The following is a 72,089-nucleotide window of genomic DNA, read 5'->3' on the forward strand; positions in this document are numbered from 1 at the left end:
TGAACCGAAACCTCTTCCTCTTTTTCGAGTATTGCTGGATTTCCTTCGGATGCTTCTAGTCTTTCTTGCTTAGCTCTTATGAGTCTTGCTCGTAAAGTCCTTTCTGATTCTGTGTCAAAAGGTAAATCAGCTGAAGGCTTTCCTCGCATACAAGGATTAGAAACAGATTAGTGAAAATTAAAATTTAACAATACAAAAAAATAAAATTTTAGTTGCAGAGCAACAAAATTCTAACTGAACTCAACTTAAACTCAATATTATGGCAGTCCCCGACAACAGTGCCAAAAACTTGATCGGTAAAATAGCAAGTGTACTATTTTGCATCTTGTAATAATAGGGAAAATTCCCCGAATATCGATCTCAGGGACTGCGTAGGAATAATGAGTTCAATTCAAGGTTCAATTAAAAAAAACTTCAATTGGGTTTTGTTTGGTAATTATAACTTAACGAAAAGTAGGATAAGTAGTAAACGAGATTGACTATTTAACAAATATGAGTAACATGCTAGGAATAGTGGATGATTTACTCTATAACAACTCTGGAATTTCTATTGCAACAACTTATTTTCAATAATCAATTACCGGTTCTTAAGGTTGTTTGATCCTAAGTCCTTAGTGAAAAAACCTTTTATCCTTCATCCTAAACCCTAAGTCCTTAAAAACTTACGATGAAATCAAGAAATTAAGTTATCAAGAATATTCGGTTACTATAAGGTATTCCTAGTCCTAGGTAATATCAATTATAGCATATTCTCATGAAAGCATTATCAATGGTTGTCTATCCTAAATGATAATCATACATCAATTCCAATTTGTCCGAAAGGAAAAGCATTAAAAACATCAAGAGAATAAATTAACAACGAGAAAACATGATTGTTATTGCAATTACAAGCTCAGAGTCATTACAAAGTAAAATCAGGGTCACCCCCTAGCAGTGGGGGTTTAGCTACTCATAGTATTCAAAGAAAACAAAATATGGAATAAAGACATTACAAGAAATTTGAGGAGATTGAATCTTCAATTGCTTCCGTTCATGAAGATCTTCTTCTCTCCCAAACCCTTTCTTTCTCCAATCTTCTATCGTATTCTTTTTTCTCGTACGTCAAAAGTCCTCTTCTCCTTACACAAACTTCGTTTAAGTAGCTTCAGTATCAGTCTCAGTGTTAGAAAAAAGTCCAAAGTACCCTTAATGACTAGATAGAATAAAACAGATATAAAAGTGAATTTTCCATTCGCCTCCATCTACACGGGCCGTGTTGATTCACACGGGTTCCCGTGTAGATCTTCTGACTAACGTGATTTAACCATCTCCATTAGACCTATCAACACGGGTCGTGTTGATGCACACGGGTGCTCGTGTTGATTCACTGACTTCAGCTTTTTCATGCAATCCTGACGCTTTTGAACACGGGTCGTGTTGATCTCCTGATTCTTAAAAAACTTCCATCTCTCAGCCTTTCAGAGTCCCCGAAGTCTGACTATTATTGCCTCTGATCACATGCAGCAACCTGAAACATTAACACTACCAAACGAAGGCATAAAGAGAATCTTTTAACATAAACTTTAAACAAAATGCAATGCAATACCATAAATTAATAAACATGATAAACTTAACTTAAAAGCAATAACAACAACCAAATGTGTTACCGAAATGATGAATTTGTGCCTGATGAAAGACATAAACTTAATAGAAATGGTGACCGATCAATGAAATCTACAAAAAAATGAAACAAAAAGGCACCAAACAGCATCAATATCTCATTAAAATATGCATTAAGAACCTCTTATTTCATGTTTAAGACAAGGTACAAGCTTGCATTTCAAAATCAAAATAGGAATTTTTTTCAGCACACAGCAGGTTCTGCTTAGCGGACAAGGCTCGCTTAGCGGACCTGTGAAATTTTTCAAACATTCTGTATAACTCACATAGTTCTGTCCAGTTCAAATTTTAGGGTTCCTAAACCCTTACTAACACACCATAACAACAACAATTAAGAGAATGATGATGATGATTACTTCCTAATCACAAAAAAACTCAAAATGACAGAAACCCTATAAAGATATTGTAAACTAATCCATGGATTTCTTATCAGAACTTAAACATTTCCTATTTACAACAACCCATTCACAAAACACACTTCTAATTTACAAACTAATCATAGTATACACATACATTCACATAAATCTAAAATCTAACAACCTAAAAATGAAAATATATATAAAAGTGAAAACAAACCTTGAAAGTGACAAAGAAATGAACAGAGAAATCAAAAAATGAAAGTAGAAGCTTCACAAACACTGAAAATGGATGTTAGGGTTTGTTAGAGATGGAAGGAAGATGGAAAATTTTGGAAAAGAAGGAGAGAAAAGGTGGACTAGGATAAAAACCCTCTCAGCCATTCATACAGAAGGTTTCGGGCCTTTGGACCGGTTCTGGTTCATTGGGCCCACCTTTATTCTTTTCTGGTTTTTCACAGGTCCGCTTAGCAGACTAAGGCTAACTAAGAGAAGACATAAAAACCGGGTTTTTCACATTCTGCAGGTGACCTCAGTTCCCTGATATTTCTCCGACACAACCCGAACATCCATAACACTTGAAAACAGTAAATACTTACAATGTTGAGGTGTCTCCCAAATAGCGCTTTGTTTAACGTCGGTCATCTCGATGGTCCATGGCGGCTTTACGGATCAAAGAACAGAACGGCCTCCGCACTTCGGTCAACTTCACCACCAAGATACACCTTAAGTCTTTGACCATTTACTGTCCAACTCTCATTTGTCATCGGATTTTCGGGAACAACCGCTCCATAATTCTTCACTTCCTTGATTCAAAACGGTCCCGACCATTTAGACTTTAACTTTCCAGGAAAAAATTTCAACCTCGAGTTGTATAACAACACCAGTTGTCCTTCCTTGAAATCCTTCGCAACTATCTTCTTGTCATGGTATCCCTTCACCCTCTCCTTGTAGATCTTGTTGGATTCATAGGCTTGAAGTCTCAAATCTTCCATTTCATGTAATTGTAACTTTCTTTTCTCACCGCTCAACTTAGGATCAAAATTAAGCAACTTCAAATCCCATACTCCTTATGTTCCAACTCCACGGGTAAATGACAACTCTTCCCATAGACCATTTGGAATGGAGTGAGACCAATCGGTGCCTTGAAAGCGGCCGGTAGGCTAACAAAGCCTCGTCTAAATTTTGTGCCTAATCCTTTCTTGAAGATGAAACTGTTTTTTCCAAAATCCTCTTAATTTCACTATTAGATACCTCCGCTTGTCCATTGGCTTATGGATGGTAGGGCGTTGTAACCTTGTGTTTCACACCATAATGCACCAAGACTTTCTCAGGTGGAGTGTTACAAAAATGTGAACCTCCATCACTGATTAGGACCCTCGGTGTACCAAACTGCGTAAAGATGTTCTTCTTCAAGAATTTGATCACGGTATTGCCATCCGCCTTCGCACACACACTTTCTTCTATCCATTTTGAAACATAATCAACCGCTACCAAAATGTATTCACAAGCAAAAGATGGTGGAAATAGGCCAACATAGTCTATACCCCAATAATCAAAAACCTCCACTTCAACATATTATGTAAAGGCATCTCATTTCTTTTGTTCACTCCACCACTCCTTTGACAATTGTCACAACTTTGAGCATGCAAGTAGGCATTTTTGAACAAGGTAGGCCAAAAGAATCCCGATTGTATAATTTTTGCTGTCGTCCTTTGTCCACTATAATGCCCACCATAAGGTGAGTTATGACAGTGCCACAAAATACTTTTTGCTTCTTCCTTCGTCACACACATCCTTAACACATTATCAACACCAATATTGAATAAATAAGGATCATCCCACACAAAGAATTTTGCATCATGAAGAAACTTCTTTCTTGCATTTCTACTCAAGTCCTCTGGTATCCATCCCGTAGCCTTATGATTAGCCATATCCGCGAACCACGGTCTCTCTTGCATTATAAACAACTTCTCATCAGGGAAATATCACAAAACATCTTCTTCTTTGTTTGTCACTTATTTATTTACCAACCTTGGTAAATGGTCCGCCATCAAGTTTTTCGCTCCTTTTTTATCTCGAAACTCTAGGTCGAACTCTTGCAACGACAAGATCCACCTAATGAGCCTTTGCTTTGAGTCTAGCTTGGTGAGAAGATACTTTATAGCTGCATGGTCAATATACACAACAACTTTTGAACCAATTAAATAGGACCTAAATTTTCCTAATGCATACACAACAACTAACCGTTCTTTTTCAGTGGTTGCATAATTGATTTATGCTTCGTTAATAACCTTACTAGCGTAATGTATAGCATGAAATTTTCTTCCTTTTCTTTGACCCAACACTGCACCTACTGCATAATCGCTAGCTTCACACACTAGTTCAAAATCAAGTTTCCAATCAAGCGCTATGATTATGGGTGCAGTGGTCAATTTATGTTTCAATTCATTGAAAGCTAATAAACATAGATCATAAAAAATAAAAGGCTTATCTTTATTGATCAAGTTGCTTAATGGCTTTGTGGTCTTTGAGAAATCTTTGATAAACCATCTATAAAATCCCGCATGACCTAAGAAACTTCGAATTCCTTTCACATTTGACGGTGGTGGTAGCTTTTCAATGACTTCTACTTTTGCTCGATCAACTTCTATGCCATGGGAAGAGACTTTGTGACCAAGGACAATACCCTCGGTAACCATGAAATTACATTTTTCCCAACTAAGTACCAAGTTGGTTTCAACGCATCTTTTCAACACGGTATCCAAATTCTTCAAGCAAAGATCGAATGATGCTCCGAAAAGAGAGAAATTATCCATGAAAACTTCCATTGTCTTTTCAATGAGGTCAGAGAAGATAGCTTGCATACATCTTTGGAAAGTGGCTAGTGCATTGCCCAAACCAAATGGCATATGTCTATAAGCAAAAATTCGAAAGGGACAAGTGAAAGCCGTTTTATCTTGATCTTCTGGATTGACCGAAGTTTGGTTGTACCCTGAATAGCCATCTAAGAAACAATAGAACTCTTGACCCAACAATCTCTGTAACACCCCAAATCTACCCAATGGTTTAATAATAGAATCAAAGTGCAAAATTCCAAAACAACATGAGGTGCCATAGTACGACATTAAAACAATCACATATCTCAGCTCATTATAACAGATACATAGCATATATCAATTGGGAGAACTCATAGCCAAATGATTCTTCAAAATCAAATCAACTTTAAAACAATGTAGAGGAATCATAAACTCATAAACTTGATCTAACTTGAAAACAACAAGACATGATCTTCTTCATAAAGCAACACATAGTTCAAACTTAAACATTATAAAAGGAAACAAGCGTCAATTCCCTCGAGTGCTACGTATCAAAGCAAAAGACACCAACTCGAACTACTAACGGTAACGGCTACTCATCTTCGTTACTTGCATGTTACCAACAAAGGGTAACATTCAAACAGAAGGGGTGAGATATCAAATAGTATACAGGAACGTATGATAATACTTATAGCAGAGATAAGATCATACACAATTCAACACTTTTGAACTCAAAGCACTTTCATCACAGCAATCATGATATCAAGCAATCATAACAACAAATTCAATTTGCAATTATGTCATCAACACATATTAATATTCACTTCATAATTACAACAATTCAAAATGCAACTCATTATGCGATTCAACATTATGCATATGCATGTGGTACCATTTGGAGTAAAACTCTCATCATCATTATTGTCATTTGGGCCATCGTCACTTTTGCCATTTCACGGCCATTTTCGCTTTTTCCATTTTCAGGACATCGTCATTTATGGAATGGATGTGACTCAATGATGCAACATCCAAAAAATACAACATTCACAACACTTCACAACATAGGCTAAACATCATCAACTCAATGCCAAAGTTCAATGGCAATCACAATATCATTACTATTATAGTAATTCATCACTTCTCAATTATGTCACTATGTCATATCAACATACAACATCATTTCACTTTGCAATACATCACAATATCAGAAAATACGAATTAAGAAAATTATCCAAAAATAATTTCAAATCAATTTCATTATTTAGGAATTAATTTCAGCTTTACGGAGGTTCAAACGGTGCTTAAAAAGGAGTTACGGATCAAAAGATACAACAAGTATAAGTTTCATAACGGTTTTTTACAGCAAAGTTCGCTTAGCGGGCCATAAGCACTCTAACTACAAATAAAAACAGTAGCGAACCGTCTTTGCAGCTCTGCTTAGCGGACTCGTGAATTTTAGAATTTGTTCACAGACTTCGCTTAGCGGACCAGATCCCGCTTAGCAGACTAGCGATAATGCATAAAAATAACAGCAAACTCAGTTATGCGAAAAAGTTATCCGACACCTCAAAATCACTTTCAGTCAACAATTAACAACAATTATAACCAGCATTGGACATCTATTAACAACAATCTATATCAAAAACATGTTTAGAATACAAATTCATGGAATCTAGCATAAACCCTAACAATTTCCAATTGCAATTCTTCTCCAAACATGGATACTAGGCATACAATCAAATCCCCACCATAATCTATCATCATACAATCCCTTATCATGAAAGAATCCCACCCTTACCTTGGTTTGGATTGAAGAAAATTCTAGCTTCTTTCCTCTTCTCTTATCTCTTTCTATTCTATCACCAAATGACTCTTCTAGTTTTCTATTTTCCAAATTCTCTTGTTTTGTTAATCTTACTAACTTATTATTACTAATGGTATCTAATTAACACCTCCCACTTACCAACTCTAATTCTAAGTTAGGCCCAATAACACTAATCTCACTAAATCGTGTTATTTTTACTAATTCCCAATACAATAACATAAAACTAATTAATCACATAATTAACGATAAATCACACAACACACAATGGAATAAATAATTAAAGTAAAAACATGCGTTACAACTCTCCCCCACTTAGGATATTTTCGTCCTCAAAAATTTACCTCATTCAAATAACTCGGGATAAGACTCCCGCATCTTGCCTTCCAACTCCCACGTCATACTCTCTCCGGCAGCTCCCGACTAGACTACCTTCACCAAGGCAATCTCCTTGCCTCTAAGCGTCTTTGTTTCATGATCCTCAATTCGTACCGGCATAGTCTCCACCGTGAGATTATCCCGTACTTGCACATCATCCATGTGAATCACATGAGACGGATCAGAAATATACTTCCGGAGTTGCGACACATGAAACACATAATGTAAATTGGAAAGATTCGGCGGTAACGCCACTCTATACGCTACATTTCCAACTTTGTCCAAAATCTGATACGGGCCAATAAAACGATGATTGAGCTTCTTAGACTTCAACGCTCGCCCCACACCAGTCACCGGCGTGATTCTCAAAAACACATTATCACCTGCCTGAAATTCTAAGTCTTTCCTCCGCTTATCATGGTAACTTTTCTTTCTAATTTGAGAAGTTTTCATCTTCTCTCGAATCAACTTCACTTTATCAGTAGTCTCTCGAACAATTTATAGTCCAGGTACTACACTCTCTCTAGATTCATGCCAACACAATGGATTCCTACACCTCCAACCATACAATGCTTCTAAAGGCGGTATTCCAATACTAGAATGGTAACTATTGTTGTAAGTGAACTCGATCAAGGGAAGATAAGTATCCCACGAACCTCCCGGCTCAAGAACACAAGCTCACAACAAATCCTCTAATGGCTAAATAGTCCTCTCTGTTTGACTATCTGTTTGAGAATGATACACTGAAATCAACCTCAACTTAGAACCCAATTCTCCTTGTAAACCCTTCCAAATATCAAAAGTTAACCTCGGATCCCTGTCCAAAAAAAATACATAAAGGAACACCATGCAGCTTAACAATCACATTGGTATAAATCTCTACCAACTTCGATACTAGATAAATGATGTTATTAGGAATAAAATGAGCTGACTTTGTAAGCCTATCAACAATCACCCAAATCGAATCGTGTCCTCTTGAAGTATTAGGTAAACCCGTCACAAAGTCCATTGAAATTCTATCCCATTTCCATTCCGGAACTTCTAACGGTTGCATCAACCCTGCTGGCTTCTGATGTTCAAATTTTGATTTCTTACAAGTTAAACATGCATACACAAACTGCGCTATATCACGCTTCATTCCAGACCACCAAAACAAATTCTTCAAATCCTGGTACATTTTAGTAGCTCTTGGATGAATACTTAAATTACTTCTATGACCTTCTTCAAGAATTGCTCTCTCCATATCCACATCATCGGGAATACAAATTTGATTACGGAATCACAACACACCTTGCGCATCCAACTTGAAATCGCTATTCTCAGACTAGTTAATCCCAACCATTGAATCTACCACCTTCAAATCTAACTTCTGAGCTTCCTTGATACTATCCAGAAAATCATTATTAATATTTAGCATACCCAACCTGACGCTCTTCTGTGTCACCTCATAGACCAAACTCATATCTCTAAGCTGCTCAATCAATTCTAATTCCTTAACAATCATTACTGACATAGCAATGTCTTTCGGCTCAAAGCATCGGCCACAATAGCTTTTCCTGGATGATAATTCAAACTGAAATCATAGTTTTTCAACAATTCTAACCACCTTCACTGTCTCATATTCAGCTCCTTCTGATCAAACAAGTACTTTAATCTCTTATGGTCGCTAAATACTTCAAATCTAGAACCATAAAGATAATGCCTCCAAATCTTCAGTACAAACACAACTGCAGCAAGCTCTAAATCATGCGTAGGATAGATCTTCTCATGAACTCTCAACTGTCTTGATGCATAAGCAACAACTTTATCATTCTGCATAAGCACACCTCCTAAACCCATCTTAAAAGCATCACAATATACCATAAAAGATTCTTCCGAATTAGGCCATATCAAAATCAGAGCCGACGTCAATCTTTTCTTCAACTCGGTAAAACTTTCTTCACATTGAATGTCCCACACAAAAGCCATACCCTTACAAGTCAATTTAGTCAACGGAAGTGCTAACTTAGAAAAACCTTCTATAAACCTCCTGTAATAACCAGCTAACACACGAGCACCAACCAATTTATCCATCAAGTCATCTATTCTTGGTAGCGGATACTTGTTCTTGATCGTTACCTTATTCAACTACATGTAATTAATACAAAGTCTCATACTTCCATCTTTCTTCTTTACTAACAACACTGGAGCTCCCCACGGCGACACACTTGGTATGACAAACTTCTTCTCAAGTAACTCTTCCAGTTGCTTCATCAATTCTAACAATTCTGATGCAAACATCATGTATAGTGCCATAGACACAGGCCTGGTATCATGTACAAGATTAATAGAAAATTCAACTTCTCTCTCTATGGTACATCAGGAATTTCATCAGGGAAAACTTCAGGAAATTCTCGCACCACCTGCAACAAATCAATTATAGCTTGATTCTCAATAGACAATGATGCCATCAACGCAAACACTTGAACTTCTTCTTTCATTAACAAGCGCAACTGCCTAGTAGATAACCACTTAACACCTTCCTCTTCAGGAATAGAGAATCTAACCGACTTATCATAACAATTAATATGAACATGGTTATACTCTAACCAGTTCATACCTATGATCACATCCAATCCTCTTAACGACAAGCAAACAAAATCAAAAATAAAGTCTCTGTCGAAAATCGACAAGGGACACCTTAAACACACAAGAGAAGTAGTCACTGATCCCTTAGCTGGTGTATTGACGACCATCTCTCCATTCAAAGAAGACAACTTAAGACCCAATCTTTCAACACAATCAGCAGCGATAAAGCAATGAGTAGCACCAGTATCAATAATAGTAATTAAAAGAGTGCTATTAATGAAACATGTACCTCTGATGAGTCCGTCCTTACTAGCGGTCTGAGTCCCCGACAAGGCGAACACCTTTCCACCAGATTGTTCCTTCTTTGGTTTCTGAAACTGACTACCAATGTGCCCCTGTTCACCACAGTTGAAGCAAACCATCTGCTTATGCTTGCACTCCAACGCAGAAGGTTCCTAGACTTCACTTAGCGGACCAGATCCCGCTTAGCGGACTAGCGATAATGCAGGAAAATAACAGCAAACTCAGTTCTATGAAGAAGCTCTCCCACACCTCAAAATCACTTTCAGTCTACAATTAACAACAATTATAACCAACAATGGACATCTATTAACAACAATCTATATCAAAAACATGTTTAGAACACAAATTCATGGAATCTAGCATAAATCCTAACAATTTCAAATTGCAATTCTTCCCCAAACATGGATACTACGCATACAATCAAATCCTCCCCATAATATATCATCATACAATCCCTTATCATGAAAGAATCCCACCCTTACCTTGGTTTGGATAGAAGAAAACTCTAGCTTTAATAGGGTTTTGCCCTAGCTTCTTTCCTCTTCTCTTCTCTCTGTCTCTTCTTTCACCAAATGACTCTTCTAATTTTCTATTTTCCAAATTCTATTGTTTTGTTAATCTTACTAACTTATTATTACTAATGGGCTCTAATTAACACCTTTAACACCCTTCTAAACCCGATGGAATATATTAATTAATTCAGAGTAACATGTGAAAAAGGATGCTACAATTCTACAAAAACATATTTTTAAAACACATGTCATGCCAACATGAGGAACTCAACCAATAACACTCACCGAAAACATGTTAACACAGCGGAAAAGATTCATAATTTGAATAACATTAAACCATCGTTCATCATCTCTAAAACTTAACAAGTTATTCGATCAAAATAAAATTAAGAGTTATTGAACAACTCTAAAGTAAACGTTCCTCAGTGTTACATATCAGAGCATGACACCGACACTATGAATAATAGACTAGCCTATACGCTATCCTCACCAAAGCAAAAGCAGCTACTCTTCAATCTCAAAAACATCAATAGTAAGGGTGAGTCTCATCACAATTAACAAATGTTATGAACTCATAAAAAAATAACATTTCCTAAGTATATTAATCACCCAATTGTAATATATTCAGATTTTCAGAAAAGCATTCATCATTAACAACAACACATCACCAAAATATAACACTGGAAACCATCCAATCATGTTATAGCAATATGCATATACAATGTACTGACAATATGCATGTGTTACCAAACATGGGATTAACCCATCTGACCGATCCAAACATCACTCGGATACGCCCTGCTAACACAAAATCACCACAATGGGAATTATGCTCTCCACTGATCCAACACATCACCTAGATTCAGCCACCAAAATAATTTATGAATGAATGCACAAATATAACATACTTAAAACATCACCGATCCGATGAATCACATTGTCTCGTCATAACTCACCATTATCATCACCAATAAAATATGTATATGTCACAGCACCATTCAATAATCAATCGCAACAATCATCACATCACAATATAATCATATCATAGTCACATCAATCACATTGTTACATAATACTGCATATGTCTACAATGTATAACATCACCAAATAATTTAATCAGAGTTTTTGAATAAAATCGACTACTTCCCCAAAATATCACTTAACTATATAGTATTTTTAATTATTGACACAATGCTCGAAATGGCGCTCAAAACGGACTCATGGTTCAAAAGATATGAATTTTAGAAAATATCTCTCAAAACAGCATCAGGTGTAACCGGTTATAGCATAGGCGTTACCCGGTTACGCCTTTACGTCAAACTATTCGTTATTATTGAAATTCGCCTGTAGCTGGTTGTGACATAGAGAGTAATCTGTTACAGTAGCCAAAATTGCCCTGTTTTCCCCATTCTTCCACGCGGTAATCGGTTACAGCATGGCTGCTACCCGGTTACAGTGTGCAGAGAACCAAAAATATCAGTTTTAACCAAATCTCAGCCCCTCTACTCATCGCAATTTCATTCCAATACGAATTGCACTCCAAAATAGAGCCAATTACAGCAATTTAGCATACTTCTAACATAACATAAATTCATCTAACAGCCATAATCGTTCATACGCATTTTATTGCATCAAAACACAAAATTGACCCTAAACTCCAAAATCCCAAAACCTAGAACATGTAAAATTGAGGGAACTAATCTACCCAATCAATCCTATCATTCATGAAATCATAAAAGATGATAATTGGAGAGTCCCCCCTTACCTTAGCAAGTGTTCTTGGTTCTTCCCCTTCTTCCTTCAAGGCTCTCTTTCTCGTACTCTTCTTCTTTTCTCTGACTCTTTTGATTTCCAATTTTTCAATTTTTCCTTCTTTTCTTGTTTTATAAAATTAGAGTCATTAGTTAGTAAAAACCTACCCAAATAGCACCTCCCTTCTACTAACTACACCACAAGCCCAACAACATTATTTTTCTAAAATTCTCCAATAACTCAATAAAAGCCAAATAAATCCAGTAATTAATTTAAATTCTAAGTAAATTAATAAATTGAAATATGGGGTGTTACAACACCTTCCACTTACCAACTCTAATTTTTAAGTTAGGCCCAATAACACTAATCTTACTAAATCATGTTATTTCTACTAATTCCCAATAAAGTAACATAAAACCAATTAATCACATAATTAACAATAAATCACACAACACACAATATAATAAAGAATTAAAGTAAAAACGGGCGTTTCAATCTCTCTAACATTTGATCCATGAACGGTAAAGGAAAATGATCTTTCCTAGTGGCTTGATTAAGCTTTCGGTAATAAATCCACATCATCCAACCTGTCACCGTTCTTGTCGGAATCAACTCATTCTTCTCATTTGTGATCACGATCATTCCATCCTTCTTTGGTACCACTTGAATTTGGCTCACCCATGCACTATCAGAGATAGGATAAATTATTTCGACCTCTAATAGTTTTATCACTTCCTTTCTAACAACTTCTTTCATCGTAGAATTCAAGCGGCGTTGAGGTTGAGCCACCAACTTGAAGTCCTCCTCCATCATGATCTTATGCATACAATAAGCTGGACTAATCCCCTTTAAATCTTAGAGAACCCAACCTATTGCTTCCTTGTTAGCTTTTAACACATGAATCAACTTATCCTCTTCCTTTCTTAACAATGAACCACTGATGATCACCGGTTTCTTTCCACCTTCTTCAAGAAACACATATTTCAAGTGGGATGGTAACATCTTCAATTCTAACTTTTCATTATCAATCTTTGGCTCATCTTTCAACTCTTCAATCTTTGCATCAAAATGATTTATCTCTTTGGATACATCAAGATCTCGCAAACATGCTTCAATCTCTTTTTCTTCGTCTTCATTAAGAACTTCAAGAGCTTCGGTCAATGTTTTCTTGAGAGGGATAAACAAATGAACTTGTCATTCAACTTTCATAATAGCTTCCTCAGTAGCATGAATTCTAAAACAATCGCCTTTATCATTTGGATGTTTCATAGCTTCAAATAGATCAAAACAAACTTCTTCGTCTTGGAATCTCAACTTCATTAAGCCATCATCAATATCGATCATCATCCTTACCGTTTTCATGAAAGGCCTTCCAAGAATCAAGGGTGTATCAATATCTTCCTCCATGTCGATAACAACAAAATCAACGGGAAACAAGAATTTGTCCACTTTCACAAGTAAATCTTCCGCAACTCCATAAGGACGAGTTGTGGACTTATCAGCCAGTTGTAATGTCATTCTTGTTGCTTTTAAGTAAAAAGTATCTAACCTCTTCACCATGGACAATGGAATAAGATTGATACTAGAGCCCAAATCAACTAAACCTCTTCCAACATGAATATCACCAATGGTAACCGGCAAAATGACTCTTCCTGGATCGCTTTCCTTTCTCGGTAAGGTACTTTGAATAATTTCATTACACTTCGCATCAAGGATGACAGTTTCAGGCTCGTTGTTCTTTTTCTTCTTTGAAAGAATATCTTTCATGAACTTTGCGTACTTCGGCATTTGCTCCAAAGCTTCAAAAAAAGGAATGTTAATTTGCAATTGGCGGAATATGTCCATGAATAGAATATAAAGCCTTTCGTTGTCCTTCCTTAGGAGCATGTGGATACGGTAAGTTACAAACCGATGGGCTTATTCCCTTCTTGAATTTTTTTCTTCTTCCCCTCATTTTTTTCTTTCTCTGGCTCTTCTTTTTCAACTTTCTCCTTTTCAACTAAAACTTCCTCATTTTTATTTTTTTCTACTTCATTCTATTTTTCTATCCTATCCTCCTCCTTTTCAACTACATTCTAAACTACTTTCTCACTCCTTGTTACAATTGCATTGTAGTTCTCCTTTGAATTAGGTTGAGTGTTTGCTGAAAATGTTGGTCCATTTTCTTTTCGGCCAATTACTTGGGTAATTGTCCCACTTGAGTCTCTAGATTCTTAATCGCCGCTTCATTACTCTTTTGGTTCGCCATTGAAGCTTGCATAAATTGATTCAATATTTCCTCCAACTTTGAAGGCTTCTCTTTAGGAGGTGGTTGTTGATAAGGATTTTGTCTATTGAAATTCTCCGATCTCCACCCTTGGCCATATGGTTGTGCATTTTTCCTTTGTTGATACCCTCCTTGGTTTTGGTAAGGAGCTTGCCTCTGTGGGTAGCCTCCTTAGTTCTGATTTCCCATGTAATTTGCCTCTGCATTAATGGGTGGACAATATCTGGTAGGGTGCTCTCCACTACAAAGTTCACATAGAGCAACTTGTTTGTTCTAGTTGGGGAGTTCTTGTAACTCTTTAAGTTATTGGGGAAGCCTTTCTATTTGCTTGGTAAGATCCTCCACCTGCTGAGAGAGTAGTTTATTTTGAGTAAGAATTACATCATTGGTACCAAGGTCAATAACACCAGGATTCCTTTATGGAGTCCCCTAGTTGTGTTGAACTTTATGATCATTTTTTGCCATTTTTTTCAATTATTTGAATTGCTTCTTCTGTTGTCTTCGCCATCAAAGAACCTCCAACAGTAGCATCTAACAATAGTTTGGGTTGTGGTTGAAGGCCATTACAAAAAATATGAATTTGAGTAAGCTCATCAAAGCCATGACTAGGACACTTCCTCAGCATTGACTTATACCTCTCCCATGCTTCATTGAGAGATTCATTGACACCTTGAGAGAACACTGAGATAGCTGTTTTGGCTTCCAACAACCTTGATTGAGGAAAAAATCTGTCAAGAAACTTCTCTTCCAACTCATTCTAGTTTGTCATAGTTTGGGTGGGTTGGTCAAGACACTAATCCTTAGCTTTTCCTATCAACGATTGAGGAAACAACCTCTTGAAAACCTGCTCTTCCTCCCGTTCGAGAGCTACGACCGCACTAGCAATCTCATAGAACTTTGTCAAGTGAGTATACGGGTCTTCATGATCAAGACCTGAAAAAGGACTAGCATACAATAGCTGAAGAATGTCAGTCTTCATCTCTGAATTTCTTACGTTGTTATCATTTCTTGCAAATTGAGCCGCTCTCCTCGGACTATTTGCACATGAACCTATTTGGGGTGCTGGTGGTGGTGGATCACCTTCCATCTCTTCTTCAATAACTTGAGAAGTTGACAAAGTAGTGGCTTCTTGTCTTAACCTCTTTTATTTGACTAATTTCCTCCTTCTTCTTGTTTTGCTATTTAGTCTACGTGCTATCCTTTCAATCTCGGGACTAAAGAGGACTTGGTCTGCAGGTACACTTCCTCGCATAAACAAAAGCTGAAACACTAACCAAACAAGTGAACCAAGATAGGGAATAATTTTTAATTTTAGTAACATAAGTAACACTCAAAACACAAACACTATTGCAATGCTTGTAATATCTAAACGCTAATCCCCGGAAATGGCGCCATTTTGTTAAAAGGGTAAGTATTTCCTTTATTGTTTCCACAGGGATTAATGTGATATTACCATCGTTCTACAATTAAATGTGTTTTGAGCTAAGATTTTGTACGAGTTTGGTGAAATGGAATGTAGAGTGCATGATAAGTAAACAAAGATAGTAAAATAGGGTTTAAAAATGATTTGAGAAAAATGTGCCAAGATTAGTTTTTGTTAGCTTGCTTCACAAATATTCGATTGATGATGTGTATGAACTTATTAATGATTAATATAACTACGTATCCAATCGATACCGTTTATCTCTAAAGCAATATCGTGAATATTATTATATTAACTATTAGATGATCTCTCATGCCAACAATCAACATGATAATCTTAAAAGCTTGATACAAGTGATTATCAACTCACAAATCTATCTCTAGAGTTTGTTTATTGATAGATGAATATCTTTAAGGTCAAGGTTTGAAATATATCTCTCAATAGTGATTTAAAACAACAAATATAACATGAATAACAAGATATTCACCATATATTAATCATCAACCAAGTTAATACACAAAAGATTAAAAGAAATACATATTTTACAAGCTAACTACCTCTAATCTTGACACAAAAGGGTTTTAGCTCTCCATAGCCATGGAAGCTTCAACAACAAGGAACATAACAAGATTCACTAGCATCAAAACTCAAAGAAGATGAAGAAAGATGCTTGGAAAATCTTGAGTTTTTTCTCTTGAACTTTGTTTTCTCTTTTCTCTTCTTCTCTTTCCCTAGGTGTGTTATGAAAAGTATGAGTGATGGAAAGGATAAGAACACTCAAAAATATCTTCCAAGTGCCTAAAACCACAAGTCCCCAAAAATTAACTCCGCTTAGCAAACTAGGCTCGCTAAGCGGACTACCCAAAATATTTGAAAAGTAAACAGAACTCGCTTAGCGGGAATGGCCCGCTAAGCGGACTTCACAATTTGTCTCGCCCCACACCAGTCACCGGCGTGATTCTCAAAAACACATTATCACCTGCATGAAATTCCAAGTCTTTCCTCCGCTTATCATGGTAACTTTTCTTTCTAATTTGAGAAGTTTTCATCTTCTCTCGAATCAACTTCACTTTATCAGTAGTCTCTCGAACAATTTATAGTCCAGGTACTACACTCTCTCTAGATTCATGCCAACACAATGGATTCCTACACCTCCAACCATACAATGCTTCTAAAGGCGGTATTCCAATACTAGAATGGTGACTATTGTTGTAAGTGAACTCGATCAAGGGAAGATAAGTATCCCACGAACCTCCCGGCTCAAGAACACAAGCTCACAACAAATCCTCTAATGGCTAAATAGTCCTCTCTGTTTGACTATCTGTTTGAGAATGATACGCTGAAATCAACCTCAACTTAGAACCCAATTCTCCTTGTAAACCCTTCAAAATATCAAAAGTTAACCTCGGATCCCTGTCCAAAAAAAATACATAAAGGAACACCATGCAGCTTAACAATCACATTGGTATAAATCTCTACCAACTTCGATACTAGATAAATGATGTTATTAGGAATAAAATGAGCTGACTTTGTAAGCCTATCAACAATCACCCAAATCGAATCGTGTCCTCTTGAAGTATTAGGTAAACCCGTCACAAAGTCCATTGAAATTCTATCCCATTTCCATTCCGGAACTTCTAACGGTTGCATCAACCCTGCTGGCTTCTGATGTTCAAATTTTGATTTCTTACAAGTTAAACATGCATACACAAACTGCGCTATATCACGCTTCATTCCAGACCACCAAAACAAATTCTTCAAATCCTGGTACATTTTAGTAGCTCTTGGATGAATACTTAAATTACTTCTATGACCTTCTTCAAGAATTGCTCTCTCCATATCCACATCATCGGGAATACAAATTTGATTACGGAATCACAACACACCTTGCGCATCCAACTTGAAATCGCTATTCTCAGACTAGTTAATCCCAACCATTGAATCTACCACCTTCAAATCTAACTTCTGAGCTTCCTTGATACTATCCAGAAAATCATTATTAATATTTAGCATACCCAACCTGACGCTCTTCTGTGTCACCTCATAGACCAAACTCATATCTCTAAGCTGCTCAATCAATTCTAATTCCTTAACAATCATTACTGACATAGCAATGTCTTTCGGCTCAAAGCATCGGCCACAATAGCTTTTCCTGGATGATAATTCAAACTGAAATCATAGTTTTTCAACAATTCTAACCACCTTCACTGTCTCATATTCAGCTCCTTCTGATCAAACAAGTACTTTAATCTCTTATGGTCGCTAAATACTTCAAATCTAGAACCATAAAGATAATGCCTCCAAATCTTCAGTACAAACACAACTGCAGCAAGCTCTAAATCATGCGTAGGATAGATCTTCTCATGAACTCTCAACTGTCTTGATGCATAAGCAACAACTTTATCATTCTGCATAAGCACACCTCCTAAACCCATCTTAAAAGCATCACAATATACCATAAAAGATTCTTCCGAATTAGGCCATATCAAAATCAGAGCCGACGTCAATCTTTTCTTCAACTCGGTAAAACTTTCTTCACATTGAATGTCCCACACAAAAGCCATACCCTTACAAGTCAATTTAGTCAACGGAAGTGCTAACTTAGAAAAACCTTCTATAAACCTCCTGTAATAACCAGCTAACACACGAGCACCAACCAATTTATCCATCAAGTCATCTATTCTTGGTAGCGGATACTTGTTCTTGATCGTTACCTTATTCAACTACATGTAATTAATACAAAGTCTCATACTTCCATCTTTCTTCTTTACTAACAACACTGGAGCTCCCCACGGCGACACACTTGGTATGACAAACTTCTTCTCAAGTAACTCTTCCAGTTGCTTCATCAATTCTAACAATTCTGATGCAAACATCATGTATAGTGCCATAGACACAGGCCTGGTATCATGTACAAGATTAATAGAAAATTCAACTTCTCTCTCTATGGTACATCAGGAATTTCATCAGGGAAAACTTCAGGAAATTCTCGCACCACCTGCAACTAATCAATTATAGCTTGATTCTCAATAGACAATGATGCCATCAACGCAAACACTTGAACTTCTTCTTTCATTAACAAGCGCAACTGCCTAGTAGATAACCACTTAACACCTTCCTCTTCAGGAATAGAGAATCTAACCGACTTATCATAACAATTAATATGAACATGGTTATACTCTAACCAGTTCATACCTATGATCACATCCAATCCTCTTAACGACAAGCAAACAAAATCAAAAATAAAGTCTCTGTCGAAAATCGACAAGGGACACCTTAAACACACAAGAGAAGTAGTCACTGATCCCTTAGCTGGTGTATTGACGACCATCTCTCCATTCAAAGAAGACAACTTAAGACCCAATCTTTCAACACAATCAGCAGCGATAAAGCAATGAGTAGCACCAGTATCAATAATAGTAATTAAAAGAGTGCTATTAATGAAACATGTACCTCTGATGAGTCCGTCCTTACTAGCGGTCTGAGTCCCCGACAAGGCGAACACCTTTCCACCAGCTTGTTCCTTCTTTGGTTTCTGAAACTGACTACCAATGTGCCCCTGTTCACCACAGTTGAAGCAAACCATCTGCTTATGCTTGCACTCCAACGCAGAAGGTTCCTAGACTTCACTTAGCGGACCAGATCCCGCTTAGCGGACTAGCGATAATGCAGGAAAATAACAGCAAACTCAGTTCTATGAAGAAGCTCTCCCACACCTCAAAATCACTTTCAGTCTACAATTAACAACAATTATAACCAACATTGGACATCTATTAACAACAATCTATATCAAAAACATGTTTAGAACACAAATTCATGGAATCTAGCATAAATCCTAACAATTCCCAATTGCAATTCTTCCCCAAACATGGATACTACGCATACAATCAAATCCTCCCCATAATATATCATCATACAATCCCTTATCATGAAAGAATCCCACCCTTACCTTGGTTTGGATAGAAGAAAACTCTAGCTTTAATAGGGTTTTGCCCTAGCTTCTTTCCTCTTCTCTTCTCTCTGTCTCTTCTTTCACCAAATGACTCTTCTAATTTTCTATTTTCCAAATTCTATTGTTTTGTTAATCTTACTAACTTACTATTACTAATGGGCTCTAATTAACACCTTTAACACCCTTCTAAACCCGATGGAATATATTAATTAATTCAGAGTAACATGTGAAAAAGGATGCTACAATTCTACAAAAACATATTTTTAAAACACATGTCATGCCAACATGAGGAACTCAATCAATAACACTCACCGAAAACATGTTAACACAGCGGAAAAGATTCATAATTTGAATAACATTAAACCATCGTTCATCATCTCTAAAACTTAACAAGTTATTCGATCAAAATAAAATTAAGAGTTATTGAACAACTCTAAAGTAAACGTTCCTCAGTGTTACATATCAGAGCATGACACCGACACTACGAATAATAGACTAGCCTATACGCTATCCTCACCAAAGCAAAAGCAGCTACTCTTCAATCTCAAAAACATCAATAGTAAGGGTGAGTCTCATCACAATTAACAAATGTTATGAACTCATAAAAAAATAACATTTCCTAAGTATATTAATCACCCAATTGTAATATATTCAGATTTTCAGAAAAGCATTCATCATTAACAACAACACATCACCAAAATATAACACTGGAAACCATCCAATCATGTTATAGCAATATGCATATACAATGTACTGACAATATGCATGTGTTACCAAACATGGGATTAACCCATCTGACCGATCCAAACATCACTCGGATACGCCCTGCTAACACAAAATCATCACAATGGGAATTATGCTCTCCACTGATCCAACACATCACCTAGATTCAGCCACCAAAATAATTTATGAATGAATGCACAAATATAACATACTTAAAACATCACCGATCCGATGAATCACATTGTCTCGTCATAACTCACCATTATCATCACCAATAAAATATGTATATGTCACAGCACCATTCAATAATCAATCGCAACAATCATCACATCACAATATAATCATATCATAGTCACATCAATCACATTGTTACATAATACTGCATATGTCTACAATGTATAACATCACCAAATAATTTAATCAGAGTTTTTGAATAAAATCGACTACTTCCCCAAAATATCACTTAACTATATAGTATTTTTAATTATTGACACAATGCTCGAAATGGCGCTCAAAACGGACTCATGGTTCAAAAGATATGAATTTTAGAAAATATCTCTCAAAACAGCATCAGGTGTAACCGGTTATAGCATAGGCGTTACCCGGTTACGCCTTTACGTCAAACTATTCGTTATTATTGAAATTCGCCTGTAGCTGGTTGTGACATAGAGAGTAATCTGTTACAGTAGCCAAAATTGCCCTGTTTTCCCCATTCTTCCACGCGGTAATCGGTTACAGCATGGCTGCTACCCGGTTACAGTGTGCAGAGAACCAAAAATATCAGTTTTAACCAAATCTCAGCCCCTCTACTCATCGCAATTTCATTCCAATACGAATTGCACTCCAAAATAGAGCCAATTACAGCAATTTAGCATACTTCTAACATAACATAAATTCATCTAACAGCCATAATCGTTCATACGCATTTTATTGCATCAAAACACAAAATTGACCCTAAACTCCAAAATCCCAAAACCTAGAACATGTAAAATTGAGGGAACTAATCTACCCAATCAATCCTATCATTCATGAAATCATAAAAGATGATAATTGGAGAGTCCCCCCTTACCTTAGCAAGTGTTCTTGGTTCTTCCCCTTCTTCCTTCAAGGCTCTCTTTCTCGTACTCTTCTTCTTTTCTCTGACTCTTTTGATTTCCAATTTTTCAATTTTTCCTTCTTTTCTTGTTTTATAAAATTAGAGTCATTAGTTAGTAAAAACCTACCCAAATAGCACCTCCCTTCTACTAACTACACCACAAGCCCAACAACATTATTTTTCTAAAATTCTCCAATAACTCAATAAAAGCCAAATAAATCCAGTAATTAATTTAAATTCTAAGTAAATTAATAAATTGAAATATGGGGTGTTACAACACCTTCCACTTACCAACTCTAATTTTTAAGTTAGGCCCAATAACACTAATCTTACTAAATCATGTTATTTCTACTAATTCCCAATAAAGTAACATAAAACCAATTAATCACATAATTAACAATAAATCACACAACACACAATATAATAAATAATTAAAGTAAAAACGGGCGTTTCAATCTCTCTAACATTTGATCCATGAACGGTAAAGGAAAATGATCTTTCCTAGTGGCTTGATTAAGCTTTCGGTAATAAATCCACATCATCCAACCTGTCACCGTTCTTGTCGGAATCAACTCATTCTTCTCATTTGTGATCACGATCATTCCATCCTTCTTTGGTACCACTTGAATTTGGCTCACCCATGCACTATCAGAGATAGGATAAATTATTTCGACCTCTAATAGTTTTATCACTTCCTTTCTAACAACTTCTTTCATCGTAGAATTCAAGCGGCGTTGAGGTTGAGCCACCAACTTGAAGTCCTCCTCCATCATGATCTTATGCATACAATAAGCTGGACTAATCCCCTTTAAATCTTAGAGAACCCAACCTATTGCTTCCTTGTTAGCTTTTAACACATGAATCAACTTATCCTCTTCCTTTCTTAACAATGAACCACTGATGATCACCGGTTTCTTTCCACCTTCTTCAAGAAACACATATTTCAAGTGGGATGGTAACATCTTCAATTCTAACTTTTCATTATCAATCTTTGGCTCATCTTTCAACTCTTCAATCTTTGCATCAAAATGATTTATCTCTTTGGATACATCAAGATCTCGCAAACATGCTTCAATCTCTTTTTCTTCGTCTTCATTAAGAACTTCAAGAGCTTCGGTCAATGTTTTCTTGAGAGGGATAAACAAATGAACTTGTCATTCAACTTTCATAATAGCTTCCTCAGTAGCATGAATTCTAAAACAATCGCCTTTATCATTTGGATGTTTCATAGCTTCAAATAGATCAAAACAAACTTCTTCGTCTTGGAATCTCAACTTCATTAAGCCATCATCAATATCGATCATCATCCTTACCGTTTTCATGAAAGGCCTTCCAAGAATCAAGGGTGTATCAATATCTTCCTCCATGTCGATAACAACAAAATCAACGGGAAACAAGAATTTGTCCACTTTCACAAGTAAATCTTCCGCAACTCCATAAGGACGAGTTGTGGACTTATCAGCCAGTTGTAATGTCATTCTTGTTGCTTTTAAGTAAAAAGTATCTAACCTCTTCACCATGGACAATGGAATAAGATTGATACTAGAGCCCAAATCAACTAAACCTCTTCCAACATGAATATCACCAATGGTAACCGGCAAAATGACTCTTCCTGGATCGCTTTCCTTTCTCGGTAAGGTACTTTGAATAATTTCATTACACTTCGCATCAAGGATGACAGTTTCAGGCTCGTTGTTCTTTTTCTTCTTTGAAAGAATATCTTTCATGAACTTTGCGTACTTCGGCATTTGCTCCAAAGCTTCAAAAAAAGGAATGTTAATTTGCAATTGGCGGAATATGTCCATGAATAGAATATAAAGCCTTTCGTTGTCCTTCCTTAGGAGCATGTGGATACGGTAAGTTACAAACCGATGGGCTTATTCCCTTCTTGAATTTTTTTCTTCTTCCCCTCATTTTTTTCTTTCTCTGGCTCTTCTTTTTCAACTTTCTCCTTTTCAACTAAAACTTCCTCATTTTTATTTTTTTCTACTTCATTCTATTTTTCTATCCTATCCTCCTCCTTTTCAACTACATTCTAAACTACTTTCTCACTCCTTGTTACAATTGCATTGTAGTGCTCCTTTGAATTAGGTTGAGTGTTTGCTGAAAATGTTGGTCCATTTTCTTTTCGGCCAATTACTTGGGTAATTGTCCCACTTGAGTCTCTAGATTCTTAATCGCCGCTTCATTACTCTTTTGGTTCGCCATTGAAGCTTGCATAAATTGATTCAATATTTCCTCCAACTTTGAAGGCTTCTCTTTAGGAGGTGGTTGTTGATAAGGATTTTGTCTATTGAAATTCTCCGATCTCCACCCTTGGCCATATGGTTGTGCATTTTTCCTTTGTTGATACCCTCCTTGGTTTTGGTAAGGAGCTTGCCTCTGTGGGTAGCCTCCTTAGTTCTGATTTCCCATGTAATTTGCCTCTGCATTAATGGGTGGACAATATCTGGTAGGGTGCTCTCCACTACAAAGTTCACATAGAGCAACTTGTTTGTTCTAGTTGGGGAGTTCTTGTAACTCTTTAAGTTATTGGGGAAGCCTTTCTATTTGCTTGGTAAGATCCTCCACCTGCTGAGAGAGTAGTTTATTTTGAGTAAGAATTACATCATTGGTACCAAGGTCAATAACACCAGGATTCCTTTATGGAGTCCCCTAGTTGTGTTGAACTTTATGATCATTTTTTGCCATTTTTTTCAATTATTTGAATTGCTTCTTCTGTTGTCTTCGCCATCAAAGAACCTCCAACAGTAGCATCTAACAATAGTTTGGGTTGTGGTTGAAGGCCATTACAAAAAATATGAATTTGAGTAAGCTCATCAAAGCCATGACTAGGACACTTCCTCAGCATTGACTTATACCTCTCCCATGCTTCATTGAGAGATTCATTGACACCTTGAGAGAACACTGAGATAGCTGTTTTGGCTTCCAACAACCTTGATTGAGGAAAAAATCTGTCAAGAAACTTCTCTTCCAACTCATTCTAGTTTGTCATAGTTTGGGTGGGTTGGTCAAGACACTAATCCTTAGCTTTTCCTATCAACGATTGAGGAAACAACCTCTTGAAAACCTGCTCTTCCTCCCGTTCGAGAGCTACGACCGCACTAGCAATCTCATAGAACTTTGTCAAGTGAGTATACGGGTCTTCATGATCAAGACCTGAAAAAGGACTAGCATACAATAGCTGAAGAATGTCAGTCTTCATCTCTGAATTTCTTACGTTGTTATCATTTCTTGCAAATTGAGCCGCTCTCCTCGGACTATTTGCACATGAACCTATTTGGGGTGCTGGTGGTGGTGGATCACCTTCCATCTCTTCTTCAATAACTTGAGAAGTTGACAAAGTAGTGGCTTCTTGTCTTAACCTCTTTTATTTGACTAATTTCCTCCTTCTTCTTGTTTTGCTATTTAGTCTACGTGCTATCCTTTCAATCTCGGGACTAAAGAGGACTTGGTCTGCAGGTACACTTCCTCGCATAAACAAAAGCTGAAACACTAACCAAACAAGTGAACCAAGATAGGGAATAATTTTTAATTTTAGTAACATAAGTAACACTCAAAACACAAACACTATTGCAATGCTTGTAATATCTAAACGCTAATCCCCGGAAATGGCGCCATTTTGTTAAAAGGGTAAGTATTTCCTTTATTGTTTCCACAGGGATTAATGTGATATTACCATCGTTCTACAATTAAATGTGTTTTGAGCTAAGATTTTGTACGAGTTTGGTGAAATGGAATGTAGAGTGCATGATAAGTAAACAAAGATAGTAAAATAGGGTTTAAAAATGATTTGAGAAAAATGTGCCAAGATTAGTTTTTGTTAGCTTGCTTCACAAATATTCGATTGATGATGTGTATGAACTTATTAATGATTAATATAACTACGTATCCAATCGATACCGTTTATCTCTAAAGCAATATCGTGAATATTATCATATTAACTATTAGATGATCTCTCATGCCAACAATCAACATGATAATCTTAAAAGCTTGATACAAGTGATTATCAACTCACAAATCTATCTCTAGAGTTTGTTTATTGATAGATGAATATCTTTAAGGTCAAGGTTTGAAATATATCTCTCAATAGTGATTTAAAACAACAAATATAACATGAATAACAAGATATTCACCATATATTAATCATCAACCAAGTTAATACACAAAAGATTAAAAGAAATACATATTTTACAAGCTAACTACCTCTAATCTTGACACAAAAGGGTTTTAGCTCTCCATAGCCATGGAAGCTTCAACAACAAGGAACATAACAAGATTCACTAGCATCAAAACTCAAAGAAGATGAAGAAGGATGCTTGGAAAATCTTGAGTTTTTTCTCTTGAACTTTGTTTTCTCTTTTCTCTTCTTCTCTTTCCCTAGGGGTGTTATGAAAAGTATGAGTGATGGAAAGGATAAGAACACTCAAAAATATCTTCCAAGTGCCTAAAACCACAAGTCCCCAAAAATTAACTCCGCTTAGCAAACTAGGCTCGCTAAGCGGACTACCCAAAATATTTGAAAAGTAAACAGAACTCGCTTAGCGGGAATGGCCCGCTAAGCGGACTTCACAATTTGTCTCGCCTCTATTTCTAGTTCAACAAAGCGCGCTTGAAGCTGGGTTAATGAAAGTGACCTTCGCTAAGCGATATTGGCTCGCTAGGAGGACTTGAAATAGGCTTCACTTCTGTTTCTAGTTCTGCAAAGCGCGCTTGAAGGTCGCTTAGCGGACTTGCTAATTTTCAACTTCTTCATTTTGAATCCAAGCCTCTTCTAAGCCAATTCCTTCCACAATTTCCATTCCACTCTTGCCAAAAACTCAAACACCTATAAAAAGAAAATGAAAGTCAAGAAACTTAATATTTACAATCAAAACAAAAATTTATATATTTACAAAAGTATCATGCATAATTGATTAAAAACTTGGGAAAAGAGTTAAAGAATACCACAAAAGCTATGAACAAAATAGGTACAAATTGGATTCTAACAGCAGACGAAAAATAAAACTAAAATGGTGAAATTTATGTACCTTGGGACCTACAGTCCCAGGGCTAGAGTCTCCACTCTTAGCCTGTTATAGAAGTCGATCAGATTGAGGTATAGGATAAATCTAAAATACCGCTGGAGGAGTAGTTTTCTCTGCCTTAGTCTTGAGGGCCTTCGACGCGAGATGAGTAAGGACCTCAGTAATATTTTGTTTCTTTTTCACCTTTTTCAAAGGCTTGGTGGTATCTAGTGAAAGATCGTCATTAGAGTCAGAGAATTCAACTTTAGGTTCTTGTTGTTGTTTGCGCTTTTTGGGTGTTGCTGGTGGTTTCCTTGTTGTCTGGAAAAGAACACGTCAAAAGGTTAGAAATCAAGGAAGAGACTATGTGTAAAGTGTACCTTTAGTGTTACCATTTTCTTGGCATCCTAAACTTTTATTTGGACAAATCTTTTGGTTGTAGATGATGTTTTCTTGGGAATTTTTACATCTACAAGAAAACCAAAACAGTTATCACGAGAAAAGAATGAAAAATTGAAGAAAAAAGGTTAGTAGAAAAACCTTTCATTCCACACCTTTAAGTATCCGAGAAATAACTCGAACATGTTCTAGGCCAATATGAAGGTGCTCTTTGAAACTTTTCAAAGTATGCTTAGTCGGAACCACTCGCTGAGCACGCTTTTTTAATTCTTCTCGAAGGTTATTTACAAAGTCCCCACATACGAACCAGACTGGAAATGTAGGGCTGAAAGCCACACCAAATTCAGTGGTTGGTAGTCAAGGGAATTTGGGAGGATACATGTTAAAATTTGTTTCTTATCATTTTTCAGGTGTAACGCACAAAGGCAGTTTTAAAGTACCCATTATCTTGATAAATTTTTCCTTAAAAGTAATTGCGGCTTCACAGGTGACTCGACTAAGATCATCAGGCCTGTAGGAAATTTCAAAGTATTTTTGGAATGCTTGAATTTCTTTGATATAGGTCGAATTACCTTTCTTGGCCTTCTCCTGCACAAAAGCAAAAGTCTTGGTGAGATGCTGAGTAAATGCAGCAACATCATAATATTCCTCGGAATAATAATCATGCGACCAGATGTCGAACTCTTGAGTGCAGAGGAAGTAGGGTTTAAACCCCACAGGATTAAGTTTGGTTCAACCCGAGTATCTAGATAGATACTTGTTGCTATCAGCCTCTGAGTGGATCTTGTTGTATAGAAAGAGGGCATTCTTCTTGGTGAAGAGAGGTTTTGGTAGAATTTGAATCAAGTCAAACTGTTGGGACACCCTGTTAAGTTGGTAACTTAGCAAGGTGATTTGGTTCTTCCATGGACATAGGCTAGGAGGTAGTACTCTAGGGGTAAGAAACGATGTCCATATGGCAATAGATTTCGCCTCTTGATCTTTCGACGGAGCAGGGAATTTGCGTGTGAACCATTCAGGTCAACATTTTCTGGTGGCGAAGGGAGCCATAGACTGAGTGAAGTTATAACACTTCTCAAACACCATCACATAACTGTTGAAGGTTTGTTGAAGATTATGTCCTTCGTCACTTGGCGTTAGTTGAGCCAAACATGTTCCTTCGACCCTCCTATTCTTGATTTCATCTGATTCTGCATCAATAGGGTTGAGGTTTGGTAAAGATGCTTCGAAAGTGGCAATTTCATCCACAGTTGAAGCAATCAGTAAACCGTAAACTTCCTTTTTTCTTGGGGTTCTTGAGGACATTTACTCCGTCGCCCAGAGACTCAAAAAGGTGAGCCAAAATCATTTCACTTAGGCAGAGGTCATGCCTAGCATGAAGTTGGTTCGCCACTTGAAGGGATCTCGAGCAGAAAATGTAGCGAGTTAGCCATAGAGCAAGGAACGCAATATGCTATCGATCAGATACTTCGTCAGACTTTTTGTCATGGTAGTGTTAGATGTGAGTGTTGTATGCAGCTATAGAAACGTTGAATTCAACTAAGTCCTCAGCCATATAGGTTGGGTCAAAAGTAACACCAGTGGGTTTAAGCCCAACAATGATAGCTACTTCAAAGAGGGTTGGTGTTATCATTCCACAAGGAAGATGAAAAGTATGGTGGGTGTTATCCCAGAAATATAAGGAAGAAGCTAGAATGGATTGGCAATAGACAGGTCATACTTTCGACAACTTGATCAAGTAAAAAATGCCCATATCTTTCCAAATTTGGGATTCTTCTTTTCTACTTTTTCTAGCCAACCTAAGTAATCAGTGGGGTCTTTGAACAAAGGGCAAGATCGAAAAACCCTAAAGCCATTATTCATATATGTCAACTTAAAAGGCTCATTCGTCAAAGGATTTCCTTGTTGATCAGGGTGAGGGTTTTCCTTATTATGAACCTCATCTTTAGCCTTATGTTTTATAGTGTTCGCAATGGGTTTATACCTATAGTAAGTTTAAAAAAACTGCTTAAGTTTCTTAGGATCAGTATTTCGGTCTGCTATAGGTCCTAATATTGCATGTGTTTTACGAGTATTAGAAATAGGAAGTAATACTTGGGATTGATAGATTCTCCATTGATGCAGTAAAAAATTGCAGAAAAACGGGTGTGAATGGAGAGGAAGATGAAGAAAAGAGAGATGGAGCTTGCAGAAAATCGAATAGGGAGAAAAGTGTTTGAAATGAAAGGAAGAGATATTTATAGAGTATGAAAGAAGGGACTGTTTCACTTCTGCGGTGATGGATGATTTGTGAGTGGGACGCGTGTCGATCGGAGGGTCTATGATGAGATAGTGGAAGTTATAGCTACCCACGATCTCCTAGGAACTAAGAGTATCATGATTGAGAAAAAGATTCACATGTGAGGTCTAAAGAGACATTTTGAGAAAAGCGTCATAATGACTATAATGTCATTGGAGCTGATGGGTTTATGACATCGAAATGAGCATTCAAAAAATGCCTTTTTCTTAAGTATGACGAAAATGACATTTTTGGGGGGCAATTCGTTGGCTGGAAGTTTTCGACGCCAAGTTTGTCTTAATACAATAAGGAAGAAAAGAAATGTCTTGAATGATGTTATGAGCTTTTCAAAAGGAAAGTCCATTGGAAAAGTCTAGTCGAAGTCACCTCTGCACAAGAGGGATATGTTGGATGGGAATTAGAAATGTTTTCTAAGTTTAAGGTGTAATTCGACGAACAGTACAGTACGTTCGACGGAGTTGGTTTGGATTTGTAAAAGGAATAACTAAATTTCTTCCTTATCCGGTTTCGGTAGAAGACGTGTGGAGCCTCAATGTGAATGAAAGACATGTTGAGCGAAATGTGTTGTGTTTTGGGAGAAAGACCGTTGATGATGGTTATTTCGACTTAGTATATATATATGAGCCTTAATGTTAGGAATCCAGGGGTGTTCCATCATTTGTACAAAATCTCACAAATAGTCAAAGTATCTGCATTATTGAGAAATAGTCACTGAGAAATGTATGTGTAAACACCATATTTTATCCAGTTTGCAATTTACTTTACATTTCCAGAATTCATTACTTCTTGCAATTTATTTTCAAGTGTTCCTTACTGCGTTTCTTTTACAATTTTGCAAAGTTACATCATAATAACTTAAGACAAACAATCTTAAAGGAGATGAATGATGTCGATGTGTTCTTACTCGAAGAAATAATAGTCTAAACACAAAAGCACATGTCCTAGGATTTACTGGTTGATCCTGCGAATAAACCATGTCATTGAAGACCAAAGATTATTTACCAATTTTCACTGCAAACAATACCCCCTCTAAACCGTTCCTCTCCTCCATATTCCTACCCAACATCATGTAGTTGTATTCTAAATAAAGTTACAAATTTGATAGCTAAATTATATTATGAAGTACGGTTGAATTCTTTCATGTCTTTGCCATTTAATGCAATCTAAAAACAAGTCATATCAAAGATGTGGAAAAGTAACACCTCATCCAAGATCAATGTGTTCGGGTGGCAAACCTTACTTGATAAACTCACAACAAAAATCTTTTGGAAAAGAGGAATATTGATTGACAATGAAGACACAATGTGTTCATTCTTTAGGAAATCAAATGTTAAACAATCATAAATAAATATTATACAATCTAAACATCACTGTAATTTCTTGAAATTGAAATCTCTCATCTCCCATTCACTCATTTATGAATCTTCTAATTTTATAATTCTCTTTCCAATGTTATCTCCATTGAAGAGTTCAATAAAACCAGAAGGGATGCTTTCCACTCCCAATGACACCTCTTCAATCACCTGCAACTTACCAGCACGAAGGTAATCAAATGTTTTAGCCAAAAAATCTGCAAAAACATCCATAAAGTCACTACATAAAAATCCTCTAATGGTGATTCTCTTGTACACAACATCCATCATATTTGGTAAAGCTCTCTTTCCAGCATCCATGTACTCAGAGATTACACCACAAACAGCCACTCTACCAAATGCTTTCATGTTAGCAATTGCTGCTTCTAGCATTTTTCCTCCAACATTGTCAAAATATACATCAATTCCATCAGGAAAGTACCTGTAAAATCACTTTTTTTTTTTTAATTTGAAAAGAATATTATACTTTAGATTCTATCTTCTATCACTAATCAATAAACCTTTTGAGAGTAGAGTTTAGATCTTTTTCTTCCTTGTAGTTGAATGCATCGTCGAATCCCAATGTTTCTTTGAGTAATGCAACCTAAGATAAATCATTCATGGGTTTCAACTTAATCACATATTAGAAATACACTTAAACTAGAATACTAAAGGGTTAAATACGTTTTTAGTCCCTATAAATATGCGACCCTGCATTTTTAGTCCTTATAAAATTTTCCTTCAATGAATGGTCCTTCTAAACTTTTTATGCATGCAATTTCAGTCCCTGCTATTTTCTAAAATTTTAAAACCTGTTTAATTACCTTTTAATTTTTAAATTTTTGAATAATTTTTTTATATATATGTTTAGAATACTGTAAAATATTTATTTACCAAGTTTTAGAATTTTTTAAAACGAGAAGAATTAAATATAAATTTTTCAAATTTCAAAAAATAATGATAAAAGTAATGAAAATCTCAACTTAGAAATTAAATTTTGAGTTTCTTTTTTTTCCAGGAACTTTTTAAAACATTATCAACATGTCTGCAAAACAATCATTCTAAAATACACATTGGTTTGACAGTAGGACTGAAACTAGATGCATAATAATTTTATAAGGACCATTCATTAAATGAAAATTTTATAGGGACTAAAAATGCAGGATCGCATATTTATAGGGACTAAAAACATATTTAATCCAATACTAAACCTCACCTTCTTATGGCTCCCAGCACTGCCAACAACGTAGCAACCAAATAGCTTTGCATATTGTCCTACCAAATTTCCAACTGATCCGGACGCTGCCGAAACAAATACCTTTTCACCTTTTTGGAGTTTGCACAGTTGGAAAAGACCTACATATGCAGACAATCCACTGCAACCTGAAATAAAGAAGGAAAAAAAAACTTGTAATCCTTCCAATTTCATATTTATGGAAGTTCAAATTGATTTAAGTATATAACAACAACAACCAAGTCTTTTGTTATTAAGTCGATATCGGCAACATAGATCAAATAACGCTATAATGTTTTATTTAAGTATATAATAGTTTTTCTTAGTCGTCTTCTATTTCTGGTTGTTTGACTTTTTTTTCCATCTTACAACAGAATTTACTGGTCTTCTCTCTACATGCTCAAACCAATTAAGTCTATTTTTCACCATTTAGTGGCCAAAAATGTGTCAAGTATAATTACCTCTAATAAAGAAACATACCTAGAACTCCAAGATAATAGGAGAGTGGAAATTCAGTGGAATCTATTTTATTGGTTATGCTTTGTTCCTTAACCACACTATACTGAGCCCAAGTGAATGATCCCATAACCAAATCATCTTTCTGAAACTTAGGATTTCCAGAAGCCACAACTTTTCCAATAACAGGAGCAACAATAGCCTGGAAAGTGAAGTGTCACTGTCAGCTTATAACAACATAATACATTTTTCCATTCAGTTTTATAACAAAATATAAAAGATTACCTGGCCTGGAATAATTTGAGCTGCGGCTGTAATAGAATTCTGAGAAGGACTGGAGGGTTTCATGCGGTTAATCTGATAAGGGTCAACAGATATATACAGATTCTTGACAATGATATCATCAGATCCTTGGTCAACAGATAGAGTAAAATCCTCTTCTGTTTTAATCTCAAAATGGTACTCTTCAGGGGGACCATCAAAGCTGTCCTTAATCACTACGTATTTGTTGCTCACTCCCATTTTTCTACTCAATCTGATTTCTATCCACTCAGATTAGTGGGATAAGAAGGAATTGATTTCTATGCACTCAGATTAGTGCGATAAGAAATTTCCTTATCCTTCTTTTTTTCTATGGGTCCACTCATAATCTTTATTAGTCCACTATGTAACTATATAGAAAAGTCATAGGTCTCAAAATGACTTCTCTATAATTATTTGCCAAAAGGAACAAATAGCGATCTAAAAGCCTATCAGAGTTGCTATTTTTACACTAAAAAACTGACACCGTATCCCTACACCAACCAAAATACATCAAGCATGTGTGTTTGTTTGTATCAAGAATAAAAAAGAGGAATGATATAAGTACACTATATTTAACACATACACCGTATTTTCATACTCTATAGTCTAGTTATTTTATTAATTTATAAAAATTAAAATTTGTGTCATGCATAAAACCTAGCATGGAAAATACGGTGTAGAGCTAGGTGTAACATTTCTGGTGTCATGATAGTATGACTCAAAAAAAAAAATTTAAGAAATATGATGAAAAAACAAAACCGTATATTTATACCGCGTAGGTGTCAATTAATAAGGTAAGAATAACATTCCTCAAAAGCCTGTTATAGAAAAGAGGTCTAAAGGCCCTGCATAAATTGAAAATTTTATTCTCTCATAACTCATTCCTCTTGATTGATTAATAAATAAATAAAGACATCACAAATCTAAGATTTAATTATTGACAAAAAAATTTATTGATAACTATTAAAAATATATATCATAAATACTAGGAGATAAATATTTATCCCAAATAAAAATTAAAATTATAGAGTGAAAATTTATTATTAATGTATAAAAAAATATAAAATAAATATTTGTCATTAATTAATTCTAAAAAACTTAAAATTAAATGTACTTTTAGTCCCCTGTTTATGTGATTTTAACTTCTTCTTTTTTTTCCTATGGATTTTGTTGGTTCCCTTCTACTTTTGTATAGGGCTATTTATGGTATGGCTAGGTAAGAAAACTGAATTATAATAAAAGGTCATCCGAACTGAACTGAACCATTTTAATTTGTCTAGAATTGAAATGAACTAAAATTATTGGTATGATATAATGGTTTGGAATTCCAAATCGTATTGAACTATTTGAAGATAATATTTTCTCAAATTGAACAATTTGTTAAAGAATCGAACCGTTATATTTATTTTTGAATTTATTTTAATAAAAAAAATCATTTTAAACATGTTTTTAGCAATTTTTTTGGTTGCTAAACATATTTTTAATATATTATTTTACAGATTTTTTTACAATCAAAATTACTAAACGATCGAAATCAAAATCACAAATCCATTCAAAAATATATTTGCATTTATAAAAATATATGCATTTATAAAAATATATTTGCAGAATAAAGTATAATTAGATGTTCATTTATTATATTGTCTATATATTTACAATTAAGAATTTTTAAAAATATAAATTGAGATTTTCTTTAGTTACTTTCTTTAAAAATCATTTATATCTTAATATAACCAAAATATTTTTAAACTTTTTATCATTTCATGTTAGTTAAAAGACCAGTCTAGTGCTATACTAGTAATTGCTAATATATTTTTCAGTTTTCTTATTTTAAAAATAATGATTCAGTTTTGGTTTATGTTTGGTTATTTGTAATTTGGTTTGATTTTGTTGGGACTCCGACAAACTTTAAATTTAAGTTGAGTATTGATCAGTGTCCCAGTACTGATGTCGAAAGAGCTTATATGAATAACATTCCATATGCTAATATAGTAGGTTCTTTGATGTATGTTATGGTCTGTACTAGAACCGACATAGCATATGCAGTAAGTCTTGTAAGCATAATTTCGACTGCTTTCTATCTCTTCGAATGTCAATTCCAAGAATCTTGGATGCAACTCCCAGAGCCTTCATATCGTTCTCTTTATTGAGTTCAACCTTCACCCTCATCACATCTTCGGCATTGTTGCTTTCTATGAGAATATCATCCATATAAAGCAACAAAATAACAAATGAATTATCAGGTCGAAATCAGAAGTAAACACAGTGGTCGAACTGGTTTCTAAAAAACTTATGCGTGCCATTAATTTGTCGAACTTCCTATTCTACTGTCGAGGAGATTGTTTCAATCCATATAACGATCTTTTTAGCTTGCACACATAATCTTCCTTCCCCATTTTTGACATACCCTTCAGGTTGCTTCATCGGGATTGTTTCGTCTAGATCACCATATAAGAACTCAGTCTTCACATTCATTTGTTCCAGTTCAAGATCGAACTGTGCCATTATGGCAAGCAACATTCGAATGGATTTGTGCTTCAAAACAGGAGAAAACACATCATTGAAGTCGACACCTTCTTTATGAGTAAAACCCCTTGCGGTCAACCTTGCCTTGTATCTTTTCGATGCCACTCCTTCAATTCCTTCCTTAACTTTAAAAATCCCTTTAGAGCTGACTAACCTTGCTCCGGGAGGCTTCTTGATCAGATCTCAAGTGTGATTATTATGAAGAGATTTCATCTTATCATTCATGGCGTTCATCCATTCAGTCTTATTTCGACTCCTCATAACTTCCTTATAGTCTCTAAGTTCTTCGTCTAGAACCTCACTTACAGAGATTAGGGCATAATCTATGAGATCTGCATACCCAAGTCTCTGAGGTGGCTTGATGACTCTTCTCGACCTATCTCTTGAAAATAGGTAGTCATCGAAAATTTCTTAAACTTCCTCAGCATCTTCTGCTTCTTCTTCGACTTCATTTGGGGTATGCAATTCAACATCAACATGCTCCACCTCAACATGCTCCACCTCAACATGAATATCTGCCTGCTCCAGCTCTTCGTCACATATTTCTGCACTTCGACCAATATCATCAGTTTTCATAAAAGCCATTTCAGCTTCTTTGAAAACTACATATCGACTGGTGATTCTCCTCCTGTGACTGGCTCTAGGCACCATAGCCTATAAGCTTTAACTTCTTCAAGATATCCCATGAAAATACATTTCAGAGCTCTAGGTTCGACCTTGTCTTGCGTAATGTTAGCCTAGGCTACACATCCAAATACACTCAGTTTGTTCAAATTTGGTGGATGTCACGACCAAACTGCTTCAGGTGTCTTCATATCTAATGCAGTCGAAGGACATCTGTTTATCAGATATGTTGCTTTCAAAACAACCTCATCCCAAAACACCTTCTTTAACCCAACACTAGTCAACATGCATCTAACTCTCTTCAAAATAGTGAGGTTAAACCTTTCAGTCAAACCATTTTACTATGGAGTACTTGCAGAAGTTTTATGCCTTGCAATACCTAAGGCAGCACAAAAGTTGTTGACCTTTCTGCCAATCTAATTTTCGACCAGAGACTTCCAACTTTTGAAATTCTCAAAAGTTTCATCCTTAGTCTTCTGGATGAATACTCATAATTTTCTGGAATAATCATCTACAATGGATAGAAAATACGTTGCTCCTAAATGTGATGGACACCTTGCAGACCCCCAAAGATTAGCATGGATGTAATCAAGGGATCCATGTGTTCTTTGTTTTCCTTTTTTGAACTTCACTCTGCAAGATTTACCAAGTACACATGGTTCACAAAAGTCCAGCTTTTCGACTTTGTCTCCACTAAGCAGATTTTGTTTTCCCAATTCGACCATACCCCTTTCACTGACATGGCCGAATATCATGTGCCAAATTTCTGTCTTCGACAAAGGTTTCGTGGATACAATATTTGTCGAACCACTTACAACTTCAGCCTCAAGGGTATACAAACCTTATTTTATCACGCCTCTCAAGACTTCCTTCGACCCCTTCAATACTTTTAGAATACTTTTCTCTCCTTCGAAAATATATCCTTTCTTGTCGAATTCACCAAGAGATATCATATTTCACTTCGGATCAGGAACTTACTTGACTTTAATCAACAACCTTATTGACTCATCATGGAAATTGAATCTCACAGATCGAACACCTGCAATCTTGCAAGCTTTGTTGTTTCCCAATAATACAGATCCACCATCTTGATCATATAATTCCTCGAACAAGTCTTTGTTTGGAGTCATGTTCCAAGTGCAACCTGAATCCATAATCCACTCCTTACTCGAGTCACTGCTTGAAACCACAAGAACATGAAATGATTCAAAATTATCTTGAACAATGGTTGCGTTGCCATTATCCTTAGCTCCATGATCTTTCAGGAGTTCAGTGCACACATTTCTTGTGTGGCCCTCCTTCTTACAATGATAGCATCGAATACTATATGCTTCGCCAATGTAAAACTTCTGCTAATTTTTACCTTTTTTCTTATCGAACTTACCATCCTTTCGCAAGAATTTTCTCTTAACAACCAAACCTCTGCCAACCATCGAAGGTTTATGCTCCTTTCGTTCGTTTAAGTCCTTAGAATACAAGGCTGATTGAACTTCTTCGAATGTCGGGGACTCTCTTCCATACAATAGAGTTTCTTTGAAGCGAGCATATGACTTAGGCAAAGTGCACAACAACAATAACGCTTGATCTTTATCATCGATCTTCACATCAATATTTTCAAGATCAAGAATCAACTTTTTGAACATATCCAACTGCTCAGCCAACACTTTGTCTTCAGTCATCTTGAATGAATACAAAGCTTGCTTCAGGTAGAGTCGATTTACTAGCGATTTGGTCATGTACAAAATTTCAAGTTTCACCCATAACCCTGATGTCATCGTCTCCTTTGATACCTGTCGAAGAACCTTATCACCAAGACTCAACAGAATTGCGCTCAAGGCTTTCTCAATCATGGCCATCTTTTCTTTTTCCGTTAACGCAGCGTCCATAGCCACCACTCCCTTCAATGCTCCGGTGAACTTTTCAATCTCATACTTTGTTGAAGGCATCTTCTCCACGCTCACCAGATCGATTTTTTGTGAAAATCGATACCAAGAACAGAGTATAATAGGGAACACAGTGGGAAGCAAGAGGAACAACAAGGATTGGTTATAACTGTTATTTTTTACTTTCTCTTTGAAACAAGATTACAAGTGTTACAAGAATAACAAATAACCCTCTCACCTTAATTAGGATTTGCAGTGTGCAATGATGATAGACTAGTATGTTATTTATAATAAACCTAACATACTAAACTAATGGGCTTTTTCACAAATACCCATTACCAGCTAACTTAGGGTAAAAGTTAACTTAAACATTTGGACAAAACAAATAGGCCCAATTCGAAATACTAACAACCTTAACATTTTGACTCTCACATACCATAATACCCTTCGACTACATTATGTAGGTCTTCAATACTAGTATGTGAACATACTTCGATGACATGTATAAATCCCGTCGAACTAGAAGCTACCCTTCGACCCACCAGAGTTAGATCCAATATCTCACAGATTTTAAAAACGTTAATAAATTATTTGTTCGGTTTATTAACCAAACATAATAATTAATTATTTCATCTTCAAATCAATTCGATTCAATGATTTAATTTGGTTTATAATCTTATCTTAATCTTAATCTTAATCTTAATATATATAAATTCAAGGTTGTCATGATGGCAACCCTAGCCACATGTCACCTTGGTAGCAACTCTAAACACAAACCTTAATTAAATTTTTACTAATTTGTCCCTATATTAAATATAAATAATAATAATAATAAAATAACAATAACAATAATAATAATAACAATAACAATAAGCATAATAAAATAATAATAATTATACTTATAACTAAAATAATAACAATAATAATAATAAGGCTTAATTAGTTCCTAAGTCCTTTAATTGAATTTAGGTTTCACTTTAATCCCTTATCTAATAAAATTAATAATATAATATTCAGCCACCACTAATAATAATAATATAAATAATAAATTATAATATTATATTCATCTAATAATAAAAAATAAAATAAAATATAATAAAATATTCAGCTACCACGATTAAAAATATTATTATTTATAAAAATTAAAATTATTTATCGATTATACACCCAACTATAATATTTAACACTATATTAATAATTATTAGAAATATATGAGGAATAAATGAAACAATTATCTAACAATATATATATATATATATATATATATATATATATATATATATATATATATATATATATATATATATATATATATATATATATATATATATATGTTAAAGAATTGAAGTAGCAAAAATATTATAAAAATAATAATTTAAAAACAGAATTAAAGATTAATTGATATAATAGTTTAAAATTTGTTAAGATGTTATTTTTATACTTTATAATATGGTATAATAATATTTTTTTATTATTGTATTTAAATATAAGTTTTATTCATAAACAAATTAGAGAATTTGAATTTTGAAGTGATAAATTAAAAAAACAATGTTAAAAGGAATATTTTAAACTATTATTATTTTTAAAATCGACAAATAATATTTTTTAGTTAATATCAATAAATTATTTAATAACCGTTTAACATGGAATGAATGGACGAACTATTCTACATCGATTCAAAAAGAGAATTGATTTTTGTATCTTTATCTAATATTCTAATCCAAAATCTCTTGGATGGTTCATCATTTTCACATCTATTCAAATCTATTTCATGTCCTTATTTTTCTTAATAAATTTTATTTTATCCTTTTGATCATATTTAAATTTATCTATAATATAAGAAAATTAATGGTTGTGGAAAAGTCACAAATACCCTTATTTCATTTTTTGCCACCACATTAAAATTGTGGTTATTTAGTCTTTCCATAATAAAGTTCTTAATTTTATTATTAAAATAATATAACTATCATATTTTATCAATCATATCAAATCTCTCTCCATTATCTATTTTTTTCTCTTTCATCACTTGCTCACTTCTTTCTTCCAAAAAAAAATTCTATTATTGATATATATTTTTTTATATACGAAAAATTGTATTTATGATCAAAATATTTTTTAGAAAAAATGGTATACGGGAAATTTTTTTTCAATAAATCTATTATTGATCTAAATATTTTTATATACAAAAATTTAATATTGATCAAATTATTTTTGTAAATGAAACCTAAATAAAAATAATATTTGTATACGGAAAAAATCTATTATTTACGAAAAATGATATTTATGATCCAAACATTTTTTATTCAAAAATGGTATACGGCGAAAAATATACTATTGATCTAAATATTTTTATATGTGAGATTTACTATTGATCCAAATAGTTTTATAAATGATACCTAAACAAAAATGAAGTTTGTATACGGGAAAAAATTTATTATTGGTCTAAATAGTTTTATATACGAAAAATGTTATTTATAATCCAAATATATTTTATTCAAAAATTGCATAGGCAAAAAAATCTATTATTGACCTAAATAATTTTATACACGAAAATTTAATATTGTCCCAAATATTTTTGTAAATGATACATAAACAAAAATAATATTTGTATACGGAAAAAAAATCTATTATTTACGAAAAATTGTATTTATGATCCAAATATTTTTATTCAAAAATGGAATACAAGGAAAACATATACTATTGATATAAAAAATTTTGTATACGAAATTTACTATTGATCCAAATATTTTAATAAATGATACCTAAACAAAAATGAAGTCTGTATACGGGAAAAAATCTATTATTGATCTAAATATTTTTATATATGAGAAATGGTATTTATGATCAAATATTTTTGATCAAAAAATGGTATCCGGAAAAAAATCTATTATTAAACTAAATATTTTTATATATGAAAATTTAATATTGACCCAAATATTTTTTAAATGATACCTAAAGAAAAATAATATTTGTATACAAAAAAAAATCTATTATTTACAAAAAATGATATTTATGACCCAAATATTTTTTATTCAAAATTGGTATACGGGGAAAAATATACTATTTATCTAAATATTTTTATATACGGAATTTACTATTGATCCAAATATTTTTGTAAATGATGCCTATACCAAATTGAAGTCCGGGAAAAAAAAATCTATTATTGATCTAAATATTTTTATATACGAAAAATGTTATTTATGATCCAAATATTTTTAATCAAAAATATCTTAGGCCAAAAAATATATTATAAATCTAAATATTTTAATATACGAAAATTTAATACTGATCCAACTATTTTTGTAAATGATACAAAAACAAAAAAAAATATTTAAACACGGAAAAAAATAAATTATTTACGAAAAATGGTATTTATGATCCAAATAATTTTATTAAAAAATGGTATACGGGAAAAAAATCTACTATTGATCTAAATATTCTTATATACGAAATTTACTATTGATCCAAATATTTTTGTAAATGATACCTAAACAAAAATGAAGTCTGTATACGGGAAAAGAATCTATTATTGAACTAAATATTTTTATATACGAAAAATGGTATTTATGGTCAAATATTTTTTATCCAAAAATGGTATACGGGAAGAAATTTATTAATGATCTAAATATTTTTATATATAAAAATTTAATATTGATCCAAATATTTTTGTAAATGATACCTAAATAAAAATAATTTTTGTATACGGAAAAAAAATCTATTATTTACAAAAAAATGGTATTTATGACCCAAATATTTTTTATTAAAAAATGGTATACGGGTAAAAATCTATTATGGATCTAAATATTTTTCTATACGAAATTTACTATTGATCCAAATATTTTTGTAAATGATACCTAAACAAAAATGAAGTCTTTATACGGAAAAAAAATCTATTATTGTTCTAAATATTTTTATATACAGGAAATGATATTTATGATCAAATATTTTTTATCCAAAAATGGTATACGGAAAAAAATCTATTATTGATCTAAATATTTTTATATACAATATAATCAATTATTAATTTATCTAATTTTTTTTAATATTTTATTGAAAATAAATGATATTTCCAAATCCGCGTAACTGAACAGAACCCATGCGTATGCACAGGTTTGTCACTAGTTTCGTATATATTATTTTGATCATTTTCAAATTAATTTATACTCATATTCATATTTTGTAATATAATTTTTAATTATTATTTTGCAAGTTCTACAATTTGAATGAGAGTCTAATCAACACAAGCTCCTACAAACAACAATCTTAGCATCAACATTGCAATATATGTCTCTTGCAATCATCTAGAGAATCTAAATTCTAGAAACAATAATATATATGCATATGTTAAACTGTTTTTATTTTTTGTATTGATTTTTAATTTTTTGATTTAATTTCCTTCCTCTTTTTTTATTTAAATTTTAGATACAATAATATATATATGCTTATGTTAATATAATTTCTAATTATAATTTTGCAGGTTTTGCAATTTGAATGAGAGTCTAATCGGCACAAGCTCCTACAAACAACAATCTTAGAATCAATATTGAAATATACGTCTCTTGGAATCATCTAGAGAATCTAAATTCTAGAAACAATAATATATATGCATATGTTAAGAAGTTTTTATTTTTTGTATTGATTTTTAATTTAATTTCCTTCCTCTTTTTTCACAATTCTAGAATGGTACTACTTATGTTTTCTTTAGAATATAAATATATGTTTAGTGTTCTTAAAATAAAGATGGACATAAATTTATCCGCCTTCCAATTTAAAAGTTTATCGATTTCTATGGATAACAACCTTTGAATGAATATTGAAATATACGATTTTGGAAATCATTTGGATAGCCAAATTTCTAGAACTATAATACACATGATTTCGTCCACATATAACCATACCAATTAGATTATTATTTTTGTTTAATTTATGTCTTCCACTTTTTATTTCTTTCAAATATAACCATACCAATTAGATTATGACTTCATCCACTTATCATTTCTCTTTGGATTTGTTGGTGATTTTAGTATCATCAATGTATTTTGGTAGTAATGTGATTTACTATAGGCCGATGCAATTATGCATTAAGCTTGAAACGAGTTAGGTAGTGCAGAGTGCACGCTCGTAGAGCCAAACGTGCAATTGAATACGAATAATAGAAACGGGGTTCCAAGGGGCAGAGCCCTGGCTGGGGTTCCGCTGACTGACATAACCATTTTTTCTGAACAGGTGTGTCATTTCGGTTTCTAACAATCAAGATTCTTACACTATAATCAGTACATATTGACAATATTTAATTATCATTTTAATCTTTATGAAGTTTTGTTTCTTACTAGAGGGATACCCGTACGTCCGCACGGGTCTGATGTGGACCGCAGATTGTCATGAGAACTCAAACAAATTGGAAAATATCAAAATATTATTTGAAAAAAAGAAAAAAATTAGACTGCAAGATAGTTGTATAAGTTTTTAAAAACTTCTATTGTTAAGAAAAACTATAAAACACAAAATTTGTAAAAACTCAATTGTGTACCATAAAAGAAAAAAATTTTTTTTTTTAGATTGATTGAGTTGTAATAATAAAAGGATTTATAAAGTTTAATAAATGGGATAAATAAATATTCAAAATTAAAATTAGTTGAAAATTTGTAAAAACATAATTTGACATAAAAGTCCAAAAAGATAAGGATATAAAAGAATTAAGTTTAATGTTGTATTTATTAAAATTTGGACCATGGTTTAAAATATTTTAAAAAAGTCAGTATTATAACGAATAACTTTTACTTTTATTTTCTTTAATTGTACAAAAAAATGTTAAAACTTGTGCGTTCATACGGATTTATGTGTGGGCCGCAGATATGTCACCCGTTTGTCATAAGAATTCAAATAAATTTAAATTATTAAAATATTAATGGAAAAAAGAAAAAATATAGACGGCGAGAAAATTATATACCTTTTTGAAAACTTATATTGTTCTGTCGTGTGACTCGGGAGATTTGGAAGAATATATTGATGTGGGTTGGCTATACGCGTATGCCCCAGGATTGGAATACTGAAAAAACGTGGCTGATTCAGGAAACAAGGAAGAAAGGTTGGAAATGGATGTTGCTGAAACTGGCTCTTAGTGAGACAACATATGCTGTTTGGAGGGCAAGGAACGATGTCATTTTCAATGATATTCCTTTGCCAACAGAAATCAGTGATCAGATAAAACATATAACTGTTACGCGCTGCTATTTGCATAGTATGCTTAGAACAAAAATTGATTATTTACAGAATTCCTAAGTTGCTAGAGTTAGAGATTCTGGTCTGTGTTGTTAGGTTTTTTGTAAGGCTTTTGGCATGTCTGGATCCTTGAGATCGACTGTGTTTATCTAATTTTTGTGGAATAAATATCTATCTATTCTCCACAAAAAAAAAACTTATATTGTTAAGAAAAACTATTAAACAAATACAAAAACCAATTGTGAAAAATAGAAAAAAAATTAAGATTGATAGAGTTGAAATAATAAAAAACTCTTTTAAAAATATTTTAATAAACAATATAACTATTTTAAAATGTAAGAAAAATGAAAATCAGAAAAACAAAATTGTTTTACCAAAATAGTTTATTATTTTAAAAAGAAAGATATATTTTTAAAATAATAATAAACTTATTTTACCAAAAAAATTTTACATCAATAATATATATTTTAACCTTGCATATATTAAACTCGTACATTCATAGAGTATTTAATTTCTAATTCATTGCGACAATCACTATCAATAATAATTTCAATTAAAATGGAATAATGTCTTAATTTTTTAAAAATTATGAATATGAATTAATTTTTGGGTTAAAGAAGTTTTTAGTCCCTATAAATATGGCAACTTTCAATTTTAGTCCCTGCAAAAGTTTTCTTCAAACAATGGTCCTCACAATATTCTCCGTCCTTATTTTTAGTCCCACCCGTTAAATTTCACTAACGGAGGCTTACGTGGCACACCACGTATAACACCACGTCAATTAAAGTCAATACTAATTAAAAATAGATAAATTGCAGGGGTTTTAAACCCCTTTAAATTACTTTAAAAACCAGAAATTTCCTGGAGCAATTAATCAAACTGTTGGTAGGAAATCTTTGTTACCCTCATTCTTCACATTATCAAACCTACAAACCTTGATTACACTCTCTCAATCCTCTTTGCATCTTCTATATACCTTGAGATAAGAATGTTAATAATATATATAGTTCCTAACCTCTATTACATTAACTATGCCCTTCGAATTAACACAACAGGAAGCATCACCAAGCAATTTTTACTCGCAAATGCACACCACCTAATTATGAGCAAAATGTTTCCTTAGCTGTCATGCCCACACAAAAACAATAAATCAAACTTGAAAACAAAAACTATTTTGGACCGGCCCAATTACCCCAATTGATCCAAATCCAACCTTCGGCCCAAGGCACCTTGGCCACGCGAGCGACAGCCTCCCCCGCTCTGCTCCTGGAAAATTTTGGACAGAACCGAGCATGCTACCGCCTCGTGCTCGGTATCAGCCAGCATATGTATTGCCTAGCCTAGCGCTTTGCAAAGTGGAGCGATTTCCGCATGGAACTATCCTATAAATATCCCTCTAACCTTGAGGGTAAGGTAATCTTTTTCTTACCCCCAAAACCTCTCACTTTGTTGTACCTTGTTGATCACATACTTACTTTGGCATCGGAGTTCCTTGCAGGTACAACCATTTTTTTTCCTTCTCAACCGCTCCGGATTTCAAGCCTTCTTTGTTACTGGTCATCTGATATGCTCGGTAATATCAGTGGCGCCGTCTGTGGGAAACCTCCAGCTTCCCCGTTTCTCTTCTTGCATTTCTTGATCCATTCTTGCCTCCTGCAAGAATCCAGAAACCAAAACTCTAACTCAACCGTCATCCATGGTTGGCAATAACGAAGACTCCTCTTCCTTGGACGCTACAATACTTAACAAGAACGATATCTCTATCGTCATTCCTCCATCCAAAACACAATCCCTCGGGACGGCGTCACGGTATCTTCTTCCGCGAAGGATTTCCGAGACAATACCCTCCATCACCTCGGGGACACCAATGGAAAAGACAGCCACGAAGAGGTTCTGGAGAACCCTTTCTCTTCCAAAGGTCTGGCTCCCTAGGACCTAAAAGAAAATCCAAGTCACCTCTTGCGAAGCACGGCGACAACTGTAGGCGGCACAGGCGAAGTCGCAGCCGGTCTTCGACTCCTTCCTCCAGCGACGAAGAAGAGAACCGTCGGTGCCCTCTATCCCACGCAATCTGGGAAGCACCCATACCGGCCGGTCTTGAAAAGCCCCCGCCACTAGGTACATATGACGGGACCACCGACCCATACGAGCACATTGAAAACATCGACGCCCTCCTTGATTACAGAGGGGTGCCGGGCGCGATCAAGTGTCGTTTGTTCCCGACCACTCTACGCAAAGGAGCCAAGACATGGTATAAGAGTTTACCCGATGAATCCATCACTTCATGGAAAGTGCTCGGAAAACTTTTCTCCAGACACTTTGTAACGCTCCGAATTAATTAATTAGTTAATTAAATTATATAAGAATTTAATCATTGGATTTAATTGAAGTTCGTGGATCAATCGGAATTATCGGTATTATTTTGGGAAGCGTATTTGGATTTGTTATACGGTGAACTGACTTTATCGAAATGTCGCGGTAAGCAAGAGTCGCCACCGACTTTTATTTTATCCAATAAGAAAGGCTAAAAGAACAGAAAAATACCTTTTAAAAGATTTTGAGTTTGGGGGGTAAGTTATACAAAGGGAAGGTGTAAGGCACTCTTTGCATCCATGGTTTTCCATGGGCTCTTAATTGCTTAGCTCACTTTGTTTTCAAAATGTTTGAATTGTTTGAAAAGCGTTTGGAAAAGATTTTTAAGAAGAACTTCAACTTGTAAATAAGCGTAGTCTTTTTGAATTTGATTTTTAAAAGAGGTGTGAAAAGCATTTGTTGATTTGAATTTTAGAGCAAGCAATTAGTAGCAACCACCCTAAGTTAGAAAAATTGTTCTTTTAGTCTTTCGGGCGAAAGGGTCAATCCATACCATGAAAGGGCAGGAAGTCTTTCAATTGGATGTTTAAGGGTCATCGAGAGTATCGTTCTCCATAAGATTGTCCCTACCATAAAGAGGTTAGGTAGTCTAAGGGGAGGATATAATAGTCATTAATCTTTTTAGGCATCATGAGAGAATACCTTAGCAATAGGGATAATCATTCTTTATAAGGCAACCTCGAGGGAGTTTCAATAACTTTAAAGGCAACATTGCTTTAGGTATCCTCGGAATCGAGGGACTTTGACTATTTAGTCTACTTAGAGGCAACAAAATCATAAGGTAATAGGCAACAAAGGGATTACCCTAAAGGTGTGTGGATGCTCGACACACTAAGTTAATGGACAACACCTACCTAAAGATTTCTAGGGTTATCTATGGTTTGTGAAGTTTAAAGGCTATCTATAAAAACCTAATTAAAATTAAACCTAAAATTACTAATTAAATTAATTATCTAATTATCTTAAATTACCTAAGTAATTAATTATCCTAATTAATAAAATTAACCTAATTATTATAATTTTAATCTAATTATTAAAATGAACTAATTCTGATTCTGTGTGGCTAGGCTTTGAGGGTCTATGGTGGGGGAGCATTCTTGGAGCCTTGGATTTGATCGCTGGGAGATCCAATGGTAGATGAATGAGGATGTATCATGGGCGTTCATGGGGCAGCAGCATTGAATCCTGTGGAAAAAAACTTGTAAAAATTTAAGTGTCACAGAAGGGGATAGAACCCAGGACACTATGGTTAATAACCCAATCACATTACCAATTGTGCCATGTTTATTATCTGTTATTGAGTTGACCACGAATAAATAAATAGTAAAAATAAAATTTGATTTGAAATTTAAAAGAAAAGGTCAAAAGTGGGGCCTGCAGTTGCTTGTTTCATCCAATAAGATGAGGAGAGATTATTCTGACGCGTTTGTCATACCCCAAATTTGTCCTACCCCTTTATTTCTAACTTGCTTAGACTTTGCATTCATGTACATACCTTACACTAGGTCATCTAACACTTTGCACTCATTCATCAAATAAACATCAAAAGCATGGGATCTAGGGTTTCACAATGTACAAGGTTTCTACACTATTCAAGCTTGTGTAACAGAGGTTTTCACTGATCATGGATTGAGGTACTCTATATGCTTGGGATTATCAGATAAGTCTTGAGGCATGGGCCTTATGATCATCGGGGACTTTTACTCAGCATGTGGATTATATTCATTAAAGTGATCAGGTTATCACTTATGGTTTGAGTCATTCGCTCTGAATTCAAGGATTTGGATAGAAGTATGGAGATTTCAAGTGGATCTAGTCAATGGCAGATTGTGGTTAGAGGATTTGTGTTTATATTTGAGGAGCAAAAGGAAGTTCCAAGTTTCATCTTAATGCAAGCCTTTTGGAAGCAATTTGCTAAGAACTTTGGCCTTAGGTCAAAGTCAACTAAGACATGTTGACCTTTTTGTCTCAAGTTCATTTTGAACAATTCGGTTCCATCATATCATACTTGTTGGTATCTATTCAAGGTGTTGGAGATCAAAAGAGAATTCTTGAATTTTGAGCAAAAGGGAGGGAAATGCATTCTTGAATTCAAAGAGAAAGAAAAATGGAGAGAAGAACATATTCAAAGGCAGTTTAAAGAAGGAAGAAATCTTATTACTTCATCACATCATATCAAGTAGTTACAAAAAGAAGAACCATTTCATTGCCAAACCGTTTCATTACAATTTCATGAACCATGTCCATAATTCAATTAATTCCTAGTTACAGTGTTACATTTCCAAATCCAATCCATCTTATATCCAAATTACACTTTACACTAATCCTTTCTTTGAGCCCTTTGTTCATAATCCCAAACTCCTTTCTTCAAGTTTCTTCAAGTCAAGTTCCCTTCATTCCCTCTTCATCAGACCTGCACATAGAAAATCAGTTGGTTCAGCATGGGCATACCCACTTCTGACTGAAGCAAAGTCCAGTTTTGTAACCTCCCTTAAAGTCAGAAACAGAAAACATAAATTGAAGTAAAGAAGAACAAAAAACATTGGCAAAGTTCAATACATACAGGCTACTACAAGATCAGCAGTCTAACAATTTCCAGCCATACATTTTCACATCAATTCAAAGAAAAAGATCACCATTCATACTTGAAACAGTCAAGCAGCAGAGCCGTACAAACAGAAGTGAAACCGTGTTACTTCAGCCACCAATTGCATAATTTCAGCTCTGCATCCAAAAGCCAAAACAGTCCAGTGCTTGTTAGTTTGTCATGATAGAAAAAAGAGGGAGATTCAAAATATTCAGACTAATATTGCTCATCTAACATCCCTTGCTTCAGTTCTAATACCAGCAACACCACACTTCAAGATCAAAACCAGGTTCACAATGTTAACTATAAATCAAAACAGCCCTGCATACATAAAAACAACATCCACTCATAAAATACATAACCATTCAGCACCCTTGAATTCCATTAAAATCCCACATACAAAAATCAAAACAGTTAGCATACAAAATACCAAACCTACAGTCAAGGAAAAACCCAGGTTGCCACACTTCTAACCATTGTGCTCCTAAAGGTGTTGAAGACCAATTCCCATGTTCATTATAGCCAGCCCTGTATAAACCTGCTGCACAAAAATGAAAACAGTTCAGCTACCACACCTCACCAAACACCCTGCATCAAACACAAGAAACCATACAACCAGCCATGCCCTACATCAATATCATACACAAAAAGAAGTGAAAAATCAGAAGAATAGAATAAAGTCCCACACTCGAGAAATCGAAAAAAACTCATTACAAGTTATAATTCAGGCTCCACACCCAAGAATTCATCATCATTACTTAATCATTGCCTATATAAAAACCAGTTTCACTCATCTGCAAAAAGAGACACCTAGAGAAAGCACAAGCACTAAGCTTCGTCATTGTTTCGCTTGCAAACCTTGAGAGAAGAAGTGCTAAAACCTAAAGTTCAAACACACCATTCTCTCCTCCACCACTCTCATTCATCTCCATCATCATCTTCTTCTCTCATCACCTCACACGCCATTTCCACCATTCAATCCTCTTCTTCTTCCTCTCATCTCAGTTCTCTGCAACTTCACTCTCAACTCTCATCACCTTCATAACTGATTCCTCACTCTCTGCAACACACTCCATTCTCACCCTCTTCACTTCCTGCAACACACGCTACCACCACTACACTTCATCCATCATCATCTTCATCAAACTCACACCCTCTCTACTCTCAGCTCTTCCCTCGGATATCTCACCATCCATCATCTCCATCAACACCTCAATCACTCAACACTCCACTCACAACTCATACGCAGAGGAACTCAAAAAAAAAAGAAAGAATAGAAGAGGAATCTGCACGAAGTAGAAAGAAGAAGAGTAGGAAAGAGGGAAGAGTTTACCTGAATCATCATCAATTCATCGTCTTCACCCTCTCTGAAGTCGCGACGCATCTTCAACCCTCATGACAACGACAAGAACGCCGATCATCACCGAGCCTTCATCGTCGCCATCCACATGACTCAAGCATCACGTGCGCTTACTGACCAATTCGAGAACGAAGCGCGTCCGAATCGGAGACGAGAGAGTTGGAGGATGTTCATCGGAGAGAACAAATTGAAGACGGAGTAGACGCGAGGTAACGGAGGAAGAGCAAGCTGGTATCGATTGACTAACAACGGCGGAGAAGGAGTTTTCGCCGGTGAAAGGAAGGTCCGGCCGCCGTTTGTTCGCTCGTGAAGGGATGAAGAGGAACGTGGAAAGCTTATGAGTCACAGGTAACATTGAACCCTAATCCCAATTTCGTTTGCCCTTTTCATTATTCAATTAGTTTTTTCTATTTTTAGTAAATTCGGAAAAGGATTTCAATGGATCAAAAACAATACATTTGGGCCGAATTTGGTTTCTACACCTGCATAGGCCCGTGAATTACCTTTTAGAAAAAAAGCTGACGAAAACTATACAAAAAAAACTCTCTGGACCTGTTGCTGATTACACCCCCATGGGCCCACGCCTCCTGCTTCTATTCACAAAGAAAATCTGTAACAAAAAACTCCCATGGGCCTTTACTTTGATTGGGCCTGCGTTTTACTCAGCATACATCTGAATTTCATTCACACCCCCCATTCTTAATTGATAGTTTTTAGATTTTTATTTAGTTCTTTTTACTATACTTTTTAGATGATAAAAAACAATAAAATCAATAAAATTTGCTAGACTCTTAGATCATTTTTAGGAATTAGTCTTGGTTCCTTTAATTGATATTTTTCATATTAAAAAAGGTTTCATAAAAATAAGTAGATTTTAGGTTAATTTTGACATTAATCTCTTGATTCATTTTCTTTCATAAAAATCAATAAAAAATAATAGTACTCTTAATTCACCTTTTGTGCTATATTTTTGACTTGTTCTTTTTCATGCTATTTTCAATATTCTACTTACCGCTTTATTTTTCATGCTTCTTTTAAATCCTAACCTTAGGTAGAAACCATGATGATAATAAGTAGAATTCCCCATTCATATTAGGCTAGTTTTCTTAGGCTAGTTCTTTTTCTTTTCAACCATAAAACACTCTAAAAATACTTGAATAAACTCCCATAAAAAAATACCAAGAAAACTCATAAAAAATGACTAATAAATACTTTGACTAATAAAAAGGGAATGGAAGCTTGTAACTTCCCTTGCTTAAGGGATGTTCGAGTGCTTGGAGCTCCCTTGCTTAAGGGTTCCATTCAGGCGTAAGTTCCCAACTCCTAAAAAACACCAACCAAAGAGTAACTTGAGTTTCCCTTGCTTAAGGGATTTCCTCGAAACACTCAAACTCTCTCTCTCTTCTCTCGCTTTCTTAAGGGCACCGTTATTTCCGCTCCGTTGCATCCTAGGCTGTCCCCTTGTGCAAGAGCGCGAACGTTAACGCCGCCCAACTAAAAAACACAAAAACAAACAAAACTATGGAGCCGAACTACGGCGCTCTGATTCCTGAAAAGGATACGTAGGCATCAAGTCGCGGGGCTTGAACGAGCACACTTGTAAATAATTCCTTCTTTTCCCCGTATTTCTTTTGCATTCATTCGCATATAGACATAGACATAGTACACACCCTTTAGATAGAAACAAACATAGGTGGATACCATCGAGTACGATGGGCGCGAGGGGTGCTAATACCTTCCCCTTGCGTAACCGACTCCCGTACCTTGATTCTCTGGTCGCAAGACCCTGTTCCTTCCCTTGTTAGGTTTTCTGATATTCCTTTCCCTTATGGGATAAATATATTGGTGGCGACTCTGTTCATTTTTCGCGAGCGCGCGACAGCTGGCGACTCTGCTGGGGAATTACCTAAGCAAGTCGATCCTAGCCTTTGTTTGTTTTATTTTATTGGGTGTTTATTTGTTTTATGTCTATTCCTTGTATATATGTTTGCATGTTTATTTTCTGCTTGCATATCATGTTTATCTCTGTTTGCACATCATGCATATGGATTATATTTTGTGTTCCTTGGGGTCTTCTGTTCTGTTTTGCAGGTGGGGGGTTTGTGTGAGGTAAAAGGCCCACTACCCAGGCCAGTGACATATAGGATTAGCGTGGATGCTCATGTTGACTCCCGTAGCGCTTGCTATGGCTGAGATTGACATGGGGTACCACAACTGGGCGAGGTTCTTTCATGGAACACTGTGTCTGGCACGCTTGTTGCCTCAAACACTTTGTACCCCATGGGAACTGTAGACCCTAGTGACCATTAGGGACCACCTGTCCGTGTCTAGATTTCATACCCGTGAGATTGGGGTGGGACAGGAAACCTTGGCTCCTACATACCATTGCTTCTTCATGGTTGAGGTCGGACCTTTATTTGGTCTGTTCTCATGGTGCTTGATATTCTGGTATTCAAAAAAGGCGTCGAACCTTTGATCCTGTGACATTTGGCCTGTACAAAGGCTTTACAACAGTCATTCAGAGGATTGCACGGATTGCTACTCAGATTATATGGACCTTGATCCCATGCCTTTGCATTTCATAACATCATTGCTTCATCCACTTCATTTGTGGGGGATCCTAAAGTATATTTCCAAAAAAGGAAAAGAAAGAGAAAAGGAAATAAAAGTATGTGAAAAGACTTTATGGTTCTCCACAAATGAAACATTGCATTCATATCACATTGCATGTCATGGTTCCACATCAGAAGCTAATTGGGGTCCCTGTCAATTCAGATTTCTGCTTCATCATCAAAGATGACTTCCCTACATCCGTATCATACAAGGATTAATCAGAGGAGAATCATGGACCGTCTTGAACAAAATCAGGCGGAACTTCGTAAGGACTTGGATACTATGGGGGAGAGGATGACCCAACTCTTGGAGACTCTCAATGTTGTTGTTCAGGGGCAAGAAGAGCTCAGACAAAGTGTTGCTAAATTGGCTAATAGTACTCCGACTACTGTTGCTAATGGAGCATCAAAACCTGTGCCCGTGGAAGTTCCAAATAAGGAGGATTCACATCATGAGAACGATTCTGAACTCGAAGCCTTCAAGTTCCCGATCGAGGAAAATGAGAGAAAATTCCATCTCCTGGAAGAAAGATTGAAGGTTTTAGAAGGTCGAAGCTGCTCAGGATTAAATGCTATTGATTTGTGCCTAGTGCCTGATATCAAGATTCCTACTAAGTTCAAAGTCCCCAGTTTTGAGAAATACAAGGGTATCACTTGTCCGATGAGTCACATCAAGGCATTTTGCAACAAGATGGCTCCGTATGCAGAAAATGATAAGCTTCTCATGCACTTCTTCCAAGATAGCCTAAGTGGGGCATCCCTTGAATGGTATACAAGACTTGAACGAATTCATATCCGCACGTGGGATGAATTAGCAGAGGCTTTTCTCAAGCATTACAAGTACAACAATGACATGACTCCTACTAGACTACAACTTCAAAGTTTAACTCAGAAGGTGGATGAGTCTTTTAAGGAGTATGCACAAAGATGGAGAGAATTAGCTTCCAGAGTCCAACCTCCTCTTTTGGAACGAGAGCTTGTAGACATGTTCATGAATACTCTGAAAGATCCTTATCTGAACATGATGATTGGATGTGTTTCCTCCGAATTCTCAAATTTGGTCGTCGTAGGGGAACGAATTGAAAACGCCTTAAAGATGGGTAAAATCCAAGATATGGCCAATATTCCTGAATTCACTGAAGAAGAGAAAAGTGAAACAAATGCGACTTCAGAGAATGGAGAAGAAGAACTCCCTGCTTATCCTCAGGTTCATGTTCTTAACTATCACCAAAATTACCAACAACAAGGTCCACGAAGGCCGAGAAGACCACCAAGAAAGATTGACCCGATTCCTATGACTTATAGTCAACTGCTCTCTCATTTGCTCAATGAATCCTTGGTCAAACTAAGGGAGGCTAAGCCCCCTCCAACACCGATTCCTCAAGGATATGACTTAAATGCAAAATGTGAATACCATTCTGGGACATCTGGACATTCAACTGAGGATTGTAATATTTTGAAACACAAGGTCCAAGATCTTATTGACTCCAAAGCAATATCATTCACTCCAAATGGTCTCCACATAAATTGAAAGGTTCATGGGGCTCCCGCACGAGGGATAAGCAAGACGTACTCTTATCTTGAGCATTGCATCACTCGCATTGCTCGAATCCCTAAAGAAAAAAAATTAATTACAATTCTTGGGTGAATTCGTTGGAATTTTCTTTTGAAGTAGCCTGAAGTGTTTGGAAGGAATTTCAAAAAGTATTCAAGATCAACAAGTCCAGACGGAGTCAAGCCTCCTCAATTATGGCAATCATCAATTCATTTCTGCATTTTCATTTGTAATTTTCCTTGTTTTGTTAGATGTTTCTTCCATGTAAAACTTGTTTGTTTTTAATAAAATAAAAATGCATTGCATATGCTAGTTTTGAATAAATCCATTCGTGTTCACTCATATCCTTCTGTCTATCGATATCAAACTCTGGTTTAAGCAAAAAACATCAAAAGGAGAATGATGAAAAATAATAAAAATGCAACATCTTTAATTGTGTGCTTTTGAATAAAACCCCGCTGAGGATGTACAGGCATTGTTTCTAATCCCCAAACACCGGAGATATAAGGGAGATAGACCCTCGTTAACCCCTTTGAGCCTTGAAGTAGGAGTTTCTTTTCTATACAAAAAAAAAACCCTCACATTTAACCCAGGGGCAGGGTAGCGTTCAATTAATCTGATCGAGCATTCAGAATTCATCAGGAGTATACATCCAAGGATACAACAATGGTTATCTTTCAAAAGGTTGAGGAAATTCAATACCACAATGGTACTCCCTCATCAATCAAAGAATGAGGCAGTCGCAATCACCTCCCGCAAATCAGAGATTCAGGACCATACGACTTGTTCAAAAAAGAAGTGAATAAAAAAAAAAAAAAAGAAGAAGAAAAGCCCGCTAAGTCAACAACTTGAAAGCAAGTGACTTAGGCAAAAAAAAAAAATCAGGGCATCCCGCTGGACTCCAAAATAAAATTCAAAAGAATTTGTCCAGGCAAAAATTAGGGAAACAAAAAGGCAGAAGCGAAAAACGAGGGTTACAAAATAAAGATCCTTATCAAAAGAACAAGGTCGTGTGATCAGACGCCAAAATCGAAAGGTAAAGTGACTGCCATGTCCATAAGAATTCATTGGTTCCTCAATCACCTCAAACTCCTATTGAAGGACGAATGCTCGCCTCAGGTTAAGTTGAACTTAGGACTAGAGAACATCACGAAGAATGGGTGGGTTAGGTTAGACTTTGAGCCTTAAATCCTTTCTTTCTAAAACCGTGAACCAGACCACGTTACAACCCTTAAAAGACCTAATTGAAGCTGGGTTTATTTCAAGAGCATACTACACCAAGTTGCGTAAAACTGACTCCTAGATGTTTGCTTACCATTTATGTTGATATCGATATGACAAATAATTCAAACACTGAATGTCACAACATCGTTTCAATAAACTTTGATTTCGAAGCTAGCATAAACATTGCATTAGGATTATCATCTTCAAAACAATCATCTTTTACTGGTGAGTAAACACTTGACATCAAGGAAAATCAAACAATGAACAACTGCAGAAAAAGTTGATCGATTTCATGGGCCATTCACTTCAAAAGGCTGATCACTCCGAGGGGCAAGTTGTGTGAAGACTCTGTCAACTGAGGCATCCATTCACCGTTGGTCAATCTGGGGCAATCAAGTCGAGAATTATCTCTTAAGTTCAACCAATCTGGGGCAATCAAGTCGAGGAATCTCTCTTGGGGTCAATTAATCTGGGGCAATTACGTCGAGATTTGAAAAATCTCTCCAAGGATCCTCTGGGGCAAATTCCTTCGTAGTCCACGAAGCTTGGGGCACAATCTTCTGAGTTTTATTGTCTCTCCACGATCATAGGAGTTTATTTCTCCTGGAATTATGGTTTCCCCCCAAGCACATGAGTTTATTTCTCATGGGAGTTGTTCCACTCTCCCAACCTGGTCTCCTTGTCTGAATTTCTCATCCTCAACATGCTGAATCGAGGGAATCTCCTCAAGCTCACCATTCCCAAGCAATTCAAGATGTAGGGAAAGTCAAATGAAGTAACTTCCTCCACAACGAAGCTGCACTTCAACCCTCGGCAGAGTTACCAATAATCTTTGGTACTACAGGGTTCCCAACACCGATTCATATTGGCACCTCAAGACAATAAGCAATGGACCCCAATGATCATGTTTCTCTATCCCACTAATGCCTTTATTTGGCACTCTGCATATAGTATCCATTGCATACAGCATTTCATCCTCAAAGCGTAGCATATCCATTACAATGGACCATTAGGCCATAAAATTCAAACATGCATACAAAGCATAAGCCAGAGAATACAAATCGACATTCAATCAAGACGATGACACATCCCCACAGAAAAAGTTGTCCTTACAGACTCCGATTGATATCTGTTACTACATCACAAATCTCCTCAAACCATGGTGCCAATACCTGGTATTCTCAATCCCCAAAAGAAATCTTATCTTCTCTCTCCTGGCCTTCTTCGTCAAAATCGTTGTCTCCGAGGTTATTTCCCGTGTGCTGCGTGAAGATTAGAGTGCGAATGAGGGTGGGCATTCAACCCATCTCATTTTTCAACCGTTTGAATAACCATACTTGGTGTGTGGCAATTCGAACGATTGCCACTCTTAATGAGTTACACCCCGCCTTTGGCCTGAGGGATTAGTGTAATTCTTATGCTTCGCCAGCATCAACATCTTCGTGATTATGTCTCTTGATCGAGTCTAGTCGTGACTAGTCTCCGTGATCTCTTCCCTCGTACGGAAAATTTTTAGATCCAACCCCTGTGTTGTGTATCCTTTGCCTTCCGTCCTGGAAAACCATTTCAAGACTAATTTCCAACCTCAGTGTTGATATTAATTCTTTCTTCCTTCGACCTCAGTGTCGATACCTTTCCTTTTTCAACCTCAGTGTTGACGCTTATCCTTTCCTGGTCCAACCCCTGTGTTGATGCCTATCACTCCTCCACCGACCTCTGCGTCGATGCCCATCGTCATTCACAACCTCAGTGTTGATGTTTATCTTTTCTTGTTCCAACCTCAGTGTTGATGTCCTCGACCTCAGTGTCGACGCCTTTCCTTTCACAACCTCAGTGTTGATATGCTCCAACCCCAGCGTTGATGTCCTCCAACCCCAGTGTTGATGTTTATCTTTTTTTTCATTTCTTGTGGATCGTAGGTCCGTTGACCTTATCCTCATCTTTTTCATTCTTGTGGATCGTAGGTCCGTTGACCTTATCCTCATCTTTTTCATTTCTTGTGGATCGTAGGTCCGTTGACCTTATCCTCATCTTTTTCATTTCTTATGGATAGTAGATCCTATCATTCCATCGGACCCATACTTTCCAATCATAGTTCCATACAACAATCATTTCCTTTGAGAACCTTGTATTGGCACCACTGCTACGTTACAAGCTATCTCCATTCGTCCACTACTCACTGTAACCTTTCCATCAAAAGAAAAAAAAACAATTCTCTTTCCCCAGCAGATATCAAAAACAAAAATAAGGATAAGACTTACACCATCTTCTCTTCAGGACAAATTTCTGGCACTTTGATATTTAATCTTCTTCCACCTCGAATGTTCGAAAGACTAGCGTCAATCTCACCTTCAGGTTTAAGATGATTAAATAGGGGCAGCTGTCATACCCCAAATTTGTCCTACCCCTTTATTTCTAACTGGCTTAGACTTTGCATTCATGTACATACCTTACACTAGGTCATCTAACACTTTGCACTCATTCATCAAATAAACATCAAAAGCATGGGATCTAGGGTTTCACAATGTACAAGGTTTCTACACTATTCAAGCTTGTGTAAAAGAGGTTTTCACTGATCATGGATTGAGGTACTCTATATGCTTGGGATTATCAGATAAGTCTTGAGGCATGGGCCTTATGATCATCGGGGACTTTTACTCAGCATGTGGATTATATTCATTAAAGTGATCAAGTTATCACTTATGGTTTGAGTCATTCGCTCTGAATTCAAGGATTTGGATAGAAGTATGGAGATTTCAAGTGGATCTAGTCAATGGCAGATTGTGGTTAGAGGATTTGTGTTTATATTTGAGGAGCAAAAGGAAGTTCCAAGTTTCATCTTAATGCAAGCCTTTTGGAAGCAATTTGCTAAGAACTTTGGCCTTAGGTCAAAGTCAACTAAGACATGTTGACCTTTTTGTCTCAAGTTCATTTTGAACAATTCGGTTCCATCATATCATACTTGTTGGTATCTATTCAAGGTGTTGGAGATCAAAAGAGAATTCTTGAATTTTGAGCAAAAGGGAGGGAAATGCATTCTTGAATTCAAAGAGAAAGAAAAATGGAGAGAAGAACATATTCAAAGGCAGTTTAAAGAAGGAAGAAATCTTATTACTTCATCACATCATATCAAGTAGTTACAAAAAGAAGAACCATTTCATTGCCAAACCGTTTCATTACAATTTCATGAACCATGTCCATAATTCAATTAATTCCTAGTTACAGTGTTACATTTCCAAATCCAATCCATCTTATATCCAAATTACACTTTACACTAATCCTTTCTTTGAGCCCTTTGTTCATAATCCCAAACTCCTTTCTTCAAGTTTCTTCAAGTCAAGTTCCCTTCATTCCCTCTTCATCAGACCTGCACATAGAAAATCAGTTGGTTCAGCATGGGCATACCCACTTCTGACTGAAGCAAAGTCCAGTTTTGTAACCTCCCTTAAAGTCAGAAACAGAAAACATAAATTGAAGTAAAGAAGAACAAAAAACATTGGCAAAGTTCAATACATACAGGCTACTACAAGATCAGCAGTCTAACAATTTCCAGCCATACATTTTCACATCAATTCAAAGAAAAAGATCACCATTCATACTTGAAACAGTCAAGCAGCAGAGCCGTACAAACAGAAGTGAAACCGTGTTACTTCAGCCACCAATTGCATAATTTCAGCTCTGCATCCAAAAGCCAAAACAGTCCAGTGCTTGTTAGTTTGTCATGATAGAAAAAAGAGGGAGATTCAAAATATTCATACTAATATTGCTCATCTAACATCCCTTGCTTCAGTTCTAATACCAGCAACACCACACTTCAAGATCAAAACCAGGTTCACAATGTTAACTATAAATCAAAACAGCCCTGCATACATAAAAACAACATCCACTCATAAAATACATAACCATTCAGCACCCTTGAATTCCATTAAAATCCCACATACAAAAATCAAAACAGTTAGCATACAAAATACCAAACCTACAGTCAAGGAAAAACCCAGGTTGCCACACTTCTAACCATTGTGCTCCTAAAGGTGTTGAAGACCAATTCCCATGTTCATTATAGCCAGCCCTGTATAAACCTGCTGCACAAAAATGAAAACAGTTCAGCTACCACACCTCACCAAACACCCTGCATCAAACACAAGAAACCATACAACCAGCCATGCCCTACATCAATATCATACACAAAAAGAAGTGAAAAATCAGAAGAATAGAATAAAGTCCCACACTCGAGAAATCGAAAAAAACTCATTACAAGTTATAATTCAGGCTCCACACCCAAGAATTCATCATCATTACTTAATCATTGCCTATATAAAAACCAGTTTCACTCATCTGCAAAAAGAGACACCTAGAGAAAGCACAAGCACTAAGCTTCGTTATTGTTTCGCTTGCAAACCTTGAGAGAAGAAGTGCTAAAACCTAAAGTTCAAACACACCATTCTCTCCTCCACCACTCTCATTCATCTCCATCATCATCTTCTTCTCTCATCACCTCACACGCCATTTCCACCATTCAATCCTCTTCTTCTTCCTCTCATCTCAGTTCTCTGCAACTTCACTCTCAACTCTCATCACCTTCATAACTGATTCCTCACTCTCTGCAACACACTCCATTCTCACCCTCTTCACTTCCTGCAACACACGCTACCACCACTACACTTCATCCATCATCATCTTCATCAAACTCACACCCTCTCTACTCTCAGCTCTTCCCTCGGATATCTCACCATCCATCATCTCCATCAACACCTCAATCACTCAACACTCCACTCACAACTCATACGCAGAGGAACTCAAAAAAAAAAAAAGAATAGAAGAGGAATCTGCACGAAGTAGAAAGAAGAAGAGTAGGAAAGAGGGAAGAGTTTACCTGAATCATCATCAATTCATCGTCTTCACCCTCTCTGAAGTCGCGACGCATCTTCAACCCTCATGACAACGACAAGAACGCCGATCATCACCGAGCCTTCATCGTCGCCATCCACATGACTCAAGCATCACGTGCGCTTACTGACCAATTCGAGAACGAAGCGCGTCCGAATCGGAGACGAGAGAGTTGGAGGATGTTCATCGGAGAGAACAAATTGAAGACGGAGTAGACGCGAGGTAACGGAGGAAGAGCAAGCTGGTATCGATTGACTAACAACGGCGGAGAAGGAGTTTTCGCCGGTGAAAGGAAGGTCCGGCCGCCGTTTGTTCGCTCGTGATGGGATGAAGAGGAACGTGGAAAGCTTATGAGTCACAGGTAACATTGAACCCTAATCCCAATTTCGTTTGCCCTTTTCATTATTCAATTAGTTTTTTCTATTTTTAGTAAATTCGGAAAAGGATTTCAATGGATCAAAAACAATACATTTGGGCCGAATTTGGTTTCTACACCTGCATAGGCCCGTGAATTACCTTTTAGAAAAAAAGCTGACGAAAACTATACAAAAAAAACTCTCTGGACCTGTTGCTGATTACACCCCCATGGGCCCACGCCTCCTGCTTCTATTCACAAAGAAAATTTGTAACAAAAAACTCCCATGGGCCTTTACTTTGATTGGGCCTGCGTTTTACTCAGCATACATCTGAATTTCATTCACACCCCCCATTCTTAATTGATAGTTTTTAGATTTTTATTTAGTTCTTTTTACTATACTTTTTAGATGATAAAAAACAATAAAATCAATAAAATTTGCTAGACTCTTAGATCATTTTTAGGAATTAGTCTTGGTTCCTTTAATTGATATTTTTCATATTAAAAAAGGTTTCATAAAAATAAGTAGATTTTAGGTTAATTTTGACATTAATCTCTTGATTCATTTTCTTTCATAAAAATCAATAAAAAATAATAGTACTCTTAATTCACCTTTTGTGCTATATTTTTGACTTGTTCTTTTTCATGCTATTTTAAATATTCTACTTACCGCTTTTTTTTTCATGCTTCTTTTAAATCTTAACCTTAGGTAGAAACCATGATGATAATAAGTAGAATTCCCCATTCATATTAGGCTAGTTTTCTTAGGCTAGTTCTTTTTCTTTTCAACCATAAAACACTCTAAAAATACTTGAATAAACTCCCATAAAAAAATACCAAGAAAACTCATAAAAAATGACTAATAAATACTTTGACTAATAAAAAGGGAATGGAAGCTTGTAACTTCCCTTGCTTAAGGGATGTTCGAGTGCTTGGAGCTCCCTTGCTTAAGGGTTCCATTCAGGCGTAAGTTCCCAACTCCTAAAAAACACCAACCAAAGAGTAACTTGAGTTTCCCTTACTTAAGGGATTTCCTCGAAACACTCAAACTCTCTCTCTCTTCTCTCGCTTTCTTAAGGGCACCGTTATTTCCGCTCCGTTGCATCCTAGGCTGTCCCCTTGTGCAAGAGCGCGAACGTTAACGCCGCCCAACTAAAAAACACAAAAACAAACAAAACTATGGAGCCGAACTACGGCGCTCTGATTCCTGAAAAGGATACGTAGGCATCAAGTCGCGGGGCTTGAACGAGCACACTTGTAAATAATTCCTTCTTTTCCCCGTATTTCTTTTGCATTCATTCGCATATAGACATAGACATAGTACACACCCTTTAGATAGAAACAAACATAGGTGGATACCATCGAGTACGATGGGCGCGAGGGGTGCTAATACCTTCCCCTTGCGTAACCGACTCCCGTACCTTGATTCTCTGGTCGCAAGACCCTGTTCCTTCCCTTGTTAGGTTTTCTGATATTCCTTTCCCTTATGGGATAAATATATTGGTGGCGACTCTGTTCATTTTTCGCGAGCGCGCGACAGCGTTGACCGCCTAATAACAATGCTTGGAAGCGCCACGCCTACAGGTCCATACTCCTATGCCACTGTTCATCGTCTCCCACATTTTATTGGCTGCGAATTAGGCCCGATTTTGCTACGAACATCTCGTGGCTATTTGCTGCAACATGGAAATTAAAAAAAAAACAAACGAAACAAAAAAAGCTAACAGCCCAGATCGGCTTAAAAATGCTTCCCGATCATGAATATGGGATCCGTTTATCCCGAAGCCCTACGCAAGGCTGAAAACGCAAGCTCATGGGCCGTTTGCCCTAACAATGGTGGCTTCAAGTTCTTGCGTGCAAGGTATGATTTAAGGGCTTAAACCTCTTCTAAACATCATCACAAACATGTTAGTAACATCAGTTCGTATTGAAACATAGTAAGTAATAAAAAACGAAAAGGTTTACATGAAGGGCATGAAGGTTATGAAACATGCATTTGGGGACGTTTTAATCACATCTCACGATCAAGACTTACTCTTGGATACCTTTGGAGGATGGTAAAATGCTCGTTGATGCTTGAAACTCGTTGCAAAATTATTTTTCTTATGCCCTAGCTTCTTGATTATTTTGCTCTTAGAAAGCCCTATTTTCTCCACAAATTTATGTCCCTTTCTTGTGTTATTGTTTAGAATATATAAGAGGTAGAACTAGGTCAACAAACTTGGAGAGAATCAAATAAGATCTTGCACTTTGATGAAAGGAAATTTGATTAAAATATTTTGCACATAATTCTTCTATTTTGGTTCAAAATCTTTCATATCAATATATTTGATTTGCTTGAGCCCCAAGAATGATCTTGTGATTGGAAAAATTAAATCATGCATTAACTTGATTTTATTTTATTTTTTCTTTGATTTAAATTGAATAAAAATAAAAAAATAATAAAATAAAAATCCCAACCAAGTGCCAACGAAATTCCATGGTCTTCAAGGTGTTTCTTGGGCTTTCATATGGTCCAAAATAAAGTCTCATGATTTAATTCTTTACTTTTGGTTTTTTACTTGATTTATTTGCCATTTAAATGAATAAAATTCAAATAAATAGAAATAAAAATGCCAAAAATATAAGGATGACTTTATAGGCCCTTTTATGGATCATATGTGTGATTAGAATCCAAAACTTAAGCCCATTAGCCCAAATATCCAAAATTCTCCACTTTTCCTTTTGTGCATTTTCTCAAAATCGCACAACTTGTGCAAGCCATAACTCATTCAATATTTATCATATGGAGAAGATATAGGACTTTTTAGAAATTTAAATATGTCCTCTACAAGCCACTTTCGAACATATTTTTCATTTGGAGATTTTATCTTGATGATATTGCTCCTGACAAAAAGCAGCTTTATGCGATCTTCTAGAAAGACCTGTAATGTATTGGCTCATATCTCTTATGAGGAAGCATTTCTTGACCTTGGGCCCAACATCAAAGTTGTATAAAATCAAATTTACTTGAGAATGAGCTGTGGTTGAGAAAATTCTGAGAAAGTATGAGAGAGATATGGCTGGTCAAAGTTCAGTTGACTTTCTCCTACAAAACCTTAATTTAGAAACTTTGGATTTTGTTGATTTCTGATATTTTCTTGATGAATCATGATCAATCCTTGATAAAATTATGAATGATACTTCAAAATGTTGATGTTGACCAAAAATCATGAATTTTGACTGTACTTTGACCACAATTGACTTTTAGGTCAAACTAGTCGATTGTTGACTTTCTGAGCTTTTGCCTTAGCAATCCTATGAATCAGAGCTTGAAACTTGGCATGAGGACCTTTTGAAGCATATGAGAGGCCATGGGATCCATTTGAAGTCTTAGAAATTGATTTTACTTTGAGAAATACGAAACCCTAGTTTAGAGGCTGTTGTTTTAGGAGAGAGACTGCATGCTTCCTTCTTGTGTATCTTTGAGCATTTGAAAGTCAGATGAACTGAAATATGAATAAATATGACTGTAATACGGTGAACTGACTTTATATCGAAATGTTGCGGTAAGCAAGAGTCGCCACCGACTTTTATTTTATCCAAAGGGAAGGTGTAAGGCACCCTTTGCATCCATGGTTTTCCATGGGCTCTTAATTGCTTTGCTCTTTTTCGTTCTGAAATGTAGAAGAAGTGAATGTGGACTTTAACTCGTAAATGAGCGTAGCCAATTTGAAGGTTTATGAGAAAGAATATGAAAAAAGTTTTTAGCCAGAGCAAGGCAATTAGGGGCAATTACCTTAATAATGTAGAAAACAATTCTTTTAGCCTTTCAGGGTGAAAGGGTCTATCAATGCCATAAAAGGGCAGGAAGCCTTTCATTTGGAGGTTGAAGGGTCATCGAGAGTTCGTTCGCCATAAGACTGTCCCATGCCATAGAGAGGCAGGTAGTCTAAGGGAAAAACCAGAATAGCCTTTCGTAAGCAGCCAGAGGACACCTCAGCCTTTCGTAGGCAACTTCCGAGGGTCGAGATCATGATTAGTGTATCGAAGGCAGCATCATTAGGGACCCATGATCTTAATCGAGGCAACATGGTTGAGGTACCCTCATATTAGAGGGACATGGCTATTCTGCAAAAAACACAAGGCAACAAGGCAACAGGCAACAGGAAACAAGAGGGGTTACCAGAAAGTGTGCGTGGGTGCAACAATCACGTGATTTGATTCAGAAAATTATCTTGTAATTAATTATTCTATATTCAATTTCAGGGTTATCACTCCCTAGGATTACTAAGCATAACAATTAATATTAACAGTAATAATAGAATACGGGGAAAGGGAAGAAAGAAACCAGCGGGATCAATAGAGCAATAGGTTTGAATAAGTAATAAATAAATAAGATCGGGCTTTTAGGGTTACCGACTATCCGAGCTTTGGCGGTTGGCAAACCCTGAAAATTAGGGAAAAGGAAATAAAACCTAGATGAGTGCATTACCAGCTCAAAAATCAGGTAGGGTTAACCCTAATCAATAAAAATAATAATAAAAGAAAAAGGATAAAGGACACTTAGCTTCGATTGGTGAAGGTTGACGGGCAAAGGTTTGCCTAGAGCATTGACTCTGATCATCTGAGAATTGATAGAAAATATAATAGGAAGAAGTAAGTGTAGAAGGAATTCATTGACGGCGGGAATCAAACCCTAAAAATAAATAAAAGGTAAAAGAAAACATTTAAAGAAGAAAAGGATAGAACTTAGCTTTTGTTTTGACGTGGCGCGTAGTCGGAGGATTTTTGATTAACCCTGAAAAGACACAAAAAAAAAATATTTGTAGTGTATGGCTAATTCTCGCAAACCCTGATTCGGACACAAGTTAACCATAGTTAATAAAATAAATAAAAAACAAATTAATTGTTGGTTTTCAACCCAATTAATTAAATCGGCGAAAATAAGGTTTCGATTAAACATCTAAACATAATATTTATTTTTATTAAAAAATTAATTTTTTTTATGATTAATTAAGCTATTTAGAACTATTTTAAATTTATTAATAAATAAATCAAAATAAATGTTTTTATGAAAAAGGAAAATTTAAAAGAAGTTTATTTGAAAGAATATTTAAAAGAAAGTTTGAACAAATAAACAATTAAAAATAATTAGACAAAATAAATAAGTAAGTAAAAACTATATGATAAAAAAAGAGAATAGAAGCTTAGCTGATGACTGGGTGTGGTTGGTGGCTGATGGAGCATGGTAGAGCTGCATCTGAATCCGTCCAATCTGAACATGCTGATGATCCATTGGCTTCTACTGAGTGTGTATCATGGATGTGCGGAGGTGAGGTGTGCTGGATCTTGTAGCAAGTCATCCCAAATAAAATAGAAAAAAACTTGTCGATGCCAAGGATTGAACCGGTTTCCTTGTGCTCGGGGGCTGAAGCGCGTCGTTCCAACCACTGGACCATCACACGCTTGCTGACATTCCTACAATCCAAAAACAATATATGCAATACAAAGGATATTTGAAAAAATTAAAAAAACATTTGCGCGCCCAGATGCTCATTGTCATACCCCAAAATTTGCCCACACTATTTCTCCTATTCAAATTCAAATCAAAGTACAAAGCTCAAAGACACCTTCTCCTAAACAAGGCTCAAAGATTTAGGGTTTTGTTGTTCTGAAAGAAAATCAATGAACCAAAGGCTCCGAAGCATCCCATATGGTCTAAGATACTCCACATTATCTCCATGACAAATTTCAGGTCTCAAGTCAAAAGATTGGTCACTCAATTGCTCAGAAAAGTCAATAATCGACTGGTCGACCTAAAAGTCAATTGTGGTCAAAATACAATTAAAACTTCTGATGTTTGGGTCGATATCAATATTTCAGTGTTAGACACATCATTTGATCAAAGGTTGATCATGATCCATCAAGAAAATATCAGAAATCCACAAAAGGACAAGTCGGCTCAAATTTTGAAAAATAATATTCACTAATGGGCCTACCATTTGAATACTAAATTGATCCATGATCTTAAAGAAGGCCCATAACCCAAATATTATTTTTCTTGATTTTATTTCATTTTTATTTACTTTTGTTAATTTAAATGCAAATTAAATCAAATAATATCATAAATTGGTAATAAGGGTCATATATTTTATTTGATTGGTTAAGATTTAAATCAATTAAAAATTATATAAAAATAAATCAATGAGAAGGAGCAGCAAAACGTGGAAAAGGAGATTTGGACCAAAAGAGAAGGATTCCATTTGGAGAACTTCAATCAAATATTCACCATCGAAGCATATGATTTGATTGGATTGTTAACCTAAATTTATTCTGCATATATATAAACCTAATGTTATTCAGTGAAAGAGGATTTGGTTGGACACGGATTGCAGCCTCTAGGTGCTCATACAAGCTTCCAAAAGTTCAGAAAAAAGGAGGATCGATTCTGGAATTAGAGAGCGTTTCATCAAGCCTTGAAGATAAAGCAACAATCCTGGGAGTGTTTTGAAGCGAACGCAATCATCCCCCGGCCGTTGAGCATCCGGAATCATCACCTACACCCACGGTTTGCATCTCGATTTTGTTGCAATCGGTTTCGATCATTTATCCATTATGAATTCGCTTTGAATCCATGTTTGTGTTAGTGTTGATGTTTGCAACGTGCCTGTATAATTTAATTTGAGTTTTAACGCAGAGATGGCAAGATGCCATTGTTAGGGTTCGTGTTCACAAATTTGGGGAAAATCCGATAGAAGCAATTTCATGTCCAATTAAGGACCTCATGGGATTCGTAAGGCCATGTACAATTGATCTGTGCCGTTTTATTGCATTTATTGGCGTTTATTTGCAGGTTGGAGGAGAGAGGTCTATGGCCACGGTATAAAACCGTTGCTATAGGTGTCTGTGTTTTTCACAAACGAAGAAGAAGAAGCAGTACGCGCGTCTGAGTTTTTTTTTAAAATTTCTGAGTCAATTGTTTTAGATATTATGCTGGTTGTTGATTATTAAACAGAAATTAAGCATGGCGCATGTGGCAAGGGGCGTGTCTGTGGGACCCCAAGGTTGGGGGTTCGATTCCTCACACCAGCGTTTTTGAGGAATTACCAAACCCAAGATCCTGTACGCAACCTTCATGAGAGGCTACCATACACCTCAGCGCATCAGCCATCAGATGAGCCTCCTTCCAGATCCAACGACGTCAAAAGCACAGGATTTCCAGCTAAGTTCTCTAACTTTCTTTTTGTTTTTTTATTATTATTTGTTAAATAATAAGTTTTCTATTTTAATTGCTTCTTTTCTTATTTATATATTTTTTATATATAAAATTTCTCTTAATGTTTTTTTAATTCTTTTCTATAAAGTCATAATCTTTTTTATTTATTAATGAAATAATTTGATTTAATTATTAATATCCTTTTTATTCAAATATTTGTTTAAATTATTCAATCAATTATGAATACTTTTACTAATTATTTGAAAAGCACTTATCAATATTAGAAAATTTAATCGAAACTTTATTTTGCCGATTTAATTAATTGGGTTGAAAACCAATAATTAATTAAATCGATTGGTTACTTTATTACTTTATTCAATTTACGCTCAATTTACGCCCGAATCAGGGTTTACGAGAATTTGCCCTACACTTAAAAATATTTATCTGTATCCTTTTCAGGGTTTATCATCAGACATCTTCCGACTATGCGCCTGATCAAGATCCAAAGCTAAGTATTCTACTTAATTATTATTTTAAAGTTTATTTTGTTTCCTTTTAATTGGGGTTTGCCTTTAAATAAAATCTTGCCTACATTCACTTTCTTCTTTCTTTTTCTGCCTTTGCTTTTGCCATATATTTTCAGGGTCAACCCCGAGGCTTCCTCCGACTGTCAACCATATCAGATCAAGTTCGAAGCTAAGTATCTATTTATTTATAATGCACTCACATATATCCTATTTTCTATTTTTCCCACCTTTTCAGGGTTTGCCAATTGCCAAAGCTTCGAATAGTCGGTAACCCTAAACCTTGATCTTAATTATTACTTGTTTCAAACTTATTGCTCTGTTTATCCCGCTGGTTTCAATTTCCCTTTCCCCCGCTGGTTTCATTTTCCCTTTCCCCATTATTATTTTAATTGTTAATATTAATTGTTGTGGTTAGTAATTCTAGGGAGTGCAAGCTTGTAATAAACCTAGAATAACTAATTATAAGATAAATATTTGAATCAAATCACGTGATTGTTGCACCCACACTTTTGGGGTAACCTCTTTGTTGCCTTGTTGCCTATTGCCTTGTGATTCTTGCAGAATAGCCGTGTCCCTCGAATACGAGGATACCTCACCCATGTTGCCTCGGTAAATACAAAGGTCATAAAGTCCCTAAATGATGCTGCCTTCGATACACCAATATGACCTCGAACCTCGGAAGTTGCCTACGAAAAGGCTGAGGTATCCTCTGGCTGCCTACGAAAGGCTATTCTGGTTCTTCCCTTAGACTACCTGCCTCTTTATGGCATGGGACAGTCTTATGGCGAAAGAACTCTCGATGACCCTTCAACCTCCAAATGAAAGGCTTCCTGCCCTCTTATGGCAAGGATAAACCCTTTCACCCTGAAAGGCTAAAAGAACTTCTTTTTCAAACTATTAGGTAATTGCCCCTAATTGCTTTGCCTTGCTTTAAAACTTTTTTTTCATATTCTTTCTCATAATCCTTCAAATTGGCTACGCTCATTTACGAGCTAAAGTCCATATTCTTTTCTTCTACTTTTTTGAAAACAAAGAGCAAAGCAATTAAGAGCCCATGGAAAACCATGGATGCAAAGGGTGCCTTACACTTTCCCTTTTCATAATTACCCCCCGAACCCTATTTTTATTTAAAAGGTTTTTCCTGTTGTTTTAGCCTTTCTGATTTAATTTGGATAAAATAAAAGTCGGTGGCGACTCATGCTTAACCGCGACATTTCGATAAAAGTCAGTTCACCGTATTACACTCATCATCTTCTTCATGGAGTTCTTTTGAAACAGTGAGACTTTTGGCAACGCTTTTTTAACGTGGCTATACACCTGCAAATCGCAAAACTTCATACGGGCATGGAAATCAAAAAAAGAAGACATGGTTACACTCGTATCATCATCACGGATTCAGTGCTTGCACTAATTTGGCCTAATTCTGGTTATATCTATGAACCCTAATTCAGAGCTTTGAAAACCCTACAATGGTGAGTCGCTCAATCCATCACCAAAATCAAATTAATCATCCAGAAAGTTTATAAACATCAATATAAACACAAACATGTAACCAAAACTTTTTTATAATGCGCTAACAGACGTAATCGAAATCAAAAAATCGAGCAAACCGTGTGTGTTATGGTATTGATTCTGTGCGTTCAGATGGATGGTGATGGCACAGTTACGTCCAGAAGTATCCAAGGAATTGATTGTGATACTTTGTTGTGTCTGAATTGCCCTAGAACTTCTTCTTCTACCTTCTTGATTTCACGTTTTTTTTGTTTGCGAATTCGATTCTGGCTGCAGCAATCTCTCCTCTACCATCCTCCTCTGTTATGGTTATATATTGGAGTCCACTAGGTTAACTATTCTTGGTCCAAATCCTTACAATTATGAAGATTGAAATATGATTGAAAGAGATTTTAACATTTTATCAAAATTTTCTGTTTTTGTATCCAATTATCCCAATCAGCTCCAATCATCTTCTTTGGCCTTTTAAAATAAATATTTGATTAAATAAATCAAATCATGCGCCTCTCTCCCTCTTTAATTGACATTTATTTGATTTATTTATTTTTTATTTAATTTGTATTTAAACAAATAAAATCCAAAACAAATAAAATAAATAATGTAACTATTGCAAGGTGGGTTTAGAGGTCATCGGCCTGGATCAATTTAAGTTTAATGAACTTCATTTCTATTTGCACCTAAAAAACCAAAAAGAAATAGAATAATATGTAAATATAATAAAATGATTTACTAATTTTAATAAAAATTCAACTTAAATCTAAATTGAATTAAAATTATAATTGTAAGCCTAAAAGGGGTTAGTGAAGCGAAAATATTGTTAAATCGTAAAAATGACCAAAATACGCAAAGATGAACATATAATACGTATTTTCAAAAAAATGCAAAATTAAGTTAATTTGCAGATGATATGCAAAGCATACGCTTAAAAAGAATCTGGAGGGCAAATTTTGGGGTATGACAATGACGATCAAATTTTGGGGTATGACAGCTGCACCTGTTCAATCTTCTTATACCTGAAGATGTAGATTGACTTATGTGCCTGTCGGAATCTGAAGGTAGAAGAGGATTGAAAACTAAAATACCTAGGAATTTTCCCTTGCTGAAGCAGGGACTTTTTCCGAAGACGGGCTTAAATATGTCGTCCAAGTGTTGGAAAAGATGTATGAGACGGGCTTAAAGATGCCATTTGATCTGGATAAATATGAAAGTCAGAATAAGTCATACGTTAGACTATATCCGAGCTTCAAGTATTGAAAGGCGTTTGTCGGAGATGGGCTTGAAGATGCCATCAGATGTTTGAAGATTTGTTTGTCTAAAGCATATGCTTTTCAGACTGGATCATATGCATTGATTGTATCTGAAGAAGGGATGAAGTAATGTCTTACAGAAGACTACCTGGAGAGGTTCCTGAAAAGGGTAGATCACTGACCTAAAGAAGACTATGACTACTGATTTAATAGAGATTAGGCTTTAAACAAAGCTCGGAAAGAAATGTCTTAGAGAAGACTAACTAAAAAACTCCCTAAAAGGGCAAGATATGTCTAAGACGGATTGGATAAATGTTTTAAGGGAGATTACCTAAAAAGGCTGAGATATGTCTTAAACAAGACTCTCCTAGAAAGGCTCCTGGAAAGGATATGATACGTCCTAAACAAGACTACCTAGAAAGGCTCCTACAAAGGATATGAATTATCTTAGAAAAGATTACATAGAAAGGCTCCTGGAAAGGATATGATACGTCTTAAACAAGACTACCTAGAAAGGCTCCTAGAAAGGATATGAATCATCTTAGAAAAGATTACCTATAAAGGTTCCTAGAAAGGATATGAATCATCTTAGAAAAGATTATCTAGAAAGGTTCCTAGAAAGGAGGATAAATGTCTTAGAAAAGACTACCTAGAAAGGTTGTGATATGCCTTAAACAAGACTACTTAGAAAGGCTCTTAGAAAGGATATGAAGTTCTTT

The 72,089-nt window shown here is 35.5% G+C and overlaps 4 protein-coding genes and 2 non-coding genes across 6 annotated transcripts; 2 read left to right on the forward strand and 4 right to left on the reverse strand.

Moving 5' to 3' along the window:
- Positions 1-13,024: 13,024 nt before the first annotated feature.
- LOC131624215 (uncharacterized) lies at positions 13,025-14,014 on the reverse strand. Its single transcript, XM_058895176.1, has 2 exons — positions 13,463-14,014; positions 13,025-13,336 (listed from the first exon to the last, which is right to left on the reverse strand). The coding sequence occupies exons 1-2, from the start codon at positions 14,012-14,014 to the stop codon at positions 13,025-13,027; spliced, it is 864 nt and encodes a 287-aa protein (XP_058751159.1).
- Positions 14,015-15,031: 1,017 nt separating this feature from the next.
- LOC131624223 (small nucleolar RNA R71) lies at positions 15,032-15,137 on the forward strand. Its single transcript, XR_009290536.1, has one exon. It is a non-coding gene; the product is annotated as a small nucleolar RNA R71 (small nucleolar RNA).
- A 3,725-nt stretch (positions 15,138-18,862) lies between these two features.
- LOC131624216 (uncharacterized) lies at positions 18,863-22,399 on the reverse strand. Its single transcript, XM_058895177.1, has 3 exons — positions 22,268-22,399; positions 19,575-19,642; positions 18,863-19,223 (listed from the first exon to the last, which is right to left on the reverse strand). Exons 1-3 carry the CDS (start codon positions 22,397-22,399, stop codon positions 18,863-18,865), a joined length of 561 nt encoding a protein of 186 aa, XP_058751160.1.
- Positions 22,400-22,444: 45 nt separating this feature from the next.
- Positions 22,445-23,434, reverse strand: LOC131624217 (uncharacterized). The gene is made up of 2 exons (XM_058895178.1): positions 22,883-23,434; positions 22,445-22,756 (listed from the first exon to the last, which is right to left on the reverse strand). The coding sequence occupies exons 1-2, from the start codon at positions 23,432-23,434 to the stop codon at positions 22,445-22,447; spliced, it is 864 nt and encodes a 287-aa protein (XP_058751161.1).
- Positions 23,435-24,451: 1,017 nt separating this feature from the next.
- On the forward strand, positions 24,452-24,557 carry LOC131624224 (small nucleolar RNA R71). Its single transcript, XR_009290537.1, has one exon. It is a non-coding gene; the product is annotated as a small nucleolar RNA R71 (small nucleolar RNA).
- Positions 24,558-30,618: 6,061 nt separating this feature from the next.
- LOC131624198 (2-alkenal reductase (NADP(+)-dependent)-like) lies at positions 30,619-33,025 on the reverse strand. The gene is made up of 5 exons (XM_058895158.1): positions 32,661-33,025; positions 32,400-32,577; positions 31,902-32,068; positions 31,207-31,289; positions 30,619-31,127 (listed from the first exon to the last, which is right to left on the reverse strand). The coding sequence occupies exons 1-5, from the start codon at positions 32,895-32,897 to the stop codon at positions 30,749-30,751; spliced, it is 1,044 nt and encodes a 347-aa protein (XP_058751141.1). The 5' UTR covers positions 32,898-33,025; the 3' UTR covers positions 30,619-30,748.
- Positions 33,026-72,089: the final 39,064 nt, after the last annotated feature.

The sequence above is a fragment of the Vicia villosa genome, unplaced genomic scaffold (assembly GCF_029867415.1).
Source record: "Vicia villosa cultivar HV-30 ecotype Madison, WI unplaced genomic scaffold, Vvil1.0 ctg.000108F_1_1, whole genome shotgun sequence".
In the NCBI taxonomy this organism is placed as follows: domain Eukaryota; kingdom Viridiplantae; phylum Streptophyta; class Magnoliopsida; order Fabales; family Fabaceae; genus Vicia; species Vicia villosa.

Coding starts and splice junctions, on each gene's coding strand:
- LOC131624216 (XM_058895177.1), bottom strand. CDS start 22,399: ATGGAGGAGGACTTCAAGTTGGTGGCTCAACCTCAACGCCGCTTGAAT. Junction 19,643..22,267: donor CTATCTCTGATAGTGCATGG/GTGAGCCAAATT, acceptor TTTTTGATATAG/ATTGTTGTTAATAGATGTCC. Junction 19,224..19,574: donor AGACTGAAAGTGATTTTGAG/GTGTGGGAGAGC, acceptor TTGTGTTGAAAG/ATTGGGTCTTAAGTTGTCTT.
- LOC131624198 (XM_058895158.1), bottom strand. CDS start 32,897: ATGGGAGTGAGCAACAAATACGTAGTGATTAAGGACAGCTTTGATGGT. Junction 32,578..32,660: donor CTCAAATTATTCCAGGCCAG/GTAATCTTTTAT, acceptor TTCACTTTCCAG/GCTATTGTTGCTCCTGTTAT. Junction 31,290..31,901: donor GTGCTGGGAGCCATAAGAAG/GTGAGGTTTAGT, acceptor GATTTATCTTAG/GTTGCATTACTCAAAGAAAC.
- LOC131624217 (XM_058895178.1), bottom strand. CDS start 23,434: ATGGACATATTCCGCCAATTGCAAATTAACATTCCTTTTTTTGAAGCT. Junction 22,757..22,882: donor TGAGATTCCAAGACGAAGAA/GTTTGTTTTGAT, acceptor ATCCCTCTCAAG/AAAACATTGACCGAAGCTCT.
- LOC131624215 (XM_058895176.1), bottom strand. CDS start 14,014: ATGGACATATTCCGCCAATTGCAAATTAACATTCCTTTTTTTGAAGCT. Junction 13,337..13,462: donor TGAGATTCCAAGACGAAGAA/GTTTGTTTTGAT, acceptor ATCCCTCTCAAG/AAAACATTGACCGAAGCTCT.